This window comes from Aythya fuligula, chromosome 3, assembly GCF_009819795.1.
Source record: "Aythya fuligula isolate bAytFul2 chromosome 3, bAytFul2.pri, whole genome shotgun sequence".
In the NCBI taxonomy this organism is placed as follows: domain Eukaryota; kingdom Metazoa; phylum Chordata; class Aves; order Anseriformes; family Anatidae; genus Aythya; species Aythya fuligula.
The window spans coordinates 55,216,777-55,278,191 of NC_045561.1; the positions used below are offsets into that span (position 1 = coordinate 55,216,777).

Genomic DNA, 61,415 nt, shown 5'->3' on the forward strand with positions numbered 1-61,415 from the left:
CAATTACCTAATTGTGAGGGAGTTGCATAAGATCAGAAAAATAAAAATAAAAACGGAACACTTCATGCAATTGAAATTCGTCTCAGCCCTTTCATCTGACTCCTCGTCCATTATGGCTGTGTGTTCCGTATTCTCATTTCTGCTCTGTTTAAGAGAGGCACATTTTCGTATCTTTTTTTTGTTTGATCAAAGGGAAACCTATTCATCTGGGGGAATGTTTTGCTTTGTGCATCTCCTGATATTTTTAGCCTTTCTAATGGTTCCACTCTTTCCTCCGTTTCTCACTTTCCCCATGGATAAGGAGAAAAGTTAGATCTGAGCTGCAGTTTAAACAATACTTCTTTGTTGCATTCTGTGGTGATGTCTTCTTCCTTTGAAACAAGCGAATCTTTGTTCCCTTTGCTGCACAGTTTTGGTGAGATTAATTTCTATGTTTTTCTTCCGAAGCCATCCAGGACTTTCTTACTTTTGTTATCTGAAAGGATGTTTATTTCAAAGAAGAGTCTGTAGGAATTGGTTGTAGCAAAGGGGAGATGCTAAAGATGATTCAAACATCTTAGAGCCTCTAATTGCCGCACTTGGAGGCAGCCAAATGCGGGGTCTTGTCTTCAGAAGTGACATAACTATGATTTGACTTCTCTGTCTATCGTTATTTTATGACACTTTCTAATGGGGGCAGCATGCCTGCTTTCTTCAGATCTTCAAACATAGCTTAAGATTTTTTCCCTTGACCTGCTGTGTTAGCTAATATAATCTGAGGTGGAAAACATTCATTTTGGCAGGCTCTATTTGTATCACTTGGAGAGTATTCTGTAACCTCTCCATATAGTCACTAAACCCGAGCTGCCAGTTTTGTTCATAAACCTGCTGCTACTGTTCCTACTTACATGGTATGAATACCTTTATTTGCAGTTTATAAAATACACAGGTTTTTGCAGATTTGAGTTATGTCTAATCAACAGAACTCAACAGGGAGAGTGAAGAAGGAGACATCTTTCCAAAATCATGGGTTATGTACAGTTCACATCGGAAATTCTGTTACGAATTTCAGAAGCTCCAGATACCAGTGAAGTGGCCCTGTGGGCCATAAATTCAGAGAGTATCCTTCTGAGAGCTGCCAGAACCCACAATTTGATTCCACCTCTGGACACTGTGGTGGATAACATGAGGGTGAGTAAAATGCCAGAGCCTGAGTATCATTGGAAATACAGCAGTATCATGATGAAAAAGCTGTCCAAAGAGCAAGGCAGTAGCCACTGAGAAAGGACAGAGTTCTAGGAAGTCTGTGAGGCTGGCTGGCGTGAATCAGCAGTAAAGACAGAACTTACCTTACCTCAGAAAAACAAACGAATTTTTGAGAGAACAAAAAAACTCACTAGCTGATGTGTAAGTGTAAATCACTTGCATTCAGGCATTGCAATGCAAAGTGCTACAATGATGGTCAGCCTCACCATCACCACTAGGAGGACAGCAGCTATGGAAGCCTGGTTTGTTTTGTTTTGTTTTTCAGAAGTTGTTCCCACATGAACATTATCAGGAAAATATTTTTATTTTTTCCGAGGATAATAACAACAAACAGCCTCCTAGCAAGATTGCTTGCATCTGTGAGGCTACAGGCAAACCAGTGAAGAAAAGATCCAATAAGTACAGCTGTCCTAAGCTGGAGGCTAGGTCTGAAAGACCCAAACACGGAATCCAGTATTTAACATGTTCTCAAATTGCTTCATTAATCTACTCTGCGTAGCCTACTCAGTACAAGAGACAAAGTCAAAAGCAATTTAGTCAAAAGAACAGATGTTTAAAATGGTTTTAAGTACAGTTTTACAGACAACTGATGACATCAACTGTCTTTAAATTGTGTCTCTGAATTCTTTTGGAAGACTCTTAATGTGGCAGGCAATTGAGGAATAATCATTTAAAGAGACTCGGAGAACAGGATGTACAATGAAATTTACTCTCAAAATAGTTAAGTTAGGAAGTAATTATATGAATGAGGTAGTAACCATGTGAAACAACGGAGAGGCGCAATTTAACTAATTACTTTCAAAATAACTCATGAAGACCCGTAAGTATATATGATCTTAAGTTACTGGGTGGGCGTCGAAGCCTTGTTTGGAAAGTTTGAACGGAGTAGTAGATGAACGCAGGCAGTGCTAATGAGGCAGATTCTGTCAGTCTGCTAACTGGCCAATTTCCTCTCTGATGTTGTTGTAACCTATTAGAGTACGTAAAGTAAGGGAAGGAACACATAACTGCAAGAAGAATTGTTATAGAAATGATTCATCTTCATAGAAACATTATGACTAGGTGTCTAAGTAGAAATTTAGGATGTTTTCAAGTAGCAACAGAAAAAATGGCCTTGGGAAGTGCTCAGGAAAGGATGTTGGAGGAATTTGTTAGGAAAAATAATTGTTTTGTGACACTGTAGTGGGTTTACGTGGCAAGGTTTTGGTAGCAGAGGGCCATAGGGGTGGATTCTGTGAGAAGGATCTAGAAGCTGCCCCATGTTTGGGAAGGGCTCCACTGCTGACCAGAGCTGAGCCAATAAGCGATGTTGTTTTGCGCCTCTGTGAGAGCATATTTAAGACAGGGGAAAAACGCTGCGCCACACAGCAGCCGGGAGAGTGAGAGGAGTGAGGAACAGCCTTGCAGGTGCCAAGGTCAGTGTAGAGGGAGGGGGAGAGGTGCTCCAGGCGCAGCAGCAGAAGTCCCCTGCGGCCTGTGGTGAGGACCATGGTGAAGTAGGATGTCCCCCTGCAGCCCATGGAGTACCACGGTGGAGCAGGGTTCCACGCTGCAGCCCGTGGAGGAGACCACGGTGGAGCAGGTGGCCCTGCACCGACAGAGGCTGCCGCCTGTGGAAGACCCCTGCCGGAGCAGATTCCGGGCCGGACCTGTAGCCCGTGGAGAGGAGCCCACGCAGGAGCAGGTGACCTGGCAGGAGCTGCTGCCCATGGGGGAGCCAGGTTGGAGCAGTTTTCTCCTGAGGGATGGACCCCGTGGTGCGGACCCATATCTGGAGCAGTTCTGGAAGAGCTGCTGCCTGTGGGAAGCCCACGCCGGATCAGTTCATCAAGGACTGCATCCCGTGGGTGGGACCCCACAGCACAGGGGACGAGAGTGACCGAGAAGGAGCGGCAGAGAAGAAGTGCTGTAGACTGACCATAACCCCCATTCCCCCGTTCCCCTGCGCCGCTCGGGGGGAGGAGGTGGAAGAGGGTGGATGGGGGGGAAGGTGCTTTTGGTTTGCTTTTTCCTTTGTTTTCTCACTTCTCTCGCTTGTTAGTAACAAGCAATAAATCTTACTATCTCCCTATGCAGAGTCTGTTTTGCCCATTACAATAATTACTGTGTGATCTTCTCGTCCTTATCTCAATCCTTGAGCCCTTTTCACATATTTTCTCCCCATTCCTCTTTGAGGAGGGGGAGTGAGAGAGCGGCTGTGGTGGAGCTTGGCTGCCCACTCGAGCGGAACCACAACAGACACAGAGAACCAAAGGAGTCCCTGTGCATTCCCTGGGCACTGGCAACATTGCATAGGTTACAAGTGTGACCTCTACTGAGATCATCATGGTTTCTGTTACTACAGAATTAATTTAATCCAAAGAACAAAGAGTGTTACTGAGGCATTGACATCACAGGATCATTCGCACTACCAGATGATACAGAAGCTGCAAAATTTGTCATGTTTTATGTTTCCAAAAGATGACAATAAAAGGTGCAGAGGGATGCACCAGAACAAGTTTTCATTTAAAGAACATAAAACCGTGTGGGAATGGAGAAAGGTTTTTAATCTCATCAGCAACTCATCAAGTCACCAGCAGAAGAAAGTCAGCTTAAGGGATGAATTCTTCATGTCACAAATGAGCCCAGTAATAATTGCAAGGACTCAGACTTCCTAAATTCTCTCGTGAAAGGCTGACGATCTTTTCTGTGAGTAGCTTGTGCCCCAGGTGATCAGTACATATCAGCCATAATTCCCACCTGAAGACATTCTTGAGCTTAGCCTTGGATTCAGCAATTTTGTGTCTTGCCCGTATTGTCAGGTGGTTGGAACACAGGCCTAGACAATATGCACAGGAATTGATGAAGTCCAGTGCTCTGAGGCTGATGTTTGTGGAGCAGTAGCAAGTCTATGGGTTTTGGGAGGATAGTCTATGGGTTTGGGGAGGCTAGTGCAGATAGAAAACTCCAGCAGATATAGCTCCAACCACAGGAGTTTTCATCAGGTGTCTTTAAAACGCATGACATGAAATTCTGTGATGGGCAATACTTGATGTCAGTTTGTTTGTTTGTTTGTTTGTTCTGCCTTTCTCAAAAATGAATGAATCATAGAATCATAGAATCATAGAATATCCTGAGTTGGAAGGGACCCTTAAGGATCATCAAGTCCAACTCTTGACACCGCACAGGTCTACCCAAAAGTTCAGACCATGTGCCTAAGTGCACAGTCCAATCTCTTCTTAAATTCAGACAGGCTCGGTGCAGTGACCACTTCCCTGGGGAGCCTGTTCCAGTGTGCAACCACCCTCTCTGTGAAGAACCCCCTCCTGACGTCCAGCCTAAATTTCCCCTGCCTCAGCTTAACCCCGTTCCCGTGGGTCCTGTCACTAGTGTTAATGGAGAAAAGGTCTCCTGCCTCTCGACACCCCCTTACGAGGAAGTTGTAGACTGTGATGTGGTCTCCCCTCAGCCTCCTCTTCTCCAGGCTGAACAGGCCCAGTGACCTCAGCCGTTCTTCGTACGTCTTCCCCTCAAGGCCTTTCACCATCTTCGTAGCCCTCCTCTGGACACTTTCCAACAGTTTCATGTCCTTTTTATACTGTGGTGCCCAGAGCTGCACATAGTACTCGAGGTGAGGCCGCACCAGCGCAGAGTAGAGCGGGACAATCACCTCCCTTGACCTACTAGCGATGCCGTGCTTGATGCACCCCAGGACACCTGGCTGTCAGGGCACACTGCTGGCTCATATTCAACTTGCTGTCTACCACGACCCCCAGATCCCTCTCTTCTAGGCTGCTCTCCAGCGTCTCATCGCCCAGTCTGTACATGCAGCCAGGGTTTCCCCGTCCCAGGTGCAGGACCCGGCACTTGCTCTTATTGAACTTCATGCGGTTGGTGATCGCCCAGCTCTCCAACCTGTCCAGATCCCTCTGCAAGGCCTTTACACCCTCATTTGAGTCCACAACTCCTCCAAGTTTGGTGTCATCAGCAAACTTGCTCAAAATACCCTCTATTCCTACATCCAGATCGTTTATAAAAATATTGAAAAGTACCGGCCCTAAAATGGAGCCTTGAGGGACCCCACTGGTGACCGCCCGCCAGCCTGACACAGCTCCATTTACCATAACCCTTTGGGCCCTGCCCGTTAGCCAATTGCTCACCCATCGTATGATGTTTTTATTTAGCTGTATGGTGGACATTTTGTCCAGTAGGATCCTCTGGGAAACCGTGTCAAAAGCCTTGCTGAAGTCCAAAAAAATCACATCAGCTGGTTTCCCTTGGTCCACCATAGGGGTGATCTTATCATAAAAGGAAATCAGGTTAGTTAGGCAGGACCTACCCTTCACAAACCCATGCTGGCTGGGACCAATGACTGCTTTGTCCCCCAGGTGCGCCTCAATAAGTTCGAGAACCAACTTCTCCATGATTTTACCAGGCACTGACGTGAGACTGACAGGCCTGTAATTGCTAGGGTCTTCTTTCTGACCCTTCTTGAAAATCGGCACAACATTTGCCAGCTTCCAGTCTACCGGGACCTCTCCAAATTCCCAGGATCGTTGAAAAATAATTGAAAGAGGTTCCGCGATGACGTCCGCCAGCTCTTTCAGCACCCGGGGATGAATCCCATCCGGACCCATGGACTTGTAGGGTTCAGATGGAGTAGCAAATCCCGCACACGTTCAGGGTCGGCTGGGAGTTTGTCATCCCCACCGTCCCGGTCCTCCAGCTCAGGGCACCCTGGGTTCCGAAGCCCATCATCAGCATTGAAGACAGAGGCAAAGAAGGCGTTAAGCGTCTCTGCTTTGCCTATGTCATTTTCTGTGAGGAGACCTTCCCTATCAAGGAGCGGCCCTATGTTTTCTTTAGTTCTCCTTTTTCCATTTACATATCTAAAAAAAACCCTTTTTATTTTCTCTCACAGACACAGCCAGCTTCAACTCTAGCTGTGCTTTGGCCACACGAACTTTCTCCCTACAAACACGAACAGCATCCCTGTATTCTTTCCATGACGCCTGGCCCTCCTTCCAGTAGCGAAACACTCTCTGTTTCCGCCTAATCTCCATTAGAACATTCCTGGTTAGCCACGCCGGCCTCCTGCCCCGCCTGCCTGACTTGCGATATTTTGGAATTGCCTGATCTTGTGCTTCTAGGAGGCATCGCTTAAAGAGTAACCAGCACTGGTGGACATCGAGGCCTTCAAGAGCAGTTTCCCAGGGGACCTGGCTGACTAGTTCCCTGAGCAGCCTGAAGTCCGCTTTCCCCATATCTAGGGATGAGGTTTTGGTGGCACTTTTCCTTCTGTCACCATAAATTTTGAACTCAACCACTTCATGGTCGCTATGACCGAGGCGGCCACCAATCACCACATCTCCCACCAGACCCTCTCTGTTTTCTAGCAACAGGTCTAGGAGGGCACCTTTCCTAGTTGGCTCCGTTAGCACCTGCACCAAGAAGTTATCATCTAGGTGCTTCATGAACCTCCTGGACTTGCTCGTGTCAGCCGTGTGGCACTCCCAGTTAACGTCCGGCAAGTTGAAGTCCCCCATAAGGACAAGGGGAGTTAATCTCGAGGTCTCTCTTAGTTCTGTAAAGAATAATTTATCAGCGCTATCGTCCTGGCCAGGCGGTCTGTAATAGACTCCCACAACGACATCCCCTTTATTCGTTCGTCCCTTGATCCTTACCCAGAGGCTCTCAACTTTGCCATCGCCGACCTGAAGTTCCACACAGTCCAGCCCCTGCTTCACATACATCGCCACCCCACCACCTCGCCTACCCTGCCTGTCCCTCCTGAAGAGCCTGTAACCATCTATCGCAACACCCCAGTCACAGGACTCATCCCACCAGGTTTCGCTTATGCCGATGATGTCGTAGTTGCGGGACTGGGCCAGGACTTCTAGCTCATCTATTTTATTCCTCATACTCCGTGCGTTTGTGTAAAAGCATTTCAAGTGCGTCTCCTTACACTCAGCACCTTGTGGATCTGACCGAAGGACCTCACTGGCACACAGCCCCTCTGATTCTAGCGTACCATCCCTTAGGTCTTCACCGGTGTGCCTGGTTTTAGCCCCTTCCCCCTTCGACTCTAGTTTAAAGCCCTATCTATCAGCCCTGCCAACTCCTGACCAAAGATCCTTACCCCTCTCCGAGAGAGGCGCATCCCATCCGGTGCCATCAGGCCCGGTGTAGCGTAGACCTTCCCGTGATCAAAGAAACCGAAATTCTGCCGGTCACACCAGTCTCGAAGCCACGAGTTTATGTGAACAGCACGCCTTTCAGCTTCGATCCCCCCTATCGGAAGGACAGAGGCAAACACCACCTGCGCCCCTGATCCTCTAAGTAGTTGCCCCAAATCCCTAAAGTCTCTTTTGATCGCCTTCGGACTTCTCGTTGCTACTTCATCGCTACCAGCCTGAAAGACCAGTAGCGGGTAGTAGTCAGTGGGCCGTACCAGGCGCTTGACTTTCTTGGCAAAGTCTCTCACCCGAGCCCCAGGGAGGCAACAGACTTCTCTGCGGGTTGGGTCTGGTCGGCATATCGGTCCCTCTGTCCCTTTCAGGAGGGAGCCCCCTATAACAATAGCCCTTCTTTCTTTTTTGAAGGATGATGTGGCAATGCGATGTGTAGGTCACCTTGTCTTAGGCGCCCCCTCCAACTGGGACGGGTTTTTGTCTACTTTGTCATTTAAATTGTCTTGCTCTAGTCCTTCATATCGATTATTTAAGGGTAGATGAGAAGGTGAGGTGGGCAGAGAGAGGGCTCGCCTCCCACCCCGAATAAGCACCTGCCTCCATTCCCCCCCTTGATCTAGGTCTCCTCCCGTTGCCTGGCAGGAGGAGGGAACCTCCGTCTTCTGCATAACAGGAGACGCCTGTGCTGTGGCAGGCTCGTGAGCCTGCCTCAGAGAGGGTAGAGTGCACCTCCACCAGTCAATTTCCCTCTCTGATTCCCTGATGCTCCTGAGCCTGTTCAGTTACGCTGTTGCTTGAACAAAGAGGTGCAAATTCCAACTCTATCCCTACCAGGAGGTTGAAGATAAAGAGATACTGAGTAAGATCATTTCACTGAAGATTTGACTGATTTGAATCAATTTTTGACCGATAAATATGTAAAGCTTAAATGTTCTAATGGAAAAAAATGTCATCAACAGGCAGGGTTCCATTGTTAAAACCTTAATCATCACTTGCAGGCTGGCAAAGGCTGTAGAACCTGAACAAAGCCCTGCAGCATTGATGTCTTCAAAAAGCACTATTAAACTTCGCAACTTCAAATGACACCAGTAGCTGAGTTTTCTGACCTTGGTTCATTGAGCCTGTGAGCTCAATGCTACTTCCAGGATCTTTATACGCAGCAAGCTCACCAAATTAACTGAATTTTCCTCCCAGGTGGTTCCTGACTCATTTTTTTTCAACACAAGGACACAGAGAAGCCCTATAACAACTGTTATCTGTGCCTGACTCAGCATGGTTGAATAATCCATTATTTCACCTCCTCAGTGTAGCATCCTAATAGCTTTCCCTTCATCTGCCATGTTATGTCCCTTGATATATTCATCAAGCCATAAAAAAAAAAAAAAAAAAAAAAAAAAAAAAAAAAAAAAAAAAATTGTCAACGCAATGCTCTGGCTTCCTGTTGTGTGATATCTCTAAGAAACATGATCTGCACTGTTTTTGCAGTGTGGCAGGATGCAGGGCTTTCATAACAACATGTAAGGACTGAGGAGAGCATCTCTCTTCATTGCCATAGTTGGAAAGTAGGCAGGCAGATCCACCTCCAGTTCTCACGGCATATACTGGTAAGCATAGGAATGCAGGACAGCCTACCCTATTTCATCACATCTTCGTGGATTCACCCAGAGGGAAGCCTTCCTATGGAGCAGCTGGTGAAAGAACATGCAAACTGCAGCTGTAAGTGACCAAACATCACCTTCGGAAAGACTGAGGAGGTTCAGGGAACTGCAGGCTGCAGCAGTGCCTTACCGTCACAAAAGTAAAGTAAACATGAAACACGGATTCTTGCTGCAACAGAAATCACCTGGGACTGCAAAGCAGTGGATTTGAGCAAACTAGCAGGAGGAATATTCACTGTAATTCCCTGGGGACCAGACAGTACGCCCACAGGCAGCCAGGAGAGCCAGCTTGAATCAACAAAGAATTTGAGCTCTGAGAGCAATGCAGAGATGTGAGAAAGCAAGCTGCATTGTGTCATTATTTGTAGTGCCGATGAAATGAGCAGTAACTAGGAGCTGGACTTAGATCGTGACTGATCCTGAGAGTTATAATTTTAATAATTTCAGCCATTTCTTGTGACTGGATGGAAAACTGCTACAGCTTGAAACTTATTGTACCCCAAAATGAAATGCTTCTCAAGGAATTCCTCTCTCACCCAAAGAAGCAAAAGGTACATGGAGGCAATGAGCAGCGTGTCAAGAGATTCCAAGCTGCAGAGCCAATTTTAGCTCTATAAGAAAGTCTCTTTCAAGAGGCAAGCTGCAAAGCATATGAGCTAACTTCATGAAAAAAAAAAAATGTGGTAATTTACTAGCTATATTTTGTCACCCACAGCAATTCAAGATGGTATCACATACTACTGTTGGAGAACATACTGCTAGACTTGAACACTTTTAATACCTTCCTTCTTTTTCTGCTAAAACAGATGGATGTACACTTGTGTTTAGAATTAAGTACAAAATGGATGTCCTGCCAAGCTCACTCCTTAGGCAGTATAGTTACTGAGTTGCACTAATGCCCCAAATTGATCTATGTCAGTTTGTCCTGTTTTACTCATTTTTCAAAAGGTCAAGAATTGGCTGGTTTCTTGTCAAGAGTGCCGTAGAGCAGGCTGAAGACAATTCCAGTGACAGATGTTCATTTTTATTAACATATATAATCTGTGAAATTGCAGGAACATGAGAAAATGCTTAGCTAACAATAATTGAAAAAATTAAGTGTGTAGCAGGCCAGACATGCTGACCCGAAGCGCTATGCAAAATAATAAAATGGATGATATAGGAGTCGGTTAAAAACTGGAATATAAGGATGTAAACCATAAGAAATTAATTTTAGGTGCAATTTGCAGATAAAATTTCTTTCATAGGGCATTTGGTGAAGCATTGTCTGGGATGCCAAAGAGAGTTTCTGATACGATTTTGCACAGATGGGTACTAGGCCTGACAATAATCAGGACTCAAATGCAAATACAGAACTGTGGCTGATAAAATGTGGATCTGTGTTTTTGTGGGGACTTCAGCTTCCCAGATATGTCCTGGAAGCACAATGCAGCCCAGAGAAAGCAGTCTAAGAGGTTTCTGGAGAGCGTGGAAGATAGCTTCCTGACGCAGCTGGTTAGTGAACCTACCACGGGTGGCGCCCCGCTAGACCTTCTCTTCACAAACAGAGAAGGACTGGTGGGAGATGGGGTGTTTGGAAACTGTCTTGGGCAGAGTGACCATGAAATGGTGTAGTTCTCTATTCTTGGAGAAGCCAGAAAGGGGACCAGTAAAACTGCTGTATTGGACTTCCAGAACTGTTCCTTTGAACTGTTCAGGGCACTGGTTGGCAGAGTCCCTTGGGAGGCGGTTCTGAAGGGCAGCGAGTCCAGAGAAGGGCGATGAAGCTGGTGAGGGGCCTGGAGAACAAGTCCTACGAGGAGCGGCTGAGGGAGCTGGGCTTGTTCAGCCTGGAGAAGAGGAGGCTCAGGGGCGACCTTATCGCTCTCTATGGGTACCTTAAAGGAGGCTGTAGCGAGGTGGGCGTTGGTCTGCTCTCCCACGTGCCTGGTGACAGGACAAGGGGGAATGGGCTTAAGTTGAGCCAGGGGAGTTTTAGGTTGGATCTTAGGAAGAACTTCTTTACCGAAAGGGTTGTTAGACATTGGAATGGGCTGCCCAGGGAAGTGGTGGAGTCACCATCCCTGGAGGTCTTTAAAAGACATTTAGATGTAGAGCTTAGGGATATGGCTTAGTGGAGGACTGGTTAGTGTTAGGTCAGAGGTTGGACTTGATGATCTTGAGGTCTCGTCCAACCTAGAAATTCTGTGATTCTGTGTGAAGTACTCCAGGCTGGTAATAAAGCCTTACTGCAGGAGGTCCTTCCCCGAGCCAGGTCAGCCTGCAGTCCCTCCCAATCAATAGCTGTGTAGAAAATAAAGGTAACCTTGCCCGGCAGCCACTGGATTATGGTAATCAGGACACTTCATTCACCTCTTCTCTTGAAGCATATAAAAAACACACTGCATTTCCCGTTGAGCAGTGATAGCGGGTGGCAAATATTAACCATCAGGTGTAACTCCATAACAGGCCCTCTGGCACACCACACAGTCAGTCCCACTGAGCGCCCTTGTAATTCTACCCCAAGTCTCAGTGCTTTGCACCATGCCCTTGAGCTATACGATAGCATCCCTGCAAAGAGCTCCTAAAATATGAGCAGAATACGCAGGGACAGCCTAACGCCCTGTGCCAGTGGCACACACTTCAGCGGGTCCAGAGTGAGCAGAGGCAGCTCGGTCTGTACCCTGCCCAAGGCCAGCGTGTCCCCACAAGCAGGGCAGGGAGGCACTTTGCACCTAGAAAGCAAATGTGTGGAGCCCTTTAGGCGAGCTGGGAGCAATTCTTAAAGAGAGTAAGTGGCTTCCCCTCCTTTGCAACGGAGGGCTGTGTCTGGGCAGCGGGAGGGAGATGTGATCTAGGAAACCACAGCAATTTTACTTTCAAGTTGATGTCGTTTGTTGTCTCCAGTGGCTGGGGGTCACACTTTCCATCAGGATGTCTCTGAAGTGCCCCGACAGCCCCACAAGGACGGTGCTTTGTGCCTGAGAGCGCAGGTACCAAGCATGAGCCAGGCAAGCTGGTGCTCTATACAGACAGCCACCGCAGGAGCTTGCAGCAACACAAGGACTGAGCTGCAAGGAAGCAAGAGTGCCTTGTAAGCAAGCTCCTTTCGCTGGAGGAATGAGCGGTGCTGCTGCTCGTCTGGCAGCAGCAGTCCCAGCAGCATGGTGGGACGGAAAGAAATTCAGTCTAAGCACTGTAGAGCCCCTGTCAGAGTGTTTTGTGGTCAAAGAAGGAACAAATTGCTGAAAGAGGGAGCAAAGTGGTTTCCAGAGCCACGCCTGCAGGCTCTGCTCTCAGATTAGGACACTTAATCTCCTTTGAAATTCTCTTGGTGCCAGCAGCTGAAGAAGCGGAGGCTGGTGCACTCGCTCCTTGTGCAAAAGGCAGAGCCCCCCGAGGTTTCCCCAAGAAGGGCAGGAAAAAGCAGCCGATGAGGTTGTGAATCAGAAGCTTTATTTGAGCAAGGTTTGAGAGACATGGGGTGGCGTGGAGGCGTGCTGAGCTCTCTTGGTCCATAGCTGCGGGGCCCGTTGGTGTGCTTGTAGGCCCGTGGCCGGGTAGGGACGGGATCCTTGTGTGCTTCCTGCTCCTTTGGTGGCTGCGGTTGTAGAACGCTGCCCCAGCCTTCAGGTCAGCGGCCGCAGAGGAAGAGGACAGTGGCAGACGTTGTTGTGCTCGGGGCTCTGTGGTGGGGTGCGAAAGGAAAATGATCCAAAAGAGCAGCCCCAGCCTGTTGCCAGGGTCAGCCCCTGGATCCCCGGGAGAGGCTCTGTGAGCCTGACAGCAAGGCTGTCCATCCCGGGTCTCCGTCATGGCCAAGAGTGAGCCGTGTTGGGCCAGGCCTTCCTGCAGGCAGTGAGACTGTGGTGGGGAAAGGGTTGGGGCGATCTTATCTGTCCTGGAGAGCGTTGGCAGCTCTTCTGTCTGAGTTCCCAATGGGAGAGTGACCAGGAGTGTGCTGTGGTGTGGTGTCATCGCTGTGTTTGTGGCTGAAAGAAAAGAAACACCAAACAGAGCAGCATCCCCTGTGACCACGGGCAGCCCCTGCCTGTGTGCCCGAGGGTCTCCAGCTACTCACCGAGGCTGTCTGTGTCCCGTCGTCCTGATGGAGAGGTCACTTCTGTCCTGGCTCGATTCTGTCACGTTCCTGCTTGCTGTGGACCATGTTGGGTGTGGGTTGGGGTGATCTTACCTGTCCTGTCGAGCGTTGGCAGCTCTCCCTTCCAGCTGAGTTCTTAAGGAGAGAGAGACCAGGATTGTGTTGTAGTCTGGTCGCATCACCGTGTGATTCCAGCTGAAAGAGAAGAAGCACCAAAGGGAGCAGCATCCCCCTGTGACCACGGGCAGCCCCTGCCTCTGTGCCCAAGAGTCTCTAGCGACTCACCAAGGCTGGCCGTGCCCCATCATCCTGATGCAACGGTTGACTCCTGTCCTGGCCCGATTCTGTCACCTTCCTGCTTGCTGTTGGAGCCTGGTGGGTGTGGGTTGGGGCGATCTCACCTGTCCTGTAGGGCGTGGAGAATTGTCTGGCCCGGTGCTGGCAAGGAGCGGCCAGGAGCATGCCACGGTTTAGTTGGGTCCGTGTGCTGTAGGGCGCTGAGAGCCATTTGAGGTGAATGCCTGAAGAGAGTGGAGAGAGGAGCTGAGTTCCTCTGGTGGAGTTTGTGTCCAGAGCTGAGGCTGAAGCAGGAGCAGGCAGCTGAGCAGCCTCCCCGTCAGCACGGGCAGCCATGGCAGGGCTGCGTGGCCGCTGGGGCCAGCGTTCTGGGGCCAAGGCTGTCCCCACCCCTTTGTGACATGGGGCACCCCCTGCCCACTGTGCCATGGGCGCTGCATCCCCATCCCCATCCCCACCCGCGGGGGGTGGCAGCAGGTGATGCGGAGCCCAGGCCCAGGCTGGGCGGTGGAAAAGGTGCCCAGGTGTTTGGGCAGGGCTGCGGGGCCGTGCCAGGCAGCTGTGCGAGCGTGCTGGGGTCTGGCTGGGGCTGTGCTGCCTGCCCTCTGAGGAAACTGCTTTGGCAGGGGGGGTGGACCCGATGATCTTTCCAGGTCCCTTCCAACCCCTACAGTTCTGGGATTCATTCTGTGATCCCCACAAGCAGGGCAGGGAGGCACTTTGCACCTAGAAAGCAAACGTGTGGAGCCCTTTAGGAGAGCTGGGAGCAATTTGTAAAGAGGGCAAATGTTAACCTTACTCTTTTGTATTGGGAATGTTGTGCTCTCAAGAGCTGCTTTCATTCTGCACCTGTACAGCAAGAACCCAACAGGTTGGGGCCCCAGCCTGGGCCAGGTTGCCTCAGTATCCCTGGTGAAGAGCAATCAGAAGATCCTCTCTCTTTCAAGTGAAAAGGCCATAAAATATTCTTGCTGAGCAATTCTTACTGTCACAAAGACTTACAGTTTATGTGTTTTTTTAACCCTGTGTCGTGGTTTAACCCGGCCGGCAGTAAACACCACACAGCCGTTCGCTCACCCTCCCCCCTCCCTCTCTGGGATGGGCGAGAGAAACAGGAAAGTGAAGCCCGTGAGTTGAGATGAAGACAGTTTATTAAGACAGGAAGATAATAATAACAATAATAATAATAACAACAACAATGACGATAATAGTACTACTACTACTACTAACGTGTACAAACAAGTGATGCACAGTGCAATTGCTCACCACCCACTGACCGATGCCCAGCCTAACCCCGAGCAATCCCGGCCTCCCTCCCCGGCCTAGCCACCCCTAAATATTGTTTAGCATGATGTCAGATGGTGTGAAATACCCCTCTGGCTAGTTTGGGTCACCTGTCTTGGTCTGTCCCCTCCCAGCTCTTGCTGCACCCCCAGCCTGCTTGTTGGCAGGACAGAGCCAGAAGCTGAGACGTCCTTGGCTTGCTGCAAGCACTGCTCTGCAACAATTAAAACATCGGGGTGTTATCAGCACTCTTCTCATCCTAAGCCAAAACATAGCATTCTACCAGCTACTAGGAAGAAAATTAACTCTGTCCTAACTGAAACCAGAACACCCTGAAAGACTTCATTGGACTTCTGGAGGGCTGACTTTGAGCTGCTCAGGACACTGGTTGGTAGAGTCCCTCAGGAGGCGGTTCTGAAGGGCAGAGGAGTCCAGGAAGGCTGGGCGCTCTTCAGGAAGGAAATCTTAATGGCACAGGAGCGATCTGTCCCCACGTGCCCAATGACGATCCGGCTTGGAAGAAGACCAGCCTGGCTCAACAAAGAGTTGTGACTTGAGCTTAGGAGAAAAAAGAGGGTTTATAATCTTTGGAAAAAAGGGCGGGCCACTCGGGAGGGCAATAAGGATGTTGTAAGGCTGTGCAGGGACCAAATTAGAAAGGCCAAAGCTCATCTGGAGCTCAATCTGGCTACTGCCATTAAAGACAACAAAAAATCTTTTTATAAATACATCCACACAAAAAGGAATGGAAAATGGAGACTTGTTAAGTCATGGAACTTAAAGGATTGTTTGTTACCTTTCCTGATTGTACGTATGTATAGGCATACTTGTGTTTATTATGTAAAGCAATGTTATCTATACTTAGAATGTTTGATGTTTGCGTGTGCGTGTTGGTGGAGCGTAGACTCCCCGCACACCCAGCGCTGTTTACTTGTCTTTTATACCTTTTAGAAATATTTGTTTTATAAATATTACAAAATTCAGATTGAGTTGAGACCTCATTTATAACAGTCTTTAAAAGACGTTTAGATGTGGAGCTTAGGGATATGGTTTAGTGGAGGACTGTTAGTGTTAGGTCAGAGGTTGGACTCGATGATGTTGAGGTCTATTCCAACCTAGAAATTGTGTGATTCTGTGATTCTGTGTTCATCCTAATCCACAACATAGCACCCTACCAGCTCCTAGGAGGAAAATCAACTCTATCCTAGCTGAAACCAGGACAGCTCTTTTCTGGCAGGTCGCGGGGAGAAGATTGGCTGGCTTGGGGGAGCTTCCGTACACATGGCTTTTAGGCTGCAGCCAGCGTGTTCCTCTAGATCTGGAAGTTTGAAGATGGCTGAGTGGATGGAAAGCTGTCTGGCAGAGAAGGACCTGGGAGTATTGGCTGATAGTCGGCTGAATATGAGCCAGCCCACTCAGTGCTCAGGTGGCCAAGAAGGCCAATGGCATCGTGGCTTGTATAAGAAGCAGTGTGACCAGCAGGGCTAGGGAGGTGATCGTCCCCCTGTACTCAGCTCTGGTGAGGCTGCACCTCGAGTACTGTGTTCAGTTTTGGGCCCCTCGCTACAAGAAGGACATCGAGGTGCTTGAGCGGGTGCAGAGAAGGGCGACGAAGCTGGTGGGGGGTCTGGAGAACAAGTCCTACGAGGAGCGGCTGAGGGAGCTGGGCTTGTTCAGCCTGGAGAAGAGGAGGCTCAGGGGTGACCTTATCACTCTCTACAGGTACCTTAAAGGAGGCTGTAGCGAGGTGGGGGTTGGCCTGTTCTCCCACGTGCCTGGTGACAGGATGAGGGGGAATGGGCTTAAGTTGCGCCAGGGGAGTTTTAGGTTAGATGTTAGGAAGAACTTCTTTACCGAAAGGGTTGTTGCATTGGAAGGGGCTGCCCAGGGAAGTGGTGGAGTCACCGTCCCTGGAGGTCTTTAAAAGATGTTTAGATGTTGAACTTAGGGATATGGTTTAGTGGAGGACTGGTTAGTGTTAGGTCAGAGGTTGGAATCGATGGCCTTGAGGTCTCTTCCAACCTAGACAATTCTGTGATTCTGTGATTCTGCGAAAGTGGCAGGTCTGATGAGGAGGAACAGGTCAGAATGGACAAGTGTCTCAATGTGGCATGTTAGCAATCTCATGAGATGTTCTTGCAGAAAGAGATAGCACAATCCTTAAGTTGGTAAGTAGGGCAGTGAAAGCAGGAAATTGATTTCACGTGATGGAATACTGGGTATACTTCTGACATCCAGGCTTTTAAGCTATCTTGGAAGAAGGGGCAGTGTCAAAAATGTGAAGTTCAAAGACTGAATAAAAGACCTTGCAGCAAGAGCTTTGTTTATTTAGCTTATTTCAGAGAAGAGCATCGTTAAATAATTCTCAGTATCTTCATAAACTTAACTGAACTAAAATATTGGTATCAAAAGGCACTTTATCAGGAAAAAGTAAATCAAGCACCAATGACTGGGGGCTGAAGACAAGTACAAAGAAAAGTAAGACACATTCAATGATGAAAATTATTATTACTGAAACAAACTCAAGAAAGTGATGTGCTCTCCATCCTGTAAAGTGTTCCAATCAAGACTGCTTTGTTCAAATGAATTTTGGATAGATGGGTTAAATGTGTGAAACACATGATCGCAAAAGGCAAACTGGCTCCAGAGGCAAAGGTCAGTATTTGCCAAGGTCTTGGTGTCTCCATCAGCCAGGTGTTGGCCTGGCTGAAGGATGCTCCTGGTTCCTTCACTGTCTGCACACCCAAATTTCTTTCCTTCCTTCAGGGGAAAGCGAAACAAGGGCCTGAGGATGAGAAGGTCCTGCCTTGTGGGGGCTCCTCATTTAGCTGCACACATGCGAAGATCCAGGAGCTTAGAAATACACCTAATTCCTGCAAATTAGCTGTAGTCATAAATGGCTGAGTAGGAAACGTTTGTTGGGTTGTGCAGGGAAGAGGTAGTTCACTCTACTGTGTTGGTACTTCTGCAACATGTTCTGCAAAGCTGGTATCATCTACATTTTTCTATTGCAGTTTTTGAAATAAATGTTACTGCATGTTGTGTGTTGTTTATAACTGTATTCAGCTTTGCGGTTCAGAATTGGCTGGAGAGAGGAGACGCCCAGGCACAAAGTAAGATCCCTGTGTTACTGTGTGTTTCTGGTTCGAGGTAGCAGTACCTAAAGGTCCCTGTCATTAATGCATGTGTGACTGTGTATGTAGGCAATAAAAAGGGGAAGAGAAGCTTTCCAAAGTTCTTGGCGCTTTTCACTATTTCCACATTATTTTTAATTGCTTCCCTTGAGATAAACATAAAACAGTCCAGAAACAAACACTAGTGTCATAAATAATGAAAAAGAATCATGAACTATTCTATGGGAATAATAACATATTGTTTAATGCTTAAATAGCAAGGTGGTGGCAGCAGGACTGCAGGGCTCCTCTGTGAGGCCGGGCTGGGGCTGCCCCAAGCCCGACAGGGCTGGCTCCAGCTGCCCCGCCTCCAAAATGGCGGCGCCATGGGGAAGGTGTATGGGGAGGGTACAAAATGGCGGACAGAGAGGGGAGGGGATCACCAAGGCCAGGGGAAGAGGAGGAGGAGGTGTTCCCGGGTGGGCACCCTGCCAAAGGGTGTGCTGCCCATGGAGGGGACTCTTATGGGCATCTTAAAATCAACACAAAGGTATTTTGTGTAATATAGACACAATTAAACTGGCAGCATTTAACATTACCTGTATTCTCTCAAACATTTTTAAACCTTTTGGAAAATAAAGCTATGCCATTTGAACGTTGTTTGTCAAAGTTTATCTGAAGTATGCTTGAGGCAATATGCTGTATGAGAACTGAAAAATAAAAATGGTGATTTATTTCATTGGTTGAGGTAACCAAAACACAAATGTTAAACTGTAAATAAAAATAGGTGGATACTCTTCTGTGTTCACTGTTTGTTATCTGGATATCACAAGTTGTTGAGTTTTTATCTTCCCTTACAAGTGTCGCTTTTAACACAAGTGAGATATTTAAGGTAATGTATGCCATTGGAAATTTTTATTCTAAGTATAATTGACATTTGAAAGGCAGTAATCATACTGAAACACCATGTTAAAATAAATTTGCATATATAGGACAGAAAGCTTCATCATGCTCCCAATTAGGCCATTTCAGTCTCCCCTTTGCTTTCCGTGTGATGGTCAAGAAAAGAGCAGCCAATCCAAACTAAGAGATACAGAAGAGTGTGAATCAGCTGTGATTAGTTTCCCTTTTTTCCATCCTTGAAATCACCTTTCAAGAGATTCTTCTTATCTTTTGATCAAAAGAGATTTTAAATCTTCTTTTATTTTCTTGTCCTCACATCTCTTCAAAGCAGATTAGATTCAGGAAAGGTTCATCTCCAAAGACGGAAAGAGAAATGAATGTTTCTTGCTATGGATCTGAGGATCAGGACTCCCAGCTGCAGCCAGATGTGTAAAGCTTCATTCCTCACAGCGATGACAAGCCCAGCCATGGCTCCAAAGCCTCCGTCAGCTCAGAGATGATTTGTTAAGGATGATCTGTCAGGGGCTGTCCCAGCTGATGTTTCTGTGCCACTCTTCAAATAAAGGAGAAGCCTTGCATCACTGTGAGCACTGCTCCTGCTGAGTTCTCCCTGATATTTCTGTCCCCAGCATGCGCCTGTGATCCTCTGCAGGAGCAGGAAGGATTACATGGCTATGGCTGCAGGCCCATAACGGATTAGCTGTGACCAAGTGGTTTTCTGATAGGAGGAAATGGTCAAACCACAGTGGTTTGGGGTGAGGCAGGGGTTATCTTCTTCCAGAATCAAGGCAGCAGTGAAGCAGATGGCAGGATAGACCACAGTCCTGAGGATCCTCTGGGGCTTAGCATGATTTCTACTCATCCAATGCAGGGATGTTCACTGACAACTGCTGTGGGCAACTAGACTCAGAAGCATATTTGCAGCGTGATGACAGCAGCTTACACTCTTTTACCTTGGGAGAGTCAGCATGAATATGCACTCTTTTCTGTGCAAACTGATGTGTCAGTCCTCAGCTCCCCTCTGAAGGACAACAGCAGTTGTTGCAGTCTGCAGCTACCACTATGGCCTCTCTCCAGCTCAGAACAATTTTGAAGGGACAAGTATTTGCTAAACAGCTGTGTCTGTTTGTGGGTTTTGTTCCCCTGCTGAAAAAAAGAGGGACCTCAGTTGGCGGCATGTATTCCCTTACCTTCTCAGCACCAGCTGCCATTCCTTCTGAAAGAGCCCAGAGTAATAAACCTGATGCATTTACTTGGATTGCCAAGCTTTGTGTTTAGATACTGTCACAATCTAACACAAGTGGCTGATGCTGTAAAATGCTAATTATACTCAGGGGGGGAATCAGAAAGAAAAATTATGCCGGTGACTTCTGTTAAGCTCCACCTCCAAAATAAACTCTGTCTACATGACGTGATGTGCTGCTTGCACTGAACAGATGCTGAGTTTGATCACGTCTTAGCCGTAGACTCCTGGAGCTTTCCTCCCCCTCGCTGGAGTCTGGGAGCACCCAGGGGATGTATGGAGTTCCAGGCATTTAGCTTCTAGTGGAGATTTACAGGATTCTTGGTACCTCTGTAGATTGGCTTGGTCCTCAATGCAATCTAATGCTGCCTCTCTCTTATCATGTGCTGTAAGAAGCAGCACAAACAGGGTTGACACAGAAGTTGTCGTGCTTGGTGAGATGTGCTAGGGTGCCCTGAAGTGCACCTGGCAGGTTGTGCTGCTGAGTCCCTGTGCAGGTATTTGGCTGGCTGCTCTTGCATCTTGTTGTCAAAGCTGTCTGTGAAAATTTGATCCCCCTTTGCTTTTACTGATGTCATCCCACCTGCAGAACCGAATGCTTTTCTGTGCCATGACTGTACTGGACAGGAAAGAATGACAACCAATAAAGGTAACAACATGATCTGTTAGCATTGGAGGGGTTATGACTTTTTGAACAGCTAATTAAAGTGTTCCATTCATTAGGCTTTGGCTAAAGAAAACAGACTGGCTGCTTTAATAGAAGTGACTGTTTAATATGAAGTACGTTTTAATATTTTTCTCACTAAAAATTAAAAAAAAAAAAAAAAAGGAAAGAAAAAAAAAGAAATTTCTTTGAATAAATTATTTGGATGAAAAATATACTTTTTTCCTTAAAAATGGTACCTAGGAGCTGCTACTGTGTATCAAGAACTGCAAAGAAAGAAAGAAAAAGAAGGAAGGAAGGAAGGAAGGAAGGAAGGAAGGAAGGAAGGAAGGAAGGAAGGAAGGAAGGAAGGAAGGAAGGAAGGAAGGAAGGAAGGAAGGAAGGAAGGAAGGAAGGAAAAGAGGAAGGAAAAGAGGAAGGAAAAGAGGAAGGAAAAGAGGAAGGAAAGGAGGAAGGGAGGAAAATACCAGCAGAGATTTGTAACTACTGCATCATTTTCTCAAAATCACTTTCAAGTGGCTGAGTTTCCCAAACCACTCATGCTCTTAGCCTGCGGCTGTTTTGTTGACTGCACAAGGCATGTCACTGCAGCTCTGCCTGCTTTCGGTGTCTGGTCATTCCCCAGGCAGAAGAGGCCATACACTGAAAACATCTGATGTGGATGCTAGTACATGCATACAACTTCATGTATTGCTTGTTTTATCAAACTGTTGACCTTCAGAAACTCTAAATGAATCCCTTTCCCTCTTAGAGTCTTTCAAAGTTTAATATGGTCCACAGTGAGATTATGCACTTAGCTTGTGTCTTCACACAGTTACACCATTCATAAGCCTGGATTTATTTTTTTATTTTGTTGGTGGTGTTGGTGGTGGTTTTGGTAGTGGAAGTTGGTAGGTTAATAACAGATGGTCAGAGCTAACACTTTCTCCATGCAAGTAACCTACCAGCTCGACTGTCATCCTTCTACAGTGGCTGTGATATCCTCCTCTGGCACCAGAGAGCACTCAGGATGGTACGGGAGAAAGACAGGGTTTGAAGCCAGTCAGGGTAATGCTCAGCACGACAGGGAGGAGACTAGATTGCATCTCTGTAATGGTGCTGCTCTGGGCCTTCAAGTAAACCCTGTGTTGTTGTTTTTTTTTGAGAAATAAATGCAGTAAAGATCACTTAGCTGTAAGTAATTAAATGGTAATCAGTTTTTAATCTTTGAGCATATTTTTTATTACTTTGCTATTGCTACACTAATTGCATAACTCCCAGCAGTGAATGTGTTTTTACTCCAATGAAGCCTTAAATGTTTAATTTCCTCCTTTTGGTAAATATTTAAAAATCCCACTGATAACTCCTACCTCTGAGCCTGAGATCTGCAAGCAGGATATTCATCACATGCAACAAAGAATTTAAATTCTTGCTTTGAGGGAAAACATGGTTTAGTCTTAATCACGACCGAAACATTTACATTGGAATAAACACTTCCAGGGAAGTCCTACATGATGGCATCAGCCAGGTGTATCGTGATGGGCTCAGAAGTAGTAAAACGTAGAAAAACAGTGTGGTGTGAGGGACCTGCTGAGCTGCTGAGGCCTCTCCCCAGCTTTCGGAGTGGTTTCAGGGGTTGATCAAGCTGTGCTCTAAGAGCAGTGAGGCTCTTTGCTCCTCTTTGGAGCTTGTTCTGGAACAGTCCCAAGGTGTTTGTAGCCCTCTAGTTTCCAGCCTAATGGGGTGCGTGGCTTTTGATGTTGCTACGTCTTTTGGGGCTTAGAAATGTTCAGAGTTAGGAAGAATTTCCCATTTAAAGGTGATTTTTCCTTTGTCTACCCCACCTGTGGCAGACATATCGTCCCTCTCCCTTTACTCCACCCGAAGCGACACCTTGCACCCTGCATATGGAAGTGGGCTGCTACTCACAGGTGCAAGCTGTAGTGTTAGCGTGGGATAAAATTCAGACCGAGGCCAAGGCTGAAACAAACAAAAAACAACTAACAAACAAAACCCAACCAAAACCAAACCAACCCAGCTTCCGCACCCGAACGGGGATGGTATTTCCACAGGAGGGGTGTTCAAGCAGGCTTCTGTCTTTGTAGTTATATACTCTGTGGAAAATGTAATGCTGGATGGCCAGCAGGATGGTTTCATTTGCAGTGCGTGTGCCACAGCCGGCGGCAACTTAATTCGTGACAGGATTCGATGTTTTTAACTGGTGCATTTGGGGATGCTTTTAAGAAACGAAGGAATTTATTAAATATCCCTGTGTGTGTACGTGCAAGGGGTGGGTCTGGCAGGCAGGTACAGACCCCCCACGCCCCAGGGGAGCGGGAGGCGGTGCTGGCGGAGGCCGTCCCCCGCCGGAGGCCGCCCCCCGGCCGCCTCGCCCCGGCCCTGTCCGCGGTGCTGAAGCGGCCCCGCCGTGAGGGGTGAGGGGGGGCGGCGCCATGGCGGAGCGCGGCGCCTGAGGCGGCATGGAGGCCGATTTGGCCGCCTTCGGCAGCCCGCTCTGCGGAGAGCTGAAGCGCTTCTGCAAGCGGCTGCGGGAGGCCTACAGGGAGATCAAGGAGGACCTCACGCCCTACAGGGATGACCGCTACTACCGGTACGGGCGGGAGCGGGGAGAGGAGCGTGGGAGGTGACACGAAGGCAGGCGGAGGTCAGATGGGAGCTTGGGGTCAGAGGAAGGGGCTCCAGGGTGGAGTGTAAGTCGGGAGAGGTGGCAGGAGCGGCACGGGTGCGGGTTGGTGATGAGGAGTTACGTAACATTGCCCCACAAAAAGGGGATGGGAATTACAGCGCCTCGCCAAACAGCCGCGCACCAAGCCAGACGCAGATGCGGTGGGTACGCCGCTCAGACAAAAGGGGAGATTAGCTCCCCTGCGAGGTCCCTCCCAGCTCAATTTTACCACGAATCTGAGCACAAACAGCATCCCAGTTCTCCTGCTTACACCGCTGGACTTCAGCGTGCCGTGCCTGCCTTCCCCAGCGAAGGATGTGGTCTGTCATGCTGAATCCCACTCGGTTTTTCTCAGTAGCAAAGGCCACAGAGAGCCACGCAGGTTGGAAACGCCGCCTGGCAGCTTGGCGGTGTTTAACACAACCACTGTGCCCCGGTCAGAACAGGGGCTCCTTGTACCTGAGCCTGGCGTGTGAAGTCATGGGGGGCAACAAGGCATGATGAGTGTACAGTAACGAATATTGGCACTAGAACGAGGAAAGAAGGGAGAAATAAGCTTTGGATTAACAAACGAGAGGCCCTGGGAAATGCACGTGGTCAGCTTTGTTGCCAGAAGACAGCCAAGCTCTCTGACGTAGATTCCCGTTTAGTCATTTTGATGACTACAAGTGTGTAAGGAAGGCCCTTCTGCGTTGAACAGAGACGACGTGACTCCACTGAATCAAATGGGCCCGTGGATTTAGTGCTAGATTGCCCTTCTTTCAGTGAGGGTGTCCCAAGAGGTATCAGATGGAGAACCTGTAGGACGAAAGGTGATGAAATTGAGAGATTTTGTGCTCTTGAGGACGAGATAACCTTTCATGGTGTAGGCAGCATGCTACTACTCCTCTGCATCCCCAGGATCTTCGCCTAACTGACCTAATGTGGAGTAAGTTTATTGATGCTGTCTCTGCATGCCTGCTGTTCTCGTGAGTGTTTCCCCTTAGCATTCTGGGTGGATGTCTGGAGTAATCGGGTTACTAACGTTGTCTGAAGCAATTAGGTTACTAAGAACAAATAACGTCTTGTATCAGACCAACAAGGTGAAGAGACAGTAAAACCATATGTTTTTTCCTCTCACACACTGTGTCCACAAACATGTGGCTATTAACTCCCCTCCCGCTGGGTGAACAAGCCATTTGGCATCAGCTGGCACTTTCCATTGCCTTTAAGGAAATTGAGATCTCCAGTCTATTAAGTGGTAGGGAACAAGGGGGTGTGGCAAGGCATTAGCTTGCCAGTAATCAATATTTTCCAGAAAAGAAAAGATTAATAAAAAGTTGGCTGCTGTAGTCTCACTTCTGCGTTCTGTAAGGACATCCTTCCTGGGGTGCCAACAGGGATCAGGAAAACTCAAAACTGGAAGGCTTTAGGGCAGAGGGGAATCAGAAGTGGAAAAAGGCAGAGGACGGGGCGAGCGGGGCCAGCCGTGTCTCAGCGCAGCGGTTAATGCCGTCTGTCTGGGTTAACAGTTCCCTTGGGCAGACGTGGCGCTTCCTAAAAGAGAGGTTTACAGATTAATGGCGTGTGATACTAAATAACCTCATTGGTGACCCAAATACAAGGTTGGCGCAGACTGTGTCCGTGCCGCAGGTTACTCTGCGATGCACCAGGAGATGCACGGTGCAGGAGGTAAGCTCACAGAAGGAAGGAAAAGTGACACATTCTGCTCTCAGTCCTGGGGACTGCCACAAACCCTGTCAGCCCTTGATTTCTGACAGCAGCTTCAGGATTTGTTCTAACTCACACCCCTGTAAGTAACAGAGCCCGCTGGCCGCCATTCGCGCAGCGCTCCCTCAGCCCCGTGTCCCCTCGGGCGCTCCGTACCCCCCCCACTCCCCCACTCCCCCCTCCCCTCCCGCAGCGGCGCCCTTCGCCCCGCGGCGGGCGGTGACGTGGCGGCGGTGACGTGTGGGCCCGCCGCGTGGCGGCCGCGTGACGCAGGAGGTGGGGGGGGGGGGCGGCGCCCGCACTGCGCATGCGGCACCGGCATGGAGCCGTGAGTGGGGGCGGTGGGGGGGGGGGGCGTGAGGGGAGTAACGGCCGCGGGGGGCGGTTGGGGTCGGTGCGGGGCTGGAAGCCGCCCGGCAGAGCGGTAAGAGGGCTGAGGGGGCTCCTCCGGGGCTGGCAGCATCTTCTGTGCTCGGCCCGACGAGGCTGCTCGCTGGGCTTCCCCCGTCAGCGCCTCCCCGCTGTTTGGCCCGTTAGGCCCCTCAGAGAGAAGCTGCCGGGGGGAGGTCATCCGCTCGCCTTCACCTGTCCGTGAATTCTGTGTAATCTCTCCCCAAAAGGCAGCTGCTGAACAACAAACGTGCGGGAGGAGTGCTTTATCTGCCTGCTATGTCGGCTGGGGGTAGGTTTAAGGAGATACTTCAACACGATAAGGAACTTCTGTTACTGCAGGCAGGGACAATGAGAAATACAGCACCCTATAGGAACACTAAATATTTTTTTCTGTTGTCATGATAGCTGCAGTTAAGATTTGGCTGAGTTCTTTCATTCGCTCTTAGAAAAATCATTGCATGATTGCCATGACTTAAAAACAGTGAGGTGTTTTCACCAAGCATCTCTGAAAGTTGTCAGACACAGCTCTCGTATGGCTTGAGCACTGGTGGAAACGTTGGGGTGTGAGCTGCTGGGTTCCACTGTTGCTGCCTTTGTGAGTAAAAGTCATGGTGTTTACCTGTATTGTGGCATAAACCACCACCTGACTGCTTAGTTTAAGATCTGGCTTCAGAGCAAACAACTTCTGAGGTGAGTGAGGTTATTCATATAAACATTTAGAGAATGCACCAGGACGGATTTGGCTGCTGTGTCCATAGACACTTCTGAAGGACCACTATCAACATGGTCCCACAACCAGTTATGTCTGCAAATGCTTTCTGCGTAGTGTGGTTCTGCCGGCCAGCTGCATGCTACGCTGTGGTGGATTCACAGACTGGTTTATGGAATGAGGCTATGCAGTTATCCTACCTGATCACATAAGGTTTTAGTCCACAGGTGCAGGGTTTCCATCAGATCTGACATAAGTCACTATTTATCAGTGAGTTTTAAGTTACCAGAAACCCCACAGAAGTGTTCTGTCGGTCTGACTTACTGTTCTTGTTCCCCTTTCTATTTTTGTTGGTTTTACTTTCCAACTTTGACTCTCAGTTACTAATATTTCATTTCCTTCTGTCCTTTCTGAACTCTGACTTGCTGGCAGCTATGACCTTTTCAGAAGATGTGTGTGCGTGGGTTTTTTTTATATGTAGTTGGTACTTCCAGCTTGCTCAAACATTGCACTCAGTTGCAAGAAATGAGGAAATAAAATACGAGTAGCTTGCCTTTTGTGTTCCACGTATCTTGTGTTTGGCTCTTGCATCTCCAGAAGTTTGTATTTTCAAACTTTGAGGGCCAGAAATCAGTGGATTTCTTTCAAAGAGCTGAAAGTCTTCTGTTACAGGATCCCACAGACTGGAGGATTTCATTGTTTTGTTTGTTTTTCACCTTTTTCTTCTTATCCTGATTTTCTGCCATTTCAATTCTTCTGGACAGATCTGTGCAGCCTTATTGACCTGTGCAATAGCACGTACACTCAGTTGCTGAAATGAGTCTTTAAGAGTACCCATATGAAAGAAGAGAGAAAAAGGCACACCATGTCCACGCTCTGTGATCTCCTCTCCTTGTAAAGTGTCAGCACGCCTGTTCTTCATGTGTATTCATACCCATCTTGACTGCTAGGTGTTGCACCATTCGGAGATGCTGGAATAAAGAACGAGCCAATGTCTGGAACGTGCTTCTTTGAAAGACTGTGAGCAGTCTGTGCTCTGGTGCAGGAGTAAGCCAAGGTGCTAACTGCTGATAGCTGAGTGAGCTCTGGCAGCTTGCCCCTAAGGGCTGTGGAGATGAAGCTGCTTTTCATGCTCACGTCATACACCTCTCTGCAAAACCTTGGGGAATGGGAAGCTCATGAAAAGAACCAGAAATGTGCCTAGCGAGTCAGAAGTATCCTGCACCAGACTGTAGTTGTTAGGCATGTTCCCAGATGTAAGCTGTTAAGATCTGCATGAGCTTATGTGGCACTTCCCTGTGCATAGATGATGAGGCTCCTGTCTGCAGTCGTTCTCAAGCCAGGAGCTTTCCAATTTCAGACCTGGTTTCTGTGTATTGAATAGCCCCAGTGGTTGCTCTTCCGTGAAGGATTTCTTTTCCCCTTTCATTCCCCCCCCACCTTGGTGAGCTAAATTGCAGTTTGGATCTTACATGCAAAACAGATGTCACTTGTTCTGCAGCACCTCATTTGGAAAGGTTGCAGTGATTCTTAAATAACATTTACATTATGATTAATAATCCCAGTCCCTTGTGAGGCGGTTCTGACGGGCAAAGGAGTCCAGGAAGGCTGGACGCTCTTCCAGAAGGAAATCCTAAAGGCAGAGGAGCAGGCTGACTGTATGTGCTGAAAGATGAGCCAGCAGGGAAGAAGGCTGGCCTGGCTGAACAGAGCTCTGGCTAGAGTTCAGGACAAGAAAGAGAGTTTATAGCCTTTGGAAGAAGGAGCAGGCCTCTCAGGACTACAAAGATGATGTGAGGCTGTGCAGGGACCAAATTAGAAGGGGCCAAAGCGCATCTGGCTACTGCCATTAAAGCCAATAAAAGATGCTTCTATAAATAGATAAACAAGAAAAGGAGCACTGAGGAGAATCTCAGTCCTTTATTGGATGTGGGGGGAAGCACAGCAAGGAGATGAAAAGGCTGAGGAACTTAATGCCTTCTTTGCCTTGGTCTTTAGCAGCAAGACCACTTGTTCTCTGGGTGCTCAGCCCCTCAGGTGGTAGATAGGGGTGGGAGCAGAATGAAGCCCTCATAATCCAGGAGGGAGCTGGGGGTGTTTAGTCTGGAGAGGAGGAGGCTCAGGGAGACCTTATCATGCTCTACCACTACTTGAAAGGAGGTTGTGGTGAGGTTGGTATCAGTCTGTTCTCCCAAGCAACAAGTGACAGGATGAGAGGAGCTGGCCTCAAGTTGCACCAGGGGAGGTTTGGGTTGGATATTAGGAAAAACTTTTTAATGGAAAAGGTTGTGAAGCATTGGAACAGGCTGCCCAGGGAGGTGGTTGAGTCACCATCCCTGGAGGTGACTCAAGAGGAGGTATAAAAGCTGTGTAGATGTGGTGCTTAGGGGCATGGTTTTGCGGTAGGCTTGGCAGAGCTAGGTTAACAGCTGGACTTGATGATCTTAGAGGTCTTTGCCAGCCTAAATGGTTCTACGGTTACATGCTTTTGCTGGTTAAAAGTGAATTAATTGCTTGCCTTGCGTGTTCCCAGGCATGCAGGCCCAGGGGTACCTGCTCCCAGAAGTTGGGATGGGCTTTTGGAAAGGATGCCGCCAGTTTTAATGCATTTATTTCTTCATTAATCTGGTTGGCCAGTACAAACACCACTGTTGGATGGTGAAAAGAAATTTTATCCCAAGCTGATCACTGTGCTTAGTCGTAATGCTTTCACTCCTTTCCATGGTGGTGCAGTCGGGTATTGCTCCTACAGCTTTATTAGAAAACAACAACCCTCCAGACCCACTGCTCCCAAATCCTACAACTTTCCTGTATAAACAGGGCAGCTTTCTATGATCTTATTGACTGGTATAGCAGCAGAAAATTAACTATGCCATAGCTCAGTTCTGACACAACTCAAAACTAAATGCTGGATCACAAGATCCTCTGCAGGTAAGCAAGTTAGTGATGTCAATTCTTTTATCTTAAGCTGGCATTGTGGCAAATCTGGTATTCTGGATGTTTAAATGATTAATTTATGAACCAAAAAAAGTGACTTTTTCTCCCTCTGAGTTAGAAAATACTTTCTTACTCAGGTCTTAGGACAATAAAAAATCCTAGTGTTAAAAAAAAACGTGCAAAATGAGTCTGCTTCAGGATCCGGATATGGGTGCCCACACATATGTCTGATAATCCCTAGTAGTGTTAAGGTGTTTTCTTTTAGTGTTACATGTTACCACAGAGATTGGTCTGATTTTCTTTGTGGAGGAATGGATAGTGAATGGGATTTTTTTTTCTTTAGAAATATGACTGATGGCTAATTCTGTGCTTTCTTCTGCTTCCCGTAGGTTGGCACCGATGCGGTTATATACACTATCCAAAAGGCATTTTGTCCTGGTCTTTGTAGTATTCTTCATCTGTTTTGGTTTGACAGTCTTCATAGGAATAGCAGGTAAGGATGTTGCCTTCTTAAAACAAAAAGTTTTTGCATGCTTTATCTACATGTGTTGATATTTATAGGGGTGTGTAAGTGCTAATGAGCTTACTGCCCTTGAGGTATCTGAGGAAATATTATTTTTACGGGGAGAGGGAGGTGTTTTGTATGTCACATTTTTTTCATAGGGGTACTTACTACCTGCACAGATTTGGTATGTGCAACTGCTTTGCAGGGGGAGTCAGTAAAGAGAAACAAAACAAAACCTTTATAACATAATTTTTCAGCTGAGTACTACATTAATTTTCTTCTTTACATTTTAGTCTGTAAAATAATGGTGCTAATACTGGATTTCCTTTGAGGGAAGTTCGTAACTATAAAGTCTTCTAAATTTTGAGGTGTAAGTGCAACAGAAATTAAAAATGTTTACATTTTAGTAATGTAATAGTACAAACTTCATTTGTTGGACACATGAACTCAGGTCCCTAAGTCCAAAGACCTCTGTGGGAGTCATGATAAGATCTAGGAGGCTGAGTGCTTAGTGGCTGGATCTTGTCCTGGATATCAGAGATACTTCTGGAAGTCTGGTCTACAAAGATGCAGGGTACATATGGGAAGTGTCTGAACTCTCCACATTTCATGTCAGAGAACTTTTTGGGGTCTAAAATGTACTTGGAAGAGGAGTCTGCATGCTATCACTGAAGTTTTAGCATGCTAACACTCAGCTGTTAGGATAGCTTCAGCAGAAAAGTTAAACAGCAGACAGGGAGAGGGAAAGGGAGGGACTGGTTGTGTTCTTTAAGCAACCTGACCCCATTTAACAACCATTTAAGGATTTTATCGAGTCCCCCAAACTGGGGAGGACTTGGCTGCTGTAAGCAAGGCTCGGTCATCTGCATGGGGCTGGGGTTCTAGGACTTGCCTGCCATTCCCTTCAGGAGTTGGCCTGGTTGAAGAATTCCTGTCCCTGTGAGCTTGGTTTGCTGGATGGCTTTGTTGACAAAGCATGGACGCAGTTTATTATAATAATTAAATTATTTTTGGAAGAAAGGTGTTTACCTTGGGAGGAGAACCATTGACTTAATGCTTAAACTGCAATGATTTTTAATGTCTTTTGTTGACAATTTCATGCTTGCTGCGAATAGAGGGAGGGGCATGAACAATAGAGTATTCACTCTTCAAAGGGCACAGAGTGAGTAAAACTCACCAAACCCACTATGTAAATGGAAAGGTGATGCATTCAGATTTTCTGTGATGCCTGTGTATGGTGTTCCCCATACTCAACATGTCTGTCTGCAGGGTCGCAGATGTCTTACATCTGAGTAAAGAAGATAGCAACAGTCACTTCAAATTAAGCTCTTTGGATTTTGTAACCCAAATCAGATGCAGATTTGTTTTTTTCCCAACTTCCACTTGCTCTCTTTCCCTTTTCCTAATGTGTCCTTGTCATCTCTGGGTGAGATGAGTACAGAAGTCATTTTCTGTACCTATGCAGTTTTCATGTTCCCCACCTCAGAGTGATTTCCTGCTTTCAGACAGGACTCTGTTAACTTAGCAAGACTAAAAGCAATAACAATAATATAGTTTAATCTTTTTTGTTGTTGTTGTGTGTATGTTTTTATTTTTTTAGGAAGAGCACAGCATTTTTTAGTCAGCTGCTTTAGAAAGCTTTAGTATATTGCTTGCTAAAGGAGCAGCAGTTATGGCAGCAGAACCTCCTTATTGTTTGGGCTGCTGTTCTTGAAAACCATGATTACAATCTCTGCTCCAGTATCTTTAAAAAAAAAAAAAAAAACACGCTCATTCTATTGTTTTTGTTAACAGTTACTGAAATAAGATGATTTATCAACTTCGAGCACTTATTGAACTTAAATTATGTGTTTCATAACAAAAATGCTTTCTGAAAAGCTGTCCAGGCAGTTTGTATGTACTTGAGAATTGAAATTTTGAAATTGAGAATGAGCTTCCTTAAAGGAAGTCAGTGGTGGAAAACTTTCAGGCCAAGTTTATTAATGCTATTGAGATGCTGAAGTGATTTACCCTTCAGTTCAAACATCTGCAAAGTGGGATACTATTTTGCTGCTTTATGGGGAGGTAATTAGTACAGTGTTTTGAAATTCTGTATTTATATTGTTACTTTAATATTATTGTCTTTCTTTTTAAATATTTTGCAGGTCCTAATGTAATTGAAACTTCTGTAGCAAGAACTGACTTAAATAACAGCCTAAAGGTAAGAACAGATAAAATAGTGCTGGATTACGCGAATAGCTTGAATTGGTACTGTGCTATAGGTGGATTAAAAAAAAATAATAATTAAAATAAGAAAAGGCTTTCCTGCACATAGATTTTATCCATTAACCGTATTTCCCTTGCTTTTGACTATGGAATTTCTAGAAAACCTAATGGAAAATAGTTGTGTTTTTTTTTTTTTTTCATACTTAAGCTTTAAATCATTTCAACTCTGTAGCAGATGGGGATGGGGGTTGTCACAAATCTCACTTGATGTAAAGTGCTAGAAATATACTTAGGCTAAGTCTTAGGTTTTTGACTTTCATATCTGAACTGTTTTTATTGCTGATGCTTTTATGTGCTTTAAGTACTCATGCCTTACTTCTTACTTTGCTGGTCAAAATACATATGCTGCTTTAGCTACTTCTCTGGAAGACTTAAATTTGGGGTGCTTATCATACTGTCCACACAGCGTATATTAAATCTATTCCCCAAAATACTGACACTAACATACCTTTTATCATTATTACTGCAGATGCATCTTGTAATAGAATAATGACTGGTGCTAACCTTGTGATGTTTTTTGTTTTGTTTTTTTTTACAGCTAAAGCCTTTTAATTTAAGTTCACCACCACTGTCTACTTACAACCAGCAACTGTGGCTGACCTGTGTAGTGGAATTGGATCAGCATGATGGTGAGAATCTTACCTAGTTTTAAAGAAACTGTTATAACAACCTAATTTTGTATACTATAATTTCTTTAATTTCATCTGCCACGTATGTGACCCTGTTGCTTTATGGCTGGTAATGTGTTTTTCCTGACACAGTCTCTTCTCCTTCACCCCTTGTCCTCAATAAAGGCATGGACTCAACTAAATTTGAGAACTGGATGCAACAGTTCTATGGGATAGATTGATTGTTATTTCTGTGAAAACAGTAGTATGCAGAGAATGTGTGTCTGTTTCTTCATTTTGGGGAGATTATATATATGTGTATATATATATAATGATATGAATTGCACAGTAAAGCCTCCCTGTAAATGCATGAGAAATAATGCAATCAGGAATTCTTTAATTTGTTAAGATTCAGTACAGGGCATTTATGCCTAAATACATAATGAAAAGATTGGTGTATTTTGTTGTTATTATTAATTAATATAATAGAACCTTACTTCTGCAAGGTATAACCAAGTAATCTTTGGATACCGTATATATTTTAAACTTTATTTGGAACTCTTTTTGAGTTCCATACTTCCGCATGTAACAATAGTTTAACCTTTTATTCTTTAATTACAGTGTCACTCAAAAGAAATGTTACTATGACAGTGAAAGTGCTCGGAGTGGTGAAGGATGGAAGTACGCCATATGTTAATAATCAAGTTCACAACCGGACAAGGTTACTCAGCTGCGCACAAGTATGTGTCTGCTTGAAGAAAGCTCTGATGCTTCTTGTTTTAAATATTTGTGTGCATACTACATTATGTTGTCAATGAGAAGAAGATATCTTTAAGCACATCTCAGGAAAGACTCCAGAGTAGGGTTTCATTTGTAGTTGCAACCTAGCTAGCAATGCTAAGCAAGATATCTATCTGTCTATCCATCTTTTTTTTTTTTTTTCTTGTTTGTTTCCTTCTGTGGTTTGTGCCTATTACCTCTAAAAGACCCCTCTTTCTTGTTAGCACAGCTCTTCTGCCAATGAAGCAGTGTGTGCTGCTTGGACACTTCAACAAATTAACAATACTGTAAAAAGGAATATTTGTTTAGAAGATTGAGTATAAGGCTTCAGAGGAGAGACAAATTTATGTCCACTGCCTAGCACAGAGACTGCTTTAATTCAGCTAGCATTTGTGTTTTGTTTTTTTTTTTTTTTAAAAATATCGATTTTCTTTCCACCTGAGAAGGGATGTTGATGGTTTTGAATTTCTAGTGTAATTTTAACTGTAAGTTTTGAGTTTAGAGACACTGGAAACAACTTGTCATATTTGAATCCTTTAGCAAGGGAAGAGATGAAGTTTTTTGGTGATAAGTATAAAGTGCAAATCAAATTTGTGTGCGTGTACGCACAGGCAGAAGTCTACAGAAATTCAAGAACCCAAATTTAGTTGCACGCAGCCAAGAGAGCAGTGTGTTTGGGTTTTCTCTTTCTTCCTGCTAACCTTTATAATAAGTTAGTACAAGATTGCCACATCTCACAGTTCAGTGAGCCAGACCTTGACTGACAGTTATCCAAATCCTCCCTGGTGCTGCAGGCAGTTTCTTTCACCAGCTTTAGTCAAAAGCTTGTTTATCAGTTCAACTTTTGATCCTGCTGACTCACTTTATCAGTTTCTTCTGATAAAGAAAGAAGAAACTGATATCTGTTATCTTTCGAGGAATTTTTATCTGTGGGTCTTGTTTGAATCTGACTTTGACTGATCAAGTTTGGTAAGACACATTATAAACATCATTTATGTTTGCCTATTCAGAAACAAATTCTCCAACCTGTGGTACCAGTAAATATTGTAGAACAAATTGAAGGCTTTTACATATTATTCTTCCTTGTACGTGTTCACAGAAATGCAGTGAAATCATTGTTGCTCACCTTGGCTACCTGAACTACACTCAGTACAACATATTTGTTAGCTTTGAAGATCTAAATAAATTAACATACGCCAAGAATATCACTTTCACAGTAAGTATAAAGTTTGCTACTAGCAAAAGAGATCTCTAATTACTGATGGTGTAAAAGCATGCTTTAACTGTAATAAAAAGTTACCTCATTTCATCGTAATGAAGCTTTTTGTTACTACTAATTTCAGAACTATTTTATCATTTGCTATTAATAATGATCTAATCCAATATTTTTTTTATAAAGAAACATTTTCCTTCCAGAACTCTAGTGCTGTTTTCTGGGACGGATAATTTTAGTGTAATTCCTGGGAAATATTTAACAGTAGGCAGGCTAGACTAGAAATTCCAGTTTTCTGCAGTTCCTTACGGAGATGTTGCCTCTCTACAGAATGGTATCTTTTTCAGTCTTTTCCAGTAGGTGTATCTGAATCAACAAGATTTTTCCAGACTTTTTCTAGGGCCAGAAAGATTTAACAGACTCAAATGAAGAAATTTTTTCATCTCTGCTTAAGAGGAAGAGAAAAATGTTTGTTTAGTTAAAATAAGCAGACAATCCCTAGTGGAACGTCTAGCTCAGTTCATAGTGGTAAAAGTTGCTTGTTGAAACAGTTAAAATCACCAGTGTGTGTTGGGTGACTCCAAAAAGTTCAGAAACATGCATTAGGAGAAAATTAAACTGAGCTTACTGTACAGGTTGTTGTCTTGTATTCTACCTGTATATAATGTTGTGTGGGTCAGAGTAGGCAGGCGGCAAGCAAAAGCTACTGTAAAGCACCCATGTTTTTTATATACTAAATGAGCTTCCTGAATATTGATACTTGAAATGCTCCAATTTGTAAAGTGCATCATTAAAAATAAGCTGAGGGTTCAAAGCAATCTCACAAGCTCTTTGCTTTGCTCCAGATTTAAGCAGGATGAAATGTTGGAGCATTTATAGTTATTTATAGTTGCATGGTTTATCATCTTGCTTTGCAGGTTTCCTTTAATGTAGACTTGTACACAAAACCAAAAACCTAATTCAAAAGCTCTGCTTTCCCACAGCAAGAAAAATTTCCAACTTATTTCATTAGTACAGTGGTTTACGTTGATCTCAGTTGAAATAATTGATTTCCTTTTGTATATCAGCATTCTCCACATCAAATTTTCATTTTGCATTTGCAATTTAAAAAGACAAGACAGAGGCTGACAGATTAAATCAATTGAAAGGTAAAGCTTCTTGTCCGATGGGCAGAGCATGTGCATTACAGAAGTGGTTTCAAAAGAGAAGCATACCAGGTATAACATAATCTGTCAACAGAACAGAGCTTATGCAAACTGGCATGTTATAATTAATATCTCTGCCTCAGAATAATTAGAGGACTAAAGGAGCTTTTGCTGTTTAACCTGTGAAAAAGTTCTTCATTTCTGGTTAGCTCATTTAATCTTCCCTTACTTAAATCTTCCGTTTCACTGAAAATAGTGAGCTTTAAGAACACAGACTCATTACAGGAAGTACAACTGCACCTTATCATCTTCATAATCAGTTTATGCATTTGACCTTGGTAATGAAGAAAAACACAGTGAGTTTATTCAATTATTGAAGTCCAAACTTTGAATATGAAACAGAAGTCAATAAAGAACATCCTTTTCCATCTGAGAAGTGCATTAAGATATGACAGCACAATGAGCATGTTACAAAGTGGCTGGGTAAAAGAGAAGCAAAGATGCTAGGGTGCTTTGGTTATCTTGGTTATCTTTTCATTGGTTAGTTCCCCCCCCCCCCCTTTTTTTTTTTTCCATCTTATTCAGAGAAAGCTTTAACTTGGAAGAAAATTGGTATGAATTTATCTTTCCATAGTGATTTGGTGGAATTTGGTTATACCTTCAAATTTTGAAAAGCCAAAAGACTTTTCAGTAACTGCAAAGTGTGTTATTTATTGATGTTGTGTGAACCCTCTTAAAATGTTAAACTTTTTTTCTTCTCTTTTCTTGTAGTGGAAGACCTACAATCCAACTTTTTCACAAGTAGAAATCTGGTTCCGATTTGTTTTTGTAGTTCTTACTTTTATGGTCACGGTAAGATTTTCTTCCAGTTATTTTGGAGAATATTATGTAGGCAGCTGGTAAATGCTGCACTGTAGTGCTGTGTTTAGTAACTTAGCCCCAGGCAGTATAGTTGAGATACTGCTGAAGGGGTGTTAAAAATGTTTCTAAAATACTTACTTAGTTGCTGCTTCTATGATTTTGTAAGTGGCATTGAAGGGGCATGAAGAAAATAGAATAAATGAGGAAAGTTTTTTTGTTTGTTTTTTTTTTTTTAAACACTAATTTTAAATTTGAGACAGAATTTTGTTCAAATAAGTGAAATTCTGATTAGATGCTAGAAAAAAAGTATTTTTTGGCAGTGCAGGTGGACTCAGACATTAGAATAGGATGCCCAGAGTGTGTGTTGGCTCACTGTCTTTGAAAATGGGCAAAACTCAGTTGAATATGACCTTATCATAGAATCGTTAGGGTTGGAAAAGACTTCCTAGATCATCTGAAGGGCCTTCCTACCTCCAGCATATTGACACTTCCCCCCCAACTTGGTGTCATCTGTGAACTTACTGAGGATGCACTCAATTCCCTGATCCAAGTCATCAATAAAGATATTAAAGAGGATGGGCCCCAACACCAACCCCTGGGGAACACCGCCTGTGACCAGTCACCAGCTCCATTTAACTCCATAAACCTTCATCTAACTTCAGTTGTCACTGCCTTGAGTGGGAGGGTGGACCAGAGACCTGCAGAGGTCCCTTACAAACCTAAATTACACTGCACTTTAGATTGTTCATCTTCGCCTAGTTTTGCCTCTGGAATAGACGTGTTTTGGGGAAAACAAACAACATAGGCAACTAAAATGCAGAATTTTCATACCAGGGTAGTATAGCACTTAATATTTACATAGCATTTCATTCACATACGTGATGTCACTCACTGAGCAACTGTGAATGTTAGCGTAGTATCTGGATTTTTTTAATGAGTGAGTTTAATTAAGTGGAAGTGTGGAAGTTGTTCATAGTGTGTGACCAGTAACTAGTGGCTGGTTTCCTTTTCAGTTTGCCATAGAGTAATTTGCATTGGGGTAAGCCAGCAAAGTTGATGCAGAAGTAGAAGCTAGGAGCTGTGCCTCTTTTACTGTTAACAGTGTCAGACCTTGTGAAGTAGTATTTGCAATGTGCTGTATCTATTTACTGTGATAAAACCATTAAGGCTGCTTTTCTCCTGTGTAAGATTGTGGGGTTTTGTTTGTTTTATAGTGTCTGTTTGCACATTCTCTACGAAAATTCTCCATGAGAGACTGGGGTATTGAACAGAAATGGATGTCCATCCTCCTTCCTCTCCTCCTCCTTTACAACGGTAGGTGTGTCCTGGAATTTTTATAAAAGCTCTTAAAAATAAATAAATAAATAATAAAAAGAAAGACAGACAAGGCTGTTTGGCCTTGATCTTGCAAGGAGCTGTTTATAGGGCTTCAGAAAGCTCATTTATAGAAAGCAACCCTTTCTAAGTGTATCAAATTTAAGGGCATAATCAATAGGTAGATTTCATTATTTTCATTCCCATGAGTGTCAACTCTGTTTAAAACTGATGGGAATAGAGGGCTGCAACCATAATGAACCTTTCATATGTAAGTGCAGTTTTTGTATTTGCCTGATAAGCCTCACTTCTTTATTCTTAAGATATGCATGCTTTATTTAAAAGTGGAAGTTGCTTTTGGTCTTGTAAAGTACATCAAATTCTAGGACTTCTATCAGTACCGAAGAATATTTGCCTTTCAGTCATTCTGTGGTAATTTTTAGTTTATCACCAAGAACAGTGGTTTAGCAGAAGGTCTTATAAAACATGAAATCTTCTAGAAACGTTGGCAACTATTTTAGACTAGTTTTACAGTATAGAATATTGCTGCTGGAGGCACCATTTCCTTTGCAAATTACTTTAAAATACAGCAGACTTCAACTTCATTTACTGGTGTAATTTGTAAAATCTGTGGTTTTTGTATCTTCTCTTTCCTACGAAGATGAGTTCTACTTTTCATAATAAAAAGTGTGTGCTTTTTCACTTCTGTTTAACCTTTTTTTTCTTACTTTATTACAGATCCGTTTTTCCCCCTTTCTTTTCTGGTGAACAGTTGGTTTCCTGGAATGCTGGATGATCTATTCCAGTCGCTGTTTCTGTGCGCATTGTTGTTGTTCTGGCTTTGTGTCTACCATGGTATAAGAGTACAGGTAGGGATGCAACGGTATCTAGTAATTACTGGGAAGACAGTACTGGTTTGTTCAGTTCTCTCAAAAAGTGACCAATGTAAAACCAACTTTAAGGAAAAAAAGTGACATTCCAATGGTAAAGTACCATGTGACAAACAGAATTAAAATGATTTGAGGTGAAATAGCTTGTTGTGAGACAATTGCACCTAAATGAGATAGTTGGGACAGTCCACTCCAAACTATTGCAAGCCAGCCTTTGGAGTTGTTATACCATTATGCTTTGCTCTTGTTTGAAGGTTACTGTTATTGTTGATGGTGGTTGGTTTTGTTGTTACTGTTTTTAAAAACGACTTTAAGATACTACATAAGAGAAATACGAACTCTGGAGCATATTCCTTTAGTTTCAATATCAGTAAAATATGTGGGACCTTATGAATAGGATGTCCCAAATCTCTTGTATTTTGCCTTTAACACGAGTGATTATACAGCCTTTTGTATTCTGCACTTAACTGTGCAGGTTAAAAGTACTGAACATGGATTTCTTAATCTAGTTATAATCTTGAATGAAACAAAGAAAATGGTTATTTATTCTGTCAAGAATGAATCAAATCTCAAATGTGAGTTCACACTTTGACTACACTATTGTTTTATTAACAGGGAGAAAGGAAGTGCTTAACTTTCTATCTGCCCAAATTCTTTATCGTTGGACTCTTGTGGCTTGCCTCTGTTACATTAGGAATATGGCAAACGTAAGTAATTTAGAATTTGGTGCAAAAGTAATGAACTGAAATTATACAGGAATGAGAAGATTGTTTATAATTAATGATATCTGTTTCTTAATACTTTGTGGTAGAGGAGTAGAGTACAAATTCTTATTTTCTATTTTGCAAAATGTGACTGATTAGAAAATAGAAGTCTTCATGGACAATCTAGAAGTACATAGTTTTATAAATTACAGTGAAAGCTAGAGATCGCTACTTTGCCAGTAGGTTATGGTTCCCTAAAACACACCCTCACAGTTAGCTTTTAGTATTTGAAGCAGCAGTTTCTCTGCAGTTAATTATTGCAGTTTGATAAAACTTTCTTAACAATTCAACCTGCACAATTGCAGTTGACAGAGCATAGCCAGATCCTCCTAAAAACTAACTTCTTTTGCCACGTTCAGTGTTTCTCTTCTCTTTCTCTGCTTCACTCACAAAATACTGTCAATATTCCCCATACAGAAAAATTTCTCAGGTTTGGAACCATTTTCTCTGAAGTGTTTGCCTATTATTTTATTTCTCAATATATATAAAGCCTTTACCATGCCATTGTGCGTTGTGTACAATGAAAGCAGTGCAATTGCAGGGAATGCTGGTACTAATGTCCTGTCAGCAGAATTTGTATGAATTAAAGGCTTAAACAGCAATTATTATTTAGGTATGGTTCTTATCACCAAGGGTAAAATTGAAACACTAAATCCTGAAGGCTTATGGAAATTTACAAGATAATACATTTTCTAAAAAATAGGTAGAAAAATAAATCATCTACTTTGAAAATACTCTTAAGATAATCAAGTCCAAACATCAGCCTGACCTACTGAGTCCCATCAGTAAACCACATTCCACATCCGCACATCTCTTAAATATCTCCAGGGAGGAGGACTCCACCACTTCCCTGGGCAGCCCATTCCAGTGCTTTAGAACCTTCTCTGTGAAGAAGTTCTTCCTAATGTCCAATCTAAACCTCTCCTGGTGCAAGCAGAGGCCATTGCCTCACATCATATCACTTCTCAACTGAGAAAAGAGACTGCTGCCCTCCTCACTGCAGCCTCCTTTCAGGTAGTTGTAGAGAGTGATGAGGTCTCCTCTCAGCCTCCTCTTCTCCAGACTAAACAACTCCAATGCCATCACTTGCTCCTTGTAGTCCCTTCACCAGCTTAGTTGCTCTTTGCATATGAGTGGGGAGACTAGACATGCTGATTACTGAAATCTTCCATATCCTTTGCAAATTGAGTTTTAGAAAGGAGGAGAATGTCATGTACTGTATGCTGTCATTAGAATCGATGGCATTGCACCAATTTAAACAGCCAAGGTCTTTAGTTATAAGCTTTTTATAGTAACTTTAAACCCTTTCTTTGTTAGTGTATTTTTTTTAAACCTTGTTTTTTGTAATGATGTAACAACCATTTTTTTTCATTTTGAATCTTTTATAGTGTCAATGAAGTACGTGATCCTACATACCAATACAGGGTTGACACAGGTAACTTCCAGGTAAGTCAGAAATGTTACCTTGCTTTTAAATTGTTTAATTTAAACCACAGTTTAGAAAATAGGACATGCTGGCCAGGTGGTCTAACTTTGACTAGCGTACTTTACATCTTTGTTCAGATCATGCACAAGCCATAGTGAGCTCCATCCCATATGAGAAAAGTAATTGTCTTGCAATAACCTTGGGCATCTGGAAACTCAATACCAGAAGTTTAGTCATGGACTTACAACTGTTGGGACTGAAAGACAATTTTTTTAAGCCTCTTATTAAGTCAGCTTTGTATATCTTGACTCCTGCCAAAATCCTCTGTCCTAGTAAGTTTCAGGAATTCCTTGTTGAAGGGCAAGATATAATTTACATGGTTTCTTGTATCATTCTCGGGAAATCTGTTTTTAGATAATCCTTGAGATTCAGCACTCATCTGAATTCAGTGAACAAAATTACTTCTTCTGTTAAACATCCTTTCTTTATGTTCCTCAAGAACCTACGTTCACATATAGCCATCCTTTCATGAGCATACTTTCCCTGAATAAATGCACCGTTCCACGTTGTGCTTTGGAAAACTATTTCTATTTGTAGAACGTAAAGGAAGAAAGGAAGAATAGAGCAAACCTTGTTAAATAATAAAAACTAATGTTCTTTTTATAGGGAATGAAGATCTTCTTCCTTGTGGTGGCAACCACATACATTCTTTACCTTTTGTTCCTGATAGTGAGGGCATGTTCAGAACTTCGTAACATGCCTTATGTTGGTAAGTATTTTGGGGGGTTCTTCACTAAGCAGGCTGTTGTCTTCTACGCAAAGGTCTAAATTCTCTAATAAATTTTCTCAATCTTTTTCAGATCTCAGGTTAAAATTCTTGACTGCATTAACCTTCATAGTGCTTGTCATTAGGTAAGGCATTTCAGAGTACATTTCTCAATACTCTAATTTTCAAAGCCCTGAAAAGAACGTTATAAATATATTTTTTGATAATAAAAATCTTCAGTGAAACTGAGACATGTCATTTTGATATGACAGCTGTGTTTAGCACTTCTTACTTTTTGAACCCTTTCTTAAGGTTCTTAAAGTTAGCTTTATATTATTTCTGCTACCACCATAAGGAGTACAAAGGAGTAATGGTTTTAAACTAAAAAAAGGTAGATTTAGATCAGATAGTCAGAAGCAGTTCTTTCCCATGAGGGTGGTGAGGCCCTGGCACAGGCTGCCCAGAGAAGCTGTGGATGCCCCATCCCTGGAGATGCTCAAGGCCAGGTTAGATGGGGCCCTGGGCAACATGGTCTGGTGGGAGGTGTCCCTGCCCATGGCAGGAGGATTGGAACTACGTGATGTTTAAGGTCCCTTCCAACCCAGACTGTTCTATGACTCTCTGATACACTGTTCAATCAAGCTACCATTTCAATTTTGAAGTTTAAAGGCATAGTATATATGCTCTCACTATTTTTCCCCCCCACAGCATTGTTATACTCTATCTGCGCTTTGGAGCACAAGTGCTACAGGACAACTTTGTTGCTGAGCTATCAACTCATTATCAGAATTATATCCTTTTGTTGTGATGCTGCTCAACTAGGAGCATTAATCTGGTTTTATTTAGAAGGTACTTAAAGATGATGTACCTAAGGACTGAGTCCTTTGCCTTCGAGGTGTGCTTTTGATACTCAATCAATTTTGATTGAGGTTTCTTGTCATCATTTTCTAATGGCTATTTGTAAAGATTATGAGCTGAGTTTCAGTTTAATTTGTTTCCATCAAATAAACCACAACTGTGTTTGATACTCTTCAGAAGGAATGAAGGCCCATATATGCATGTATTCAAGTAATTTTAACAATTTATTGTGGAAAAAAATGACTATTTTCTGCTTGAATTCAACCCATCAGTTGGTATGGGGTGTACCAAAATACCTGAGAAATTAACAGTTTAGAAGTCACCAAAAATGTGTTTGTGTACTGGTGCAATCTACATGTGGAAGAGGTCATATCAGAGAATTTAACTGGCTTGAGAGAGACTATTTCTGATGTCTGTTGGCAGTAGAATTACAAAGGATATTTCTGAATCTGAACCATAAGATCCTAGTCCGTTGTACTTTCTGAAAGTGTCTGTGTGACTGCAACTGATCCTGTTACTGATAAGCTTTAGATACGCATTGGGTGCCAGTAGAGATCAGTGAGCAAAGCCTCTAGTATATTCCCAAAGTGAAGGCAGAGCCCACCTTGAGTTCTGTCTGTACATAGTCCTTCTTCCTTGTCAACTGATATGCCCACAAGAACTCCATTTTCAAAATAATAATAAAAAAGCACCTCACACCCAATTACTGAACTCCCTGAACTCAGCTTTATTTTAGTAGTGAAAACTGAACTATTCAATTATACCATGCATTCCACTAAAGAGTAGGCCTTATCTCTGCTAATTTTACTTGTGTTAAAACAAAAGATTTATCTTCGGTTAGAGCTATACCTAGAAAGAGCTCGAGTACACCAATTGTCATTAAATTAAAAACAAATAAAATGCAGTTGCGTTTAGTCAGTCATACTCTCAAACGTTAGTACGATAAACATCCTTTCCATTGAAGCAATTTACATATGTTTTGTATCTTGTTTCCAAAGTTAATGTGTATGGAGTTGCATTGAGTAGAATCCTTGACGCTTAGTACCAGCAGAATTCTTATCATTTTATGGTTTATTGAACTTCTATCTCTACACATTAGCCTTCGTGTATTCCCCCTCAAAGAATGCACTATATGGTGAGTGTAAGCAACTGTTTGTTAAACTGACATGACAAGATCTAGCGTATTAGTTTGTACTGTGTGATATCCTTATCTTTTTCTTGCCTCATTACTGTTTCAGTTTGCTTTGGATTGACATAAGCAGAGGCTGCACTGCTCCTGGGCAATTTAGTATTGGGAATATGAAGGAATACTAAAATCTATACAACTAATAAGCTAGATTGAATTCTCTTGCTCTTCTCTGATCAAGTTTATAGTCAGTATGTTTGCATATAATGCTCAAACTTGTAATTTACTCATGGACAGCTCTGAAAGAGCAAGAATACTTCACTCATACTTCGTTGTAACAATAAAGTTAATATACTGATATGCTGACGAACTTGACTGAAATATGAAAAACAGGGTGATGGAAAAGTAGGACTTAAGCTGATCTATAATGTGGGGGCAACTAGGAGGAATGTGCTGTGGAGAGAGGGTTGCACAGCCCCTGTTTAAAGGGAAGTAAATGATTAAACCTGTAGTGCTTTTTTTTTCCCCTCCCTTAAGTAGAAGATGTAATCTGATTCGCATGATGATTATGAAGCATTATTCCTCTCTAACAGATAAAGATTCTGTAAAATAAATATTCATACAGAGTGCATTCTCTGCTGGTGCTTTCTCCTTTCTCTAAACTTTTTAGACTTGAGATGAATTGAACTGTTACGTAAAGATGCTCTTTTTTCTGTTAAAGACAAGACAAACGGTTGGGTGAGGATAAAGGGTTGCAAGAAGCATCAGCCTACAGAAGTTATGAAGTAAAAACCTTCCAGGAAAAGATGTTTTTGACAAGTTGATGGATTGAATTTTACTTGTGTGTAATTACGAACAGCAGCTAAGGAGGAACACATTATACAAGAAACGGTGGTCTTGAAACAGGGCAGAGGGATTTGTTTTAAATAGCTAATGGAAAGTATGTGCTTCCTTTTATCTCACAATAAGTCCTTCCTTCATCTGTTGCAAGGATGAAAAATAACTGGCTAGTCATTGACTTACGTACAGGGGATTACAACTTTGGTCTACTGTCTTTATAACTTAGAATGAACAAGTTCATGAAGACTGATTTTTAAATAAGTATGAACTTCTGAATAATCAGAACAATGAAGTATGACTTAATTATATGCAAGTTGAACTAATACAACATGAAACAGCAGAACAGAGGAAATCTGCTTATGCAACATGGAGAATTATCTATCTAAAAATACAAAGCAAGAGTTACTTCATTTCCTTAAATCTTAAGAACATCATGATGTTGTGGGCTGAATGGTAAAGAATTTACAGGAAAGAATTGTGATAGCTTTGTTGCATTGTAGTCATGACTGCCTTTGAAGCTGTTGAGTCTGTTGCTTTAGTGTTAGATGAGAAGTGCAGCCATGTTTCTACGTTTAATGCATTAAATTAACTCTTATTTGTATTTTCCAGAATCACAGTTGAAAGACAATCCTGCTTTTTCTATGCTGAATGATTCGGATGATGATGTGATTTATGGGTAAGATTATAGAATACCTGTAGAGAGGATTTTTTTTTTTTCCATGTTATTTTTGTAATGTTCTTTTCCATATTTGTTAAATAATTGAAGGCTTCATAGGTTGTTAGTGAAAATAAGCTGCCTAAAGAACAGAAACAGCCTTATTCTGAAACAGAAATGCAATGAGGATGTGTGTTATTTTGGTTTTTATTTTTTGGTTTCTCAAAGGGATTGCCATGGCACTGATACAAACAGCTAAGTATTAGGATGCTGGTAGGTCATGGGGTGAAGGCAGCAAGAGATGTGAAAGGGAAGGAATTCCTTTCAAGTTGGGAAAGATTACAGGAGTCAGGTAGAGTTAGCAAAGGGTCAGCTCATACAGAAATGCTGCAGAGAAGGATAAAAGCTCGTTCTTCTTAACTGTCCATCACTCTCTGAAATAAAAATAACCCAGTCTAGCAAAACTTCCGGGACTTGTGTGAGTTTATGTAATATAAAAAATAGAGTATCCCTTAAATACCCATCCAGGTCATGCCTGCCTTTGCTAGATGCTGAACAAATTCATTATCTGCCCTTGATGTTTTCACCTTTTACCAAGAACACTGAAGTGGCTCAACAGTGAAGATGGGTTAATACTGCAGAAAGCTGGAGAGAGACTCTGTCAGGGAGTGTAGTGATAGGACAAGGAGTAAAATGAGAAAAGGCTAGATATAGAGTAGATATAAGAAAGAAATTAATTACTCAAAGGGTGGTGAGGCCCTGGCACAGGCTACCCAGAGAAGCTGTGGGTGCCCCATCCCTGGAGATGCTCAAGGCCGGGCTGGATGGGACTTCGGGCAACCTGTTCTGGTGGGAGGTGTCCCTGCCCGTGGCAGGGGGGTGGAGCTAGGTGGTCCTTAAGGTCCCTTCCAACCTAAAGCATTTTGTGATTCCAACTTGAACAAGCTTGTGCTAGGACAACGAGCATTTTCTGAGATGGCTTGCCTTTGCTTAGTTAGATGGTGTTAGTACCAGCCCGTTTCTGCACTCTGGTCCTTGTCAGTAGTGGCTTGTAGCTGCTGGGATACATTTTGTTATATACCAGTCTCTGGAGAGAAGTCATATATTTTTCATATACCCAACAAGGAAGCAAAACAAATACAAACTTTTTACTCAAGTAACAGTTTGATGCTTCAGTGCATTTTCGAACTTCCTTGTTTAGCTTAGATTTAACAAAACTTCAGAACATGGTGATCAGTTAAAAAAAAAAAAAAAAAAAGAATAAAAAATCTGTTTCACAGGAGTGACTATGAAGAAATGCCACTTCAGAATGGCCAAGCTATTAGAGCCAAATATAAAGAGGAATCGGACAGTGATTGATTTTGATGTCAAGAGACTTGTTCAGCTGGAATTAAAGCAATTATGAAGTTTTCCTAGAAGGACCACTTCCTTGGCTTTCCTACAGTCTGCTGTTATCCAAATCCTGGGAAGGACATCTTGTTTCTGTTTACAAAGTTAAAACTGGGAAAAAAAAAACGCTTGAGAAGGTTGTGGTGGAAACTTAGGAAACCAAAATTTATACACATCTTATAAAATGTCTGACGGCAGGCAGGATGTCTGTGGACTAAAATCTTTGAGTCTAATTCAATTTCAAGGTGTCATTGATTGTATACTGATTTTAAAATTGCTTCTTTGCTGCTTGGTGTTTTTCTTCCCCCCTTGGGATTATGTGGAACAAAATGTCTTTAATCTCTTGCATTTTGCTAGCTCCTTTGTATATTGTCCTCTGCTGTATGAAGTGCCTCTTTTCCCTTTCAATTTTGTACCTTAGTCATTGCCATTTGAACTGGAGGCAGGGAATGATGTGCTTTAGGTTTCTCTTTCTCCCCCCCTGTGCAGGAAAACACAAGCTTTCCATTCCTTCTAACAGGCGGTATAGACTTAAAACCATTCTTTTAACTCATTTAACTGGATTTACTAGGTATGTTCTACGTGTGAGATACATGCAAGTAGTCAAGTTCTGGTGAGCCAAAATCGTCTGTGGTCCAAAATTATTTGTATAACGTAGGTTTCATAACATGCTTTGTCACCGCAGCAAAGCTGTTTTGTTAGTTCTGTTTTGTTTTTAAACAGTCCTCTCAAATGCAAATATTTGGGCAGCAACAAATCTCAGAAGGAAGCCAGTACTTTTTTTTTTTGTGATTGTGTGCTGGAGGAGATTGTTACACTTACAAGAATATGGTACAGAGTTTCATAGCGAAGTACTATTTCATATTTCCAAACATTTCATTTTTAGAGGCTTTTTCTACATCAGAATTGTTCATGCAATTGTATCAATAGGCAGTTATCTGCTTGGCTGCTCATGTACTGAACTTCTGTAACAGCTGAGCATGCTCTGTGCATAAACTTCTCTCTCACAGCACAGCTGCCGCCCCTACTGCCTGAAATTTTTACGAGTACATTTTATGATGATCTGTATTCCAGTCTGTGCTGGAACAATTACATGGGAATTCATGATTCCTAGTACAATGCTGCTGCTTCTCAGTTTCAAAGCTGTTTTTATCCTCCCACACTACTGTTCGGCTCTGTATTTAAGCGGATGCTATTTGTTTCTAACTACTTTTATGTTCTCAAGTACTTGACCTGTCTGAAAGTATTTTTTTTTTTTTCCTTTTTCAATGGATTCACAACTACAACTTACTCTTGTAGAATCTCTCTGCCCTGCTGCTGTAGAAGACAGTAAGAAGTACTGTTAATATGTTAGGCACAAAATGATGCTGGCTTACACTAGTAATCATGCTTATGATTGAACTAGTTTAAGCTGAATGGTGCAATGAAGTCCTGCTAGACTTGCTGAATTATACTGGGGGGGAAAGTGGATTTGTTCTGCTTCTGTGCAACGGTTTTAGGCCATTGCAACTGCAGTAACCTCCTTGTAGCTGTTCGGGAGCATTAAAGGGAGACCTCACAGGGAGCAATTTGCTTACAGAAGACCAAAGGAACTGCTTTATGTGGTTGCATCCTTGCTGTCATAAGAATAGTTCAGATTAAGTCAGTGATCTGTTAAAGACAAGTACGGTAAGATTGTGTATGCGTGTGTGTAAGCAGTGCAGACCTCTGAATTCTTTGAGGATATTTGGAATTTCAAACTTACTGTAACAGAGATAATTTATTTGTTAGAAGCCAAAGCACCATTATACAATAATGCTAAAACAAAGAGAATGCTGGGGTGGGGGTAAATGTCTTAATTAATTGGCATCAGTTTAGAGCATACAGGAAAACCATTACAGAGGTATGCAAGTCTGTGGGGGTTTTGTCAGTGAACTGTACTCAGCTGTATTTTCAGCATTTATTTTCAGATTTTTTTTTAACAAGTATAGGGGTTGACCTCTTATTCTACAGGAGATACCGTTCTCATTTTATTATTCCCTAGATGATTTTTCTTGGTGCATATGGGTGTTTGAATTTGCAGAGTCAGACTCTGAAGCCAGCTAGACACTGTGTATCCCAAGCCCCTTTGACTTCCATTGAAGCGAGTACAGGAATTAGGTCTTCAAAAATTCAGATTTACGTGATCCTTATGTATTCAAATCCCTCATATTGTTTAATTCTCTTCTGTGCTGTTTTGAATTGATAAAATACTTGATTTGACAAGTGTGCAAAGTATACTGCTTCTTACGACAGTTGGAGTTGGTTGTTACACTTGACCCTGAAATAGTGTCATGCTTTGTGAACTCATTAACGAAAAACATGTCTGATCTAACTGTGAAATAATGATTTCCAAAGCTGTTTTCAGCCCATTTTACTTGCCATTTTGTCTACCCTCACTTTTCTACATGACTGCATTCAAAATGAAAACAGGAGAGCTGAGATAGGGAAATGTGCACTGCAAGTAAGTATCTCACCAAAAATAATTTCCTTGCTATTTTTTTTTTAGAGATTATATTTGAGCAATGTTTGCCATACAAAATAGTTTTGTATTTTAGATGTGCTAGAGTGCAATGGTAAGGTTGGTTGAAGAACTGTCATGTCAAATTCAATGCATAGTGAAAAAGCAAAAGCAGTGAAGCAGGTAGTTCGGCTAGCAAGAAATGTTGATTTCACCCCCCTTATCAGTGAACAATTGGAAAGCAGAGGCAGTATTTGAGGAATATTACAGAATGGATTGCCAACAGCTTCGGAGCAGGTGGCATAAATTCACTGCTGAGTAGTATGTTGTAACCTAAGGGTAAAACAGAGGAGATCTGGGTAAGAAACTAATTTGGCTTTCCTTTAGCTACAGTTAAATGAATTCAGGATCTCCAGCCCTCCTGGAGCTGTGTAAAATGAGAAAAGTATACAAACAGGCCTCACAGCATATAGAGGTACTGCCCTACAGGAGATGCTTTCTATTAAATAACTGCAAGACTTCCATGTACATTGTGCTCAAGACAGACTCTTAAGAAAGCGATTATAATTGAGTATGAACCCATTAATGGCAGCGGTTTTATGTACATGTAGTATGTGCTTTAAAAATGCAGTTGCAATTCCTAGGGCTGGCGAAGAATAGGAAGCATAGGGCTCCATGCAGTAAGGAAGAGCTAGTCCATCAGACCTGCGGAATTAATATGGGGGAGAAATGGAAAGGTGTTTCCAGCTAGAAAAGGTTTTGATCGGTTATCTCTGAGCCAAAACACAACCTTGAATCCATAACCACCTAGTTTTTGCCCATTTTTTTTGCTTATGCCAGTAATAACCTTTGTGTTACTGTAAAAATTTTAGAGGTTTGTAAATATGTAAAATTAAGATAAAATATGGAATATTTGTGTACCAAAATGGTATAAAATGTGTAAGATAAATGCTCTGTTTAATGAGAAGCTGTAAATTAAATGCTGCTTTGAAAAAGTGTGCATGGGGACGTGTTAAATATTCTGTCTAGAAATTGTGTTAATGATAGCAAATTGTCCATTATGTTGGAAAACGTCATCCTAGTATGGAATATGAAGCAAAACAAGTATTTCAAGCAAAAGTTGAGTACTGGGTTTCTTGAAGACTTCATGTGCATAAGCATTGTTAAATACTCAGAATAAAGTTTTATATCTTTATATCGTATCTTGGTTTTATTTCCCTTCTTGTGAATGACTACCACTTAAACACATTTTTACTTCGAGTATTTTCTTATCCAAGTAACCCAGTTTGAACATGTATAGGGATTGAATCTAGGAGGCTGTGTCAGCACAGAGTCACCAGAGAATTGGGGTGGGTGAGTGTTTTTTATTGCCTGGGCCTGAAAAGGGAAGGACTGCTTGCTACTATTCCCAAGAAACATGCTAGCCAGCTTACGAAGGGGAACTGGAACTCCTAAAAAATTCCAGAAGGGTTAAGTTCAAACAAGTCACACCAATGGTTATGAATTTCAATAATTTAATGCTAACCAAGAGTACAAAGTGTGAAAGTCAGTGTCTTATTTATATTGGTCTTAAAAAAGAAATCTAGAGAAAGTGTTTACACTGCAGCAGATTTCAGATTTAGCACCTTATAGAGAAGTTCTTGAAGTGTTAAGACAGCGTGGCGACACTGGTACGATACCAAGTACAAACATAAACCATGTAACAGCATGTTTTCACATTTGAAAAAAGTTACGTAAAAAGTATATTAAAACCAGTTGTTCAGTGCATTCACAGTTTGAGCTGAGATGGAATCAAGTGCTGGAGTAGAAAAGAGTTGAAGGATGACCGATTCCAAGGCAATCATATTGCAAGTCCGAAGGCACTGACAATACAATACATGGTCTTATTCTCCCATCTCACAGTACAAGTTCCTACAAAGACAAAAAAAAAAAAAAAGTTTCAGAGACAGGAGACACTTACAGTGATTAATATGAAAATGCATGCTCTTGTATGCAGATTTGTTTAAGAATCTCAAGATTGTAGCTTGCACAACAGCAAAGCGTTTAATGTATTAGGAGAGTTAGCATCACAGCCACATGGAAAAAAGGCCACGCTGTATGCTACTGCTCCAGAACAATAGCACTCTGAAAACTGACACGGCCTAGTCTCCAGGGGACTGGCGTTAACATTGTAAGTTGAAGCATCCAACAGTTTTGCTCCTTACCATCACTGGAGTTGTCCCAGAAGCAAGAGCTCGCTGTATGTAGCCCAGCACCATTCTTTTGCATAATCACACAGGTCACTGTTTGTCAGCAGAGAAGCTTTTATTAGTTTATTGTTATCATCAGTTACCATCTAGCTACATTTATGCTTAGCACAGTACATACGTGCTTATGAGTAGTTAATAGCCATGGTTCTAGCAGTTTTGTTGTTGTTAAATTCTTAGCTGTCTACCCGCTTAAACAGAAAACAAAGTAGAGCTCACCGATATACTTGAAGGGTTTCCCCAGCTTCGTGAGTTGGCTTAGAGTTTGTTCCACCACGCTTGTTGTCCACTGGTTCACTTTGCTGTGCTGGTAGGCATTGCCACCGATGGCACTTTCTATGGCCTGTTGGTGACAAACACAAAATAAGCCCCGTTGTCACTCCACGAGGATCCCGTTTATCCATCTGAACACTGAGGATGAGACACGGTACTCGTAGAAAATATCCTAAATGCTACTTGTCCGTACAGATTGCTGGAACTGTTTTCAAATGTTACAGATCTTGTAATTCAGAGTTTGAGCCAGGCACAGAAGGTACAACAATATATTCCTTCCTCTTTTCACTTTGTGGTATCTCGATTCTTCCTAATTCCTATCCTAATGTCCTGGAGCCAGACTTATGAAAAGGGTCTTGCATTTAAACAGTCTGGAAGAGACTGAAAAAAATGCACAGAATGATGGCCCATCCACACATATTCTGCTTTGGAAATGGTCTTCAGATTTTGCAGCAATCATTTTTGGAAAACAACATCAAAACAAAAATACCCATGTAATTACTGGCTACTACCAGAACAGAAGCCTTTAGCCAAACAGTCCATTTTCCTAATGAGGAGAGTTCCCCTCTAAGGCACAAAAGCACATTAAAGTTGCAGGTTTTTTCATTGATATATTTTTTCTTCCAGAAATTGTTTAAAAAATAACCACAAAATTATTTCAGATTCAGAAGGGACAGGAACAGGTATTAGAGCACACCTAGACAATTTACAGGAAGTCTGATCTTTTGGTTGTTTTGCAACGTGTTAAAAAAAAGGTGCTTGTCTGTTCTAGGAGAGGAACTCTAGATGCAAAACCCAAATCTCTCTAGAAAATTTGTGCACAGGAAATTCAGGTTTTGTAACAACCAGAAGAGTTGTTTCAAACAACTTGTTTAAGAGGAAAAGCATCTCAGAAGACCACAGTAACATGCATATGCAGACAGTTCGTAGAGAACACAGGTTTTATGCTTTGGTAACATGCAATCTGGACAGGCTTTAGCATACAACAGCTGCCTGGAAGTAGGCATACACTGCAGAGAGGAGCAGGGGAAATTATTTCAATCATCTTCTGGGTTTGTAATACACATCACAACCACAGCTAGGTATCATTTCCACTTAAAGGGTGCACAGTGGTTAAATTAATCAATGATTACCTACACTTCCATAATAACCTGCCTCTAACTAGTCACCAGATTTTGTTGAATGCTTTTTTAGCACACAGCACACAACATATCATCCTTTCACACCAAAGTGAGAATGTTAAGTTTACCTCCTTAATGATGTTACTGACTTCATCAACGACAAAGGAAGTCTACAAAGAAGCAAAATTGTAAATCATCAGTGAACGCATTCTGCCATTTACACAGTTCAAGCTTTGTAAAGAAAATAGACTTCAAGCTTAATTCATGCTTGATAGGTTGATTGCAAGTCAGATGATGCCTACTCTTCCTTTTTTGCTCATAACTTAACCATACTTACCTGAATCCAGTCAAGTGAACATTCTTAACAAAATAATGGAAAGTAACAGACGAAGTAATGCCAGCTGGACTTCTAAGTCAAAGTTTTCCAATTTTAACTAGAAAGTACTTTAAAATAATACGTATAGCATTTCCATACACGTATAAGCCCATCTTACAATAAGCATTCATGCCTATGGTTCACTGACCAGGCTGCAGAGATAACCTCAGTGCACAGACACGGCTCACGGTTAAGTGAAACCCACATCTTCAGGGCAGTGATGTGGACAAAGCATCGATTCCCAGCTCAAGGAAAAGCTGTCACTACAATTTCAGCTGGGATACAAAGAAAACTGCTTGAAAAGAGGGGGAAATCTAGCTTCTGCATTTCCTACCACCTTCAGCATTCTCTCGGGCTTCAGGCAGCAGAGATGAAGCAAGGGGAAGTTGCACAGGGAAGGCCCCAGCATTTTACTGACCTTAAAACTGGTACCTGTTCTCCCGCACGGTTAGGATACCTTTCTGTTCTAGTCCCTCAGCTGCTATCATGCCCTGTGTTGGCTCTCACATGCTGGCAGCAGCACAGCCAGGCAGCCAGCCTCCTGCCCTGGTCACAACAGCACGGGGGCGCGGTGACACTGGGCACGGCAGCTCTGCCACAAAGTGCCACTGACGCTCATGCGCGCCCAGGCTTTTACTTCTGACTTCTCTTTTTTGACCAAGCTCTGGCTTGAAGGTCTTGCAGCTTCTTTAGCTGGCAATCATGAATAAAAGCACAATTAGGGTGTTCAGGGATGACACATCTATACCTACTCAGGCCTTGGTCAGATGGTGAACTCTCTAGACAGCTTCAGAGATGCTCGACTTCAGAAAGATGCAAGCAGCTGAGTATTCTCCATGACAAAGGCAGCAACATGCCAAGGGAGAAGGGCAGGCAACGCCTTTTTAATAACTGTTCAGAGGCACTGACCTGCTAGCACACCTCAAAGCTTTCATATACTGCATAGCAAATTTGCTTTTATTTTCAGATTCTTGACTTTGATTTAATAATTTGCATTCATTTTCACACTACTTAATTTTACAGGTGCTTACACGTTAAGGAGCATCACTGTATTTACCCAAATAAGAGCTAGATTTATCACTGTATACTTTCCCACAGAGCAGAAACTGAGAACATGCATGCCAGACGCCGGCAGACATGCAGCATGTTGCCAGGCCAGATGACAAGCTGTACGCGCTTTTTCTCCACGAAGTCTAGAACTTTGCTCTGAAATGCCTGAGTAAGCAAACAAAATTCATCAAACTAAACTGAATTAAATTCAGACCACATTCTCAAGGGTATTTAGTTCTGGTTTTTGATTGAAAAAAGTGGGAAAGGGAGAGACATTGATAAATTTCAGAATTTGGTTCAGGGGGCTGTGTTACTTCCCATAACCATCCCCTTGTTTAGGATGAAAACATACATGGGATTAAATACGTGAGGCACTGAGCCCTGATACACAACATTGCGATTTGTGTGTCGTGAATAAGGTGCCAAACAATACAAGTGCTCCACCTTTCAACAAGACAATCCAAATATTTTTTTTCTTTCAAAAATAAAAGGGAAGAGCACAGAAGCTTGGTGATTTGAGCCACCCCTCCGTTCCCAACACCGTGTTTGGAAAGGGTGTTCCCGGGCAACAAGCGCCAACTGCAAGGCGTTTTTTTTTTTTTCCGTAATCCTGAACACTTCTCTAAAAACAGGTATCACAATGATGTTAGAATTGTTAATTATCTCTTATTAACGCAGCCGCACGACACAGGCCAGGCCCACGGCTGCTTCGCTATCGCCCACCGCAGCGAGGCAAAGGCCCCCCTGCGGCAGCAGCAGCACCCCCGGCACGGCACGGCACGGCACGGCCCCGGCTTTGTCTCAGCCTGCGCCACCGCCACCGGCAGGGCTCCACACCCCGCCATCCCCCCGGCACCCCGCACCGGGGCCGCAGCCCCCCGGGGCCGTTACCTCGTCCCCCGCCTGGAAGTCGTCCATGGCCCCTGCGCTCCGCTCCGCTCCGCTCCCCGCCTCCCGGGCCGCGCCCAAGATGGCGCCGTCCCCATAGCGACGGCCCGGGGGTGGTGGGCGCCGCCATGGCGCTGCCCCGGGGGCTGAGGCGCTCAGCGCCGCCCTGGTGTTCAGGCAGCTGGGTTGTGGCGGTGTCCTGGGAGCTGCTGGGTGGAGGGGGCAGAGGGAGGGACCTCGTGGGTTTGAAAGCAAACCTTGAAAGGAAGGGCTGCGGTCATCGTGTGCGTCCACAAACTGGAATAAAAAAACAGGGAAAGGCATAAAGAGTCTGTGTGTTCTTACAGCTCCAAGCCACTCTCTGTCTCACTCTTATTTTTTTTTAACATCCCGAATCGAAATTTGGGCAATGGAATTAAAGGGTACCCTTTTTACAGTTTATTTTTAGAGTTTATGGACTTGTGTGTGCGCAATTTTTACACATAACCCAAATTACCAATGATATGAATTTCTGGGGGGCTGTGTACATGGTGCTGTTGAGGTTCGGAAGGGGCCAGGTGAAGTGGAGAAATGCTCTGAAGAAAGCAGAAAATAAATTAATAGGTGCATGCCCAAAGGCCTACACTGAGGCAGGAATAATCAGCCCTGTGAATGAGGCAGGGTGCAGGCCAGCTGACTGGGTGGCAGTGCCATGGAGCAGGGTGTAGAGGGGCATATCAGATACAATTTACCTTGGTCTGACCTGTGAAGCTGCTGTTAAAAAAGGAGGTGCCATGCTGGGAAGTAGTGGAAGCAGCATTCCTGTTGTACTCTGTGCACTAAGGCATCACAGGGAATACTGTGTCTGATTTTAGACATTGTATTTCAAGAATCATCAAGGTTGGAAAAGACCTCCAAGATCATCTGGTCCAACCATCCCCCTACCACCAATATCACCCACTAAACCAAGTCCCTAAGCACCAGGTCCTTAAACCTTCCCTTAAACCCCCCCCAGGGATGGTGACTCCACCACTTCCCTGGGCAACCCCGTTCCAATGCCTGACTGCTCTTTCTGAGAAGATACATCGAATTTCCAACCTAATTTTCCACCTAACACCACTGTGAGTTACAGTCTTGGGGCCCTGAGAGCACACAAATGGGTCCCAGCTGCACCAGTCACCCCACTGCGGCCTCTGCACCAGGCCTGTCTCTGGGGTGCACCTCAGCCCTGTATCCCCACCCGTGTCCAGCCCCATCTCCTGGTGCTCCTGACCGGTGTCCTGGGACAGATCCTGCCCGATCACCTCACACTGGGACTGTTGATGGAGCCTGCTGGCAGCTCCCACCCTGCTCAGATGCCTTGGGATGGTCCCTAGTCCCTGTGCTCCTCCTCAGCTCCCCCTTGCCTTGCTCCTCAGGGCTGCTCCCGCTGGCAGAGAGCAGTGTGGATAACAAAGCATGTGAAGTCCTCCTTGGAAGTCTCCAAAAGTAGTCTAGATAATTATTTCTGACCTACTCTGGTAGATGTAACAATGTTGGCTCCAGGGATAAAGATGGACAGGACAACTGTGACTTTCTTCCCCCAGGCCAGCTTTACAAGCCTGTCACTGACGGTGATTACACTCCCTGGTTTATTTGTGGTCTTTCATTTAATTAAAGTTTTGCCTGAAATGCAGGCCCATGAAATGCATCCATATATTTTTTTTTTTTTTTGGCTTAGTTCTGTGATCCACCAGCAGTTGCTCTCTTTTTAGCAATGCAGTTGAAGAACATGATTAAGTTTGATGAGCACAGGTGGAAGTATTTGAATCTATGGAAAGTAATGAGTTTGTAAGATTGAAGGCTGGTCAATTTTTGCCGTGTGAGTAAAACTGTAGTGCTGTATTTTAAACTAAAAGCAGTATATTTTGTAACACTCAAAACACTAATAAGGGTTTCTGTAGTCTATGTGCAGTTTTATCTGGTAGAACTAGTTTGTAGGAAAGGACCTTCCAGACAAATTCCCAGACTTTGAATTAAATGGATAAAACTTTGAAATTCATTACTCACGCTTAGTTCTATAATAGACTGAACTAGGATATCCCATCCAAACATCAGGTTTACTGCTGGTAGGTAGACTAATTTTCTGCTTTTCACTAGTCTATAAAAATGAATTCTTTTGAACTGTGTGCTTTCCTCTGTTTGTCTATGTTAATTGCTTTTTTATTCAGAGTTGCAAAATTTATTTTCAAGAAAGAATCATGTGTGATACGGGTGGTATTTTCTGTGCGAGTTCTGGGGACATTGAGGTTAGTAGTATTTTCACATCTATAGTATCAGAAAAAGAAATTATGTAGAACTAAAAGCCACTTCTCTTCCTGTGTGTGGCTTGAAAACTAAGTATATTTTGCTGATATCAGTCAGCTTTCATATTCTGTTGTGCCGAGTCTCTTTTTGATGTTAGAAAAACGAATAACTTCCCATTGATTATTAGTTGCTCTTGCTGGGAACAAAACCAGAGACTTTGCAGAAGCTGTTGTAACACGAGAGCTGCTCTTTGATTGTATTTGCTTTTATCTCTTTTGGGGATGCTCCTCTGTGCATACTTCAGTCTAATTTTGGTGTCAAAGGAAGGAAAGGGGGTGGAGAACTGCCACCAGTTTTCTTTAAGGAAAGATAAACAAATAGTAAGAGTGCAACTCATCTCTTAAAAGCCGTTTACTTCCACGCATCTTTCTTTGATGGCTGCTGAAAAGGTAAGGACGTTTTTTTTTTTACTGTCCTATATGACGTTACATAGGGGAATGCGTTTTTATTTACTGAAATGGCGTTGGTTAAACTGCAAATATTTTATGGAAAGACCACAACTGCTACTTAAAATAGTGTCTTTAATGCTTATAATTTTCTTAACTAAGATTAAATGTATTTGATTGTCCTCTACAAAATGTAAAATAGCCATACATTCCAGTAGCATTTGTGAACGTTTTTATTCTGAACCTCCGTAATAGGTGTCCTAGCTACTGATGTATTACATCTGTCTTTTGGGTTAATGGATAGAGTAATCCAATTACCTCAGGTCAGTAAAGGCTCTGTGAATCTTTAGAAGATTGGTTTATTTGTACTTATTTATTGGTCATTATTTTGCTAATGCTTAAGGATCTGAAAGGAGGGAGAAAGAAGTTCAATATCACATTACATGCAAAATTGCTTTGAGAGAAAGAAGCTTGTTAAGTCAAGCATTTGTAAGCTTAAAAACTTATAAAATATGCTGCTTTTTGCACTTTAACTTGTCCTAGGCCTTCTGATTAACCTCCTGTTACATAATTACATACCACCTTAGTTTAATTTAAGAGAAAAGAGCACAGTCTTCTCAGATTGCTCTGTACGCGTGCACACCTCCCTCTCTTAAGAAGTGACCATGTTGGTTTTCTCATCTCCTTTACAGCAGCTCGAGATGATATTCTAAGAAAGCTACTCATCCATCTGTCTGACACTAGGGTTATTTTAAAGATATGATTTAAAATAACGTGTGAACAAAATACTTTGTGAGCTTTGCAATGAAGAGGAAGAAGTATCGTGGTATTTACTAACCAGGTTGCTGTTACTTTTGGTTTTACAAAGAAGGTGCTGGGCTTTGTGAGGTTAGCGGACTGTGCAAGGTAGCTAGCTAGCTAGATTGCCTGATTCGATTGGTAAATAAGAACGGAGATTTTTAAGATTGTTTTTTCCTGTCAAGAAGTGTCATTACTGGAAACACCACTTCTTTAATGCTACCAAAACCTAATTTAATGCAGACAGCTTCAGTGTTAGAAAAGCTCTTTTTAATTTATTTATTTTTATTTATTTATTTTTTAATCAGCCATGGTGAGCTTCTAAGCTCACTTGGAATTCTTCCTTGAAATGACTAAGAACTCAAATCTGTTGTGAAGCACAAGGATCATCCTATTTCAGGGAAAGGAGTATTTTATTTGTTCTTGAAGCTACCTCATCATTAAGTTAGATTTTGAGTTATCTTCATATGTACAAGACAAACTGACAGAACACAATGGTTGTTTGTGCTTAAATCTTCATAAAAATTAAAACAAAACAAAACACTGTAGGGATGTGCAGGTGCAGTAATCATACAGCTGCTGTCTCTGTGATGGATTTTATGCTTTGTTCTGTGCAGCACATGATGCAGTGAGACTCATGGAGCCTTTTTGTTCCTCTGCATAGTGCAGATGCTGTTGGACACAGGGCCCCTGGCACTTCTCTCTGCAGTAAATTTGTTCTGCTGTTTGGTGTCAGAAGATGATCCCAGTCTTTCCATCCTAGTCCCTTTTGGCAGTCTACTGCTGGCATTAGATGCAGTGCTTATACAAATTGTCACTGTGAATGGAATATGAGGTATTGCAATAAACCAGCTGTTTTGAATGGCGGTGTTTGCAGCAGCTCTGATGGGCTGAGGTTAAAAGCCTTTCGGCAGAAAGAGAACATAGCTGTGAGGAAGACAAAATGGAAACAAGGGAAGGCTCCAAACCATGCTTTCCCTCACACTACTTAAATTTGTACAAGCTTGAACAGCTGAAAACATAATTAAAAATATCTATTTATATGTGAGTTTCTAAGTAAGATTCTTTATGCCCCCAATAGTTTTTTATACTCTAAGAAGTCATCTGAAATCCATTTCCCAAAACAGGCTTGAAATATGGACATCTTGGGGCTTCCCTGTGAAGAGGGGAGGTAACCCTTTTTTAAAGAATTTGGAGGAGATATCAAACAGCAACTATTTTTGTACTTTCTTAAAAGCAGATGTTGCTTTTTTAACTGTTGTACAGGAATAGTAGCTTTGTAAGATATTCATATATTTTCTTTAAGATCACTAGAGCAGTTTTCTTTGATCCCCCCTAATAATGACTATCATGAATTCGCTAGCTCATTCTGATGCTTCAGCAGGTTTTGCTGACAACATTGTACATATACCGGCCCTTGGAAATCCTGGCAGTTCACAGAAGGCCTCACTTCCAAATACTGTAATGGCTGTTTTGGTATCTTGTATGGTGTAAAGGCTGTGTTGACTTAAAGGGAATTGAAGGCTGAAATCTGTTAGTTAATTCTTGGAGATATCCTTGAGATGAAAGATTAAAGCAGGTGGAGGTGGCAGGGGTCTTTGAAAACAACACACATGGTGTTAAAAATTGCTAGGGCTTTTTAGGTTTTAACTGAGTAATATCCTGTGAAATTGCAGTTGTTAAGGAAATAAAATGTGATTATGCCTATCTCTGTGTCTTTTGTTTCCACAGGAAACCAATCTTTTTTTTACTTCTTAACACTTCTGTGAAATGCTTTGTCCTTTTGTTGTCTGTTGAAGAGTTTAATGAAAAAAAAAAATATGTAAAAGAATGGAATGCATACTGTTTATATCAATATCAATTATTGCCTTCTGTTTTGTTTGTTTGGTTTTAACCTTAAAACTCTCAGTGTTTTAAAATAATAATCAATTTGGTCAGATTCTCATCTGAGGTACATCAGTGAAATATCTGTAACTGCTTCAGTAAACTTTTATCCTTTTGTCTTAGTGGAAAGTCTAACACTATGTATTTAGTCCATATTAACTTTGAAGCACTTAACCTGTTTTCGTATAGGTATCTTTAATATTTGGTATAGCATAACTGGAACACTTGTACATTTCCTGTAGTACATACTGAACACTACAGTAGTAATAAAACTGGTTACGGTGTCTTAACTGAATTGGATTCAACAATAATATTCTTTCTCTACTTTACTGCAACAAAATTATTTTGTGCTTTACTAAGCGTTTTACAAAAGTGAAGGTCACAAAATATATCCAGAGCATGGCTGTGAATCTGTTTTGGTTTTTATACTTCTATATTTGTACATTAATATCATCAGTTTGATATAAAAGTTGTTAGTGCGCTGAGCTAGAAATACTATCTATCTTAACTGTTTGGTGTTGGTGGGCATTAACAAAGATACTGGCATTACTGTGTGATAAATGCTTTATCTAGTCTTAACAGAAATCAGGTTATTATTAGAAACGACTCTCAAGGGGTATTTCTCTTCCTTCTCTGAGGCTTGTGGTGTTTTGTCTTTTCAGAAAGATGAGATCAGAAAGGGGCATTTCTGTCTCAACCAGCATGGCTTTTGCTGTCATGGCACCTCTAGGCCTGTGCTTGAACCTAAGATCATCTTTGATGGTTGTTTCATGTTGATTACCTGAAAAATATGTCTGAGTGTTAATGGACATTACTGTGAGACTCTCTAAAGAATGGCAGTCTTAAAACCTCTCCCTGGTCTGAATTCCTGTATGAAAGGACTGCATGTAGCAAAAAGTGGTCTGCAGAAAGTATTACTCATATGCTATTTGAAATAAATGTCTTGAAGAAGGGAGGAGAAGGAACAATGATGTGTATTTTTTTTCCCTAGATCCTGAAATTCCAAATCTACAAGACCAAGTAAGGCAAACCACTTCCCCAAATCCTTTATGCTACCTCCTGGTGATAGCTAAAGCCGTACCTGGGACCTTGCTGCATGCTCTCATCCCTCT

General features: G+C 43.0%; 2 protein-coding genes across 4 annotated transcripts; one reads left to right on the forward strand and one right to left on the reverse strand.

Moving 5' to 3' along the window:
* Nucleotides 1–23,030: 23,030 nt before the first annotated feature.
* TMEM181 (transmembrane protein 181) lies at nucleotides 23,031–50,158 on the forward strand. 3 transcript variants are annotated; one of them, XM_032184294.1, is made up of 17 exons: nucleotides 23,031–23,248; nucleotides 29,462–29,565; nucleotides 31,722–31,777; nucleotides 32,381–32,471; nucleotides 33,072–33,190; nucleotides 34,330–34,446; nucleotides 36,360–36,440; nucleotides 37,664–37,763; nucleotides 38,502–38,632; nucleotides 39,269–39,360; nucleotides 40,806–40,863; nucleotides 41,510–41,612; nucleotides 41,704–41,755; nucleotides 42,318–42,400; nucleotides 43,513–43,602; nucleotides 45,043–45,109; nucleotides 46,369–50,158. In XM_032184294.1, exons 1-17 carry the CDS (start codon nucleotides 23,118–23,120, stop codon nucleotides 46,445–46,447), a joined length of 1,554 nt encoding a protein of 517 aa, XP_032040185.1. In that variant the 5' UTR covers nucleotides 23,031–23,117; the 3' UTR covers nucleotides 46,448–50,158. The 3 variants fall into 3 exon arrangements, with proteins under 3 accessions (XP_032040185.1, XP_032040186.1, XP_032040187.1); XM_032184295.1 differs by lacking the exon at nucleotides 23,031–23,248 and adding an exon at nucleotides 25,318–25,361; XM_032184296.1 differs by lacking the exon at nucleotides 23,031–23,248 and adding an exon at nucleotides 25,625–25,715.
* A 295-nt stretch (nucleotides 50,159–50,453) lies between these two features.
* Nucleotides 50,454–54,973, reverse strand: DYNLT1 (dynein light chain Tctex-type 1). Its single transcript, XM_032184739.1, has 5 exons — nucleotides 54,914–54,973; nucleotides 52,725–52,766; nucleotides 51,422–51,545; nucleotides 51,161–51,238; nucleotides 50,454–50,867 (listed from the first exon to the last, which is right to left on the reverse strand). Exons 1-5 carry the CDS (start codon nucleotides 54,938–54,940, stop codon nucleotides 50,797–50,799), a joined length of 342 nt encoding a protein of 113 aa, XP_032040630.1. The 5' UTR covers nucleotides 54,941–54,973; the 3' UTR covers nucleotides 50,454–50,796.
* Between the last annotated feature and the right edge of the window lie 6,442 nt (nucleotides 54,974–61,415).

Excerpts from the sequence above, each read along its gene's own strand:
- DYNLT1 (XM_032184739.1), bottom strand. The coding sequence starts at position 54,940 with ATGGACGACTTCCAGGCGGGGGACGAG. Across the intron at positions 52,767-54,913 it reads ACTTCCAGGCGGGGGACGAG|ACTTCCTTTGTCGTTGATGA; the intron begins GTAACGGCCCCG and ends GCTTCTTTGTAG. Across the intron at positions 50,868-51,160 it reads CTGGGACAACTCCAGTGATG|GAACTTGTACTGTGAGATGG; the intron begins GTAAGGAGCAAA and ends TTGTCTTTGTAG.
- TMEM181 (XM_032184294.1), top strand. The coding sequence starts at position 23,118 with ATGGAGGCCGATTTGGCCGCCTTCGGCAGCCCGCTCTGCGGAGAGCTG. Across the intron at positions 23,249-29,461 it reads AGGGATGACCGCTACTACCG|GTTGGCACCGATGCGGTTAT; the intron begins GTACGGGCGGGA and ends TGCTTCCCGTAG. Across the intron at positions 41,613-41,703 it reads TCGTAACATGCCTTATGTTG|ATCTCAGGTTAAAATTCTTG; the intron begins GTAAGTATTTTG and ends AATCTTTTTCAG.